Raw genomic sequence first — 72,089 nt, forward strand, 5'->3', positions numbered from 1 at the left:
CAGGTTCTGTCGGGATCTGTAAGGCTCTATCAAGCTTTGTTGATGTCTGTCAGACTCTGTCAGGCTCTGTCATGCCATGGAGGGCTCTCTCAGTTTCTGGTAAGCTTTGTCGAGTTCTGTTGGGCTCTGTCAAGTTTTGTTGGGCTGTATCAGGCTCATGTGGGCTCTGTCAGACCCTGATGGGGTCTTTTGGGTTCTGTCGTGCTTTGTCAGGTCCTCTCAGGCTCTCTCGGGCTTTGTTGGGCCCTGGCATTCTCTGTCAGGTCCTGTAGAGTTCTGTCAGGCGCTGTCAGGCACCGATGGGCTCTATCGGGTGTCGTGGTGGAGACGGATAAACGACATAGACCAAGTTCTTCCAGGATGAAAGTAGTAGCTGCCATTTATTGACACAAGTGCAATTTTATACAGTTTTACCAATTCATGTGTCTCTTCACTATTGGTTACAAGTTACAGCAGTAACATCTCATTGGCTAATTTTGCTATCATCAGTGTTAGTCTTTTACTCGCTTCTCTCTCATGGGTACATCCTTAACATGTCCAGATACTCCTTTACTATTCTGCAGTGTAGCATGTCTTACAGAATCTACATGTAACAAAAGTCCACTTAAAGCCTTAGAAGTTCTGTTAGTTTGTTTAACTAACCAGCATCCTAATTTTTCTCAAGTATTTTAAGCTTTAGTTGTGCCAACACCAGATACAAGAGATCCTAAAACCCTTAACCCTGATCCCCAAAAATCTACATTATCATCACATTTTGACTCATATACATGCAAGAAGTATTTTTCCCGTCTTGCTCTTCTGTGATCTATTATCATAGATACATTGGGCATTAAGAGAGTTAATCGTCCAAAACTACATGGTCCTCCAACAGCATTAGAAGGAATTCCTGGTCAGGCTCTGTCTCCACAGATCAAGAATACACCATACAGGAGGTTTTGGGGTCGCTGTCCCACATTATCAATGACACCCCTTGGATTCTTCTGCGAGGCAATGCACCATCGAGTTTCATTTCTATAGTCACCAAGGGTAGCATCAACATTTTGCAGTCTTATCCATTCATGTTCTTGTATATTGTTCTGACACTTTTCACAAACCAGCTGGATGCAAGAGTCCATGGGCATAGATACCAGCAATTCCAGTTCCTGTGGTTCAATATCTGCTTCCAGGAGGCAATTAATCCAAAGTGCCATGTTGGTATTATTACAGTTCGTTGCAATGCCTCTGCACCAACCGCTATTATGAAACAGTTGTGTGATCCTGCTGTAGTCATTAAGGAGGAGGCCAACCAAGCATGTATGGAACAGGTTTTATGGAGATGCCATAGCTAGGCATATAGAGTCCTGGCCAGTCATGTTGGCTACAGTAATCCACATGTTAGTCTTTGTGCAGGCATCCAAAAGGCAGCAGCTGCAGCAATCATTGTCAGGAAGATAACACAGGTTTCACGTTTCATGCCGGTAACCATTGCGACCCTTGATCTGTAAAGACACAAACATAGCCTCTTCCCCAGGTTATCAATTGATGTGGTCTTTTCCATTGACCATTAACTAGTGATTTGACCATGACTAATATAGGTTCTTTCTGATTTAGCATGTTTTTGGGTCATACCTGCAAAGTGTTTCATCACAGGGCAAATTTGGGCTGCACCACTTAGATATAACTGATTCATCACATACAATGCTTTTGACAATTGGTTTTGTGGTGTTTTCCTACTTCTCTCCCATTTCTGTTTAAAAAAAAAGAAAAAACAAAAACAAAAAACCCAGTTCAGAATCAGATACGTGCGTTGGACATTGACTACATACTCAGAATCACAAGTCAAATTTAGAGGTTCCTCCTTAAAAAGTTCTAAGTAATGTAAAGTTGAGCCAAGTTCTGCTAATTGGGTTGAACCTTCAATAATTTTTACAGAATGATGCCAATTGTTATCTTCATGCCAGACCACTACAGCTTTATGAGACTTCCCAGAACCATCAACAAAAACTGTGCAAGTATGTAGGATCAGATGAAATACAAGCATGGTCTGTGACCTGATGTTAAAGACTTGCAGGTTCTGCAACATTTTACATTTATGCATGCCAAAAGCTGTGCTGTTAAGAAAATCAGCTAGCGCAATTTACAAGGACATAGACTGCAAATAAAAAATCAAAATTTAATTATACAAATGGTACATATATGACAAAAGGATCATGGTCTATTAAGACTTAAATTCATTCCCTGCATTTCTTGATCACAGTAACAATCAGTACATCAGTCTGTCAGCATTTTCATCATACTGTCCGACAATAGCCACAGGTTGTTTCTATATTTTAGCTGTAAATAGACAAATGTGCAAGTCCAATCGAATGCAGTCAGTCTGTAAGGGTGTCATAAATTTATCCCTCAAAGTTTCTAACTCCATTTTGGCTGTCATATTATTGGATATTGTTTTCCCTTACCAGATCAAAGTCCTGTTTCAGTTCTATCAGTGTAGTATTTGCTTTATCGAGACATTGGTTGTTAATACTAGTGGAAATACAGCATTCAAAATTTCCTTGGAGATTTCTCACTTGCAGCAAGCAGATCTGCACCATCCAAACAGCTTCTTGTAGGACATGCAACTAAACAGAATTCTCAGAAAACGTTATTTCAGCTTACAATTTACTTAACAAATCTTGACCCAAGAGAGGTATAGGGCTTTCTGGCAACTACAAGAATTCATGTATTAAAACTTTGTTCCAAATTTGGCATTCCATTGGTCTCAAAAAACGGCCTTTCTTTCATTCTCTCCCGTGACCTCAAAACCTAGCACGGTGAATTTACTAAGTGTCTTACAACCAGTTACCACAGAATAAGTCTATTAAAAAAAGTGGGGTTTTTTGTTTAATTTCCCAGCTTCATTAGAACTATGGATCCACTGGTGATGCCTTTAAATTTCACCCTCAGACTCCTTCATGCAGTATTACAGTTCTCTAGCAGTAACATTGCTTGGGGGAGGGGCACGGGGAGGAATAAAACTTCCCTCTCGCCCCCATCTGAGATGGACGATGTCCAGCCCAGCATGAAAACAAATCAGTTTGAACTCCACATCAAACCAATCTGGCTCCACTCCACACCCAAATTAGTACCAGTCTGACCCAGAGAAGCACTGAGCGCTCTGACCCCCCAAGGCTGACCAGTGTGTAAAGACCGACCTCAGCAAGGAGGTGAAATGATGAGCTCTTTTCCCAGATGTGCCGGAATCTAAGAAACAAGACTGAAGCAAAAAGAAACAGCACCAACAACCCCTGATTCAAAGCCAAGAAGCAACACAGTGCCACAACAAGCATGGATGACAACACTTCAGGAAAAACAAAAGACAGAGAGGGGGGAATAAAGCCCCCCTTTCTCCGCTTAGCAGTGGGCAACCAGGTTTTTTCTTTTTTTTTTTTTCCCTTCTTGTTGAAGTTTACATATAGCCAAAGCCACATAGGTGGCGTAATCGCTGGTACGAAGTAGGAGACTCTTGCAAACTCCTCGTTACAATGAGCTGAGTTTATCTTGCAGCTTGACACAGGCCTGAAATTTATATTCAAACTGTACGACACAGGCCTGGGATATTTTGCTTTTTTGTTTGCCCATTTCATTCCAACCATAATACACTTTATATGCAATTCCAAATAGCTCAGCAATAGTTACATTCCTTAGCTCCATTTACCTTTTGCAATTCACAGATGTCAAAAACCAGCATATTAAACATTAATCCATTATTCCATTTTCCTAGATACAAATCAGTTCATATTCTAGCAACTTTTAAATACAACCTCATACAACACCAAGTTCACATCCATCATAGCATTTAGGGTTTGGTTTGCTTCTGTTTTTGGTTTGTTTGTTTGTTTTTTGGTTTATTTTCTTGTTGGTTTTTTTTTGTTTGGTTTGGGTTTTTTTGTTTTGTTTTTGTTTTTTTCTTTTCAGTGCGAATCAGAATTTAACAATTTAAATTCTTTTCTGGTGTCAAAATTAGGAAATTACCTTACAGTACCATACTTCACCCATTTTTTTCCAAAGTTCTGCAAAACAGCATTAATTGCAATACAGCACTAAAATCCAGAATTCCACATCTAAGCCACATTCGAGTACAGTATCGTTTCAAGTTTTCTTTTTTCAGAATATTTCCCCAAAAGTTACTCTAACGTGTAAGGATGCATCCTAAGGTGGTATTTTAGCAGTGGAACCGGTTCCCATTTTGCAATTATCATCCAAACAAAATTATTTTGGTATCAAATATAAATATGCAAATATACGCAAATTAAAATACTGGGTTCAGATATGAAAACCAAATACGAAGTTCAAATATGCAGATGGATCACAGTTACACTAATTTAAGCCAATCTCTCAGTTTTTACATTGCACCTTTGGTCCGCTTACTGCTCAGCCAGGTGGAGGCACCGCTGGGTCTCCCTGACAAAACACGTCAGTGCGCGCTGGAGCCCAATCAGCAGCCACCCCCCCGTCGCTGCTCCAGCAATCTGGACTGGGCAAGGCTTTTAATAGCGTCTCATCTGGTGTACTACAACTGTTATCCCCAAAACAGGGGATGTGCATACAAAAGAGTCAAATTTAGTACATCGAGATGAGACACAGCCTATCGCAGAGTTGCGTGAGTCTGAATGCCAGAATAAAGCTAGCATGCTAGAAAGAAAAATAATAGCTATTACACAAAAAATTTTACCATCACATTCACACAGTAAAGAACTAAATTACTCATGATCTTCTGTATTATCACAAAATGCACTTTTTGAGTCCGTGGACTCTCATGATTTAACAGTCTGTGAACTCACCGTGCCACACAACAAAGACCTACTAAAACTTCAACGTGCTTAAATGGATACCCACAAAGAAAACAGGTTAATGAGGAAAGCATCTTGCAGACTTCAGCAAGTTTACTGTGACCTGTGTGTTATCAGTTAATTCTCTCTCAGCTTGTTGAAGTTCAAACCGTTCCACCTGTAAAACTCTTTGTAAAGATCTAATGATCTCTTGTAGAGATTTATTTTGTCCTGCTCTTCTCACCTTAAAAACAACATTAATTGCAACAAAGTAATATACTTCAAGGTTCTATCCTCCGGCCACTTTTCCCATTCATCTAACTTACACAGCAGCCACCATTGATCATAATATTTCACAAGATCTTCCTTCCTCATATTTCCAAGTGCTTTCCTATGTTTTAAAACATATCACAATACCAATTTCTTAGGAACAGGACTGAAAAGAGTCGTTTCCGACCCCATCTCGTAAGTAAAAACCATGAGAAGAGGGAGGGAGGGAGGGGGGTAAGCACAGGGCTGCTTGCAGCGTGAGTGGGAAAAGTGGGGAGAAGTTTTTATGACGCACTTATACCGCAAAGAAACAATTCTAACAACAACCTGTAAAAAAATTAACTCACATTCCTGACAAGCTGCTTGATTTTCAGAGGGACAACACACAGAAACGCGTAATATGTACTATAAAACTCGCAGATAACATGTTGATAGCAAACATTAGCATTCTCTACCGCTGATTTCAACACTAGTGTGTCCTTAGCTTCTAAGTTTTCAATCTGCTTATTGATGGTCTCTTGAAGATTGTCAATAAATTGCATGTAATTCTCATTGGGACCCTGATTAATAGTTGTAAATGATTTGGTTGCTTTGTCGGTTCCCATTGCTCTTTTAATCCTCTCAAAGTCTCTAGCAACAAGTGCCATGTTGCGAACAGTTCAGTTGTTTCTTTGGATCTTTCTGTAGTGCTTTGCCCCATAGTAACATAGTCCTTCGTAAAGTCAGTTCCAGAAGGCTTATACCCTACCTCTTCAGAAGCAACTTCCATGTAGATAATATAATACCCTCTTCTTTATATAAGTTCCACCCTCCCCCCCTGTTCTCAGTAGCTCACCAACTCTTAGTGTGGTGTCTCTTCAAGGATCTGGATCTTCGGCAGCTCCCCCCTGCTGCTCTATCAGCTGTATCGGGATCCGTCTCCACAGCTCGTCTTCGGCTGTCACAGCTTCACCGTTGTCTCTTCTTCACGTGAGATCCTCTTCATGCAGAATCACATCGGGGTCACCATATGTCGTGGTTGAGACGGATAAACGACATAGACCAAGTTCTTCCAGGATGAAAGTAGTAGATGCCATTTATTGCCACAAGTGCATTTTTATACAGTTTTACCAATTCATGTGTCTCTTCACTATTGGTTACAAGTTACAGCTGTAATATATCATTGGCTAATTTTGCCATCATCAATGTTACTCTTCTACTGCCTTCTCTCTCATTGTTACATCCTTAACATCTCTGGATACTCCTTTACTCCCATCCTTCTCACGGGTAGGCCTTCATATCTTCAAGGCTAATTTCTGTTCCCATGCTCTCCGTCAGGGAATCCACGGACCCACCATAGTCCCCCACAGTCGGGCTTTGTCAGGCTCTCTGAGACTGTGTCTGGCTCTGTCAGGCTTTCTCGGGTTCTGTCAGGTTCTGTTTGGCTCTCTCAAGCTTTGGCGAAGCCTGTCAAGCTCTGTCATGCCCTGGTGGGCTCTGTCAGTCTTTGTTGAACTCTGTTGGGCTCTCTAGGGTTTTGTCAGAGCACGACAGGGCCAAACAAAGCATGACAGATCCCGACAGAACATGACAGGGCCTGACAAAGCATAACACAGTCTCACAGGCCCCAACAAAGCCCGAGAGACCCCAACAGAGCCTGACAGAGCTCTGCTACAGGGCCTCAAATAGCTCAACAAAACATTACAGAGCACGATAGGGCCTGACAGAACATGACAGGGCGCAACAAAGCCTGACAGAGCCTGACAAGTCCTGACAGAGCCTGACAGAACCTGACAGAGCCCCACAGGGCCCAACAAATCTTGAACAAGCCAAACAGCACCCAGTGGAGCCTGACAGAGCTTGACAATATCCAAGAGAGCCTGGCAAAACATGACAGAGCCCTACAAAACTGGACATGACCTGACAGAGCTTGATAGACCCCCAGAAAACCTAAGAGAGCCTGACAAAGCCTGAATAAGGGCAAGAAAGCCCAACAAAGCCCGACAAAGCCTGATATGGCCTGACAGAGCTCGATAAAGCTTGAGAAAGCCCAACAGATCCTGAGAGATCCTGACAGTACACGACAAGGCCTGACAGAGCACAACAGGGCCCAACAAAGCCCAACAGAGCTTGACAGGGCCTGACAATTCCCGACAGACCCCGCCAGGAACAGAGGGTGCAAGAGTTACACAGAGCCCGACAAAACCCGAGAGAACCCAGAAGAGCTCCACCTTGATTTTGCAACCCGGGTTTGTACTATGCAGGCTCGAAAGATTCATGCTTTGTTTTGCCAACGCTTAAGTGGTCTGCATTCAGGGGTCTTTCTCTGGTCCATTGGGTGACCTCAGGACCCTTGGCGAGCTTCTGGGCATGCTCTTTTCGTTGGCCATTGTTTGGGGGAGCAGGTGGGGGACAGGTGTGACTGAGGCTGCAGATGAGAACACATCTTCTGGACAGCAGCTTTTGTCCCTGGGTCAAAGAGACCCTCGTAACAATAACTTTCAGGAGGCGGGGGCTGGTTTTGCTGAAGCAGCAGGCGAAGTCCATACAGTGGCCATTGTAAGCAGCAGCCCCCCCATATTGGAGAAACCAGTGCAACACGTCGCTTCTCCTCGGACCTCTCTCCAAGTCATTGTCCATGCATTCTTTCTCTCAGGGTTCAGTTCTCTCAGTTCCTGATGCCGATGTTCAGGCAAATACTGCTCCATTTTCAGACCGATTCTCACACCACCCGGTCACTGAACATTGTTATCTGGAGCTCATGGCAGCAACACAATCCTCAAAGGGAGACAGAAAGAAAGGAGGAAGAAAAAGGAAAGGAAAAGAGAAGCGATTTATCATGCGATACGCTTTGTATCAATGAATTTAGGGGTGTCTACATTGGAAGGTACACTAAACAAATTGTGGGCATTAATTACACATGTCAAACACTTTACCATTTTCCAGTTTAAAACATACAATACTGTGGACAGAGCAAAACTAATACAAAGTGAATAACTATGGGGTGACACAACTTCAGGATGCCTGTAGCAGTAGGTGACCACCCGAAAAGCATGTCCCACCACTTATGTTCAGTGTCTTTTTCTATTCTTCTTAACACACAGTGAATCTCTTCAGCATTGTGGTGAACAATTATCAAGGTGTTCTGTCCGTTTACTCGAACTTCTTCCAAGATCTCGATCAGGTCTTGGTGTTGCAACAATTGCTTTAGTAATTTAAGATTCATCCCGATAGGTGTACACAGTATTTCTTGAATCGGTGTGTAATTAGGTTGTATAAGTTGATGAGATATAACTGGTGCAACATAAGAAAAATCACATCCATTAATTTTAACAAAATTACAAGCACAAAAATTTGAATGATTTCTAATATTTACCATCACTGTATATACTAATATAGAGTTGCAAGCAGTCCTCGAACACACACAACCTTTGCCAATGTACACTAATACCATTTCTCAATTGTCAGGATGAACCTCAAAATGGGAAACATTCTGCTCAGTGTCCAGACAAATGTCTTGAGCACTGATGGTATTACTTTCACAGATGAATCCTTGCTGTTCTCGCACAATGCAAGATTCTAAATTCAGAGTTTGCCATTTTTCATCTATTTTTCGGGCCCATACTCTATGCTCAAAAGGATAGAGTATAGTTCCGTTGTGGTTCAACCCTAATGCAATGATTGGGTAAATTATGTATGTTGTAGCATTATGTACGGTTACCGCAAAGGTCGTGGCTGTGTTCGTGATGGGGTTATAGGTAAAGTTTACCAAAGTCCACCAGGATTGGAGTTCTCTCTCAAATTCAGTGGCGCTGTCCCTAACAATTTTCCGAATTTTGGTAGGGAAAGTGCCTTCTTCACCTTCTCTTATGATCGAGGTGGCCACTGATTGCATCCACAGTTGTGCCCGAATACAACTGAGAGCCAAAGAGAGGTTATTTTGGACTACACCAAGTGCATCAATTATCAATTCATGATCTTTTACATTTACCTTTTCTCATTTTGGTAATACTTTGGATAACAGCCACTGGTTAGTTCCCAAAGCAATAGGGAAGACCTCAAGGGCATTTGCAATTTTGCTAAATTACTAGTTGTAGCAGCCAATTTATTCATTAATATCTCTGAATCAATACCATTTAGAACTCCCAGTCCTGTCCTCAACACACCAGTTAGGTCTCTCGGTGTTCTATTAGAAATTTGTTTCCTGAGCCAGGTCATCCACCCTTCGAAGGAGGTCCTTAAGAAAGGAGAGCAGGCTGGCTGAATCTCAGAAATGTTATTTTGCATTAACAACTCAACACACTTGAGAGACCATTCTGGATTGAACAACATTTGTTGTTGACCTATATTTTTGATCACATATGGTCCAATTTCAAAAATTTCTGGACTAGGTACCGCTATTGGTTGGGTGGTAGGCGTCACGACCTCTATCCTGAGTTCCCCCCAATGTTTGGTATTATTTTTACCACACATTACTTTATGAGTATATTGTATTGCGGTCAAATTTAGCCAACAATTTTGGCTTTGTCTTTTGCATGATATAGTAGAGCCATGTAGTCCAATTCCATAGCTGTTTACTGGTTCAGTGAGGGACTCAGTAATCAGTCTGCATTGCACAGAGAGGTCGTCACCCTGGACCGCCATAAAAGAAGGTGAAGTTTTATTTTTGTCACTTAGTGTGAAAATGCTGTCTTTGTTGTGATAGGTTACTATTGCTATGAGTGTTACTAGGGGTTCAGAGACAGCATTTATTTTAAATTTGTAGTTCAGGTCTAGTAGTTATGACTGGTTAGCATGATTGTTTCGCCAATTACACACCACCTGGATGGTCCTTGTTAAAGTGAAGTTGTGCCAACAATCAGTTTCTTTATCCTTGCAGGATTTAGTAATCTCCACGTTGTAGGTACTAGGGTCCAAGCTGGTATTGTTGTAATCACCGAGATTCTTTTGGCAACAACACAAAATGAGAGAATTTTGTTTATCACATTTCCACTCTGCAGTAGGACAGAGTTTCGCTGAGATGTTAGGGTGAATTTGGGTTGTCTAATTTAGATCTAAAAGGTTTCCAGTAACTGTAATTGAAGAGACTTTCTCATGGTTAGATTCTTCTACCTTTAGATTATTTAGGGAGGCGACCGTACTCTTTTTTAAGTTGGGCCAGCTCCGTGGCAGTGTAAGGTGTTTGCTTAGTTGTAATGTGAGGGTCAGTATCCTCCTCATTTGCATAAAAGTGTTCTGTTTTAACTAAGGGTCTCACATGTGGGAATTTGTCATAACATTTTCCCGTGTCCTCCAATTCTTTCCGAGGGTAGATTTGATTTATGTGTCGGATATTTTTCTCCTCTAACTCCCACTCCCTCAGCACCCCCGTGTTCTCCTTCAGAGTAGCTTTCAATGAGTGGTTTTCTTCCCTCTCCTTTTCTAATTGTTGAAAACAGTTTTCTAATTGTTGTTCTAAATTGGAGGTTGTTTTTTGCAGGACCTGCACCAGATTTTCAAGGGATTCTATTATTTTACTTTCATTACTGCGCTGCATGAAGTGATCTTCTATTGCCGCTACTAGGCTGGCTCCTAGAACAGCGCAGACTACAGTCTTATGTCTATTTGATCCAAACTTAGACTTAGTCTGCAAAGAAATCACTTGGTCCACTACACTCTGTAAATTAGCCCAATTATCACGAGCTCCGTCTTCTCCGGGTACGGAGGGTCAGGCTCCATACTTTGCTAAAAGCGTGTAGAACGAGTCCCGATCTTTCACTAACCAAAACTCCTGATTGTCAACTTTTCCGGTCATTCTTACTACGAAGGGGCGGTACACACTCTAGGAAGGCACAACTTAGTTACGAAAACCACAGCAACAACTGCGTCACCCTTCTCTTTCCTGAGTGGTTGAAGAGGCCTAGAAATCTTGTATGGGAGGACCAAACTTAGCTACACAAACACACAAGATTGCCCCTTCACTCTCCCTAGCAGACAATTCTCATCATCAACACCCATTTTGCACCTTGAGATCTTTTGTGTTAGATTCCAGGAAACATAACCCAACATAACAAACCAGTGCAACACAGTGCTTCTCCTCGGGCCTCTCTCCAAGTCATTGTCCATGCGTTCTTTCTGTCAGGGCCTCAGTTCTCTTAGTTCCTGATGGCGATGTTCAGGCAAATACTGTTCCATCTTCAGACCGATTCTCACAGTAGAGCACTGTCAATCTGTGTCATGCCCTGTCAGGCTCTGCCAGACCTTTCCAAGCTCTGTTTGAGTCTTTTAGGCTGTGATGGGCTCTGTCTATCTATGACGGGCTCTCTAGGGCATTTTCGGGCTGTGATGGAATCTATCAGGCTTTGTTTGATTCTATCTGAGTCTGTGGGTCCTGTTCAGGCTCTGTCGCGTTTTGTTGGGCTCTGTCAGGCCCTGTCAAGCTCTGTTGGGCTTTCTCTGAATATACTGGGCTCTGTCAGGCCATATCAGGATTTGTAGGACTCTTTTGGTTTTTGTTAGGCTCTGTTGGGTATTGTCAAGGTTTTTCAGGCTCCATTGGGCGCTATTGGGCTCTTTCAAGCTTTGTTGGGCTCTGTTGGGCTATGTAAGTTTCTGTTGAGATCTGTAAGGCTCTGTCAAGCTGTGTCAGGCCCTGTCAGGCTCTGTAATGCTTTGTTGATCTCTTTCAGGCTCTCTCGCACTTTGTCAGCCTCTGTCAGTTCCTGCCGGGCTCTATCTATTGCTATCAGCCGCTGTCAAGATTTGTCAAACCCTGTTGAGCTGTGTTAGGCTCTCGCAGGCCCTGTCGTGCTCTGTCAGGCCCTGGTGGGCTTGCTCAAGCTTTGTCAAGCTCTGTTGGGCTCTCTCAGGTTTTGTTGGGCTGTGTGTGGCTCTTGCACACTCTTTCACTTTCTGGCGGGCTCTGTCGGGTTCTGTCAGAGTCTGTCACACCCTGTCAAGTTCTGTTGGGCTTTTTTGGGCCCTGTCATGGTCTGACAGGGTTTGTCGGGTTCTGTCAGAATCTGTTGGGATCTGTTGGGAATTCTCAGGCTTTGTTGGGCTCTGTCGTGATCTGTCAGGCCATATTAGGTATTGTTGGGTTTTTTTGGGGCATGTAGGGCACTTTCAATCTGTGCCATGCCCTATCAGGCTCTGCCAGGCCTTTCCAAGCTCTGTTCACGTCTTCTAGGCCGTGATGGGTTCTGTCTATCTATGTCGGGCTCTCTATGGCATTTTCGGGCTGTGATGGGCTTTATCGGGCTTTGACGCCTTCTGTCTGACTCTGTGGAGCCTCATCGGGCTCTGTCGGCTTTTGCTGGGGTCTGTCAGGCCCTGTCAAGCATTGTTGGGCAGTGTTGGGTTTTGTTGGTCTTTTTTGATCCCTGTCGTGCTTTGTCGGTTTTTGTAAAGCTTTGACGGCTCCTGTCAGGACCTGTGGGACTCTGTTAAGCCCTTTTCAGGCTCTGTTTGGGGCTTTTCATGATCTGTCAGACTCTGTCTGGATCTGTAGGGCTCTGTCAATCCCTGTCAGGTTTTGTCAGGCTCTTTCAGACCCTGTCGGTCTCTGTGTGGCTTTCTCAAGATCTGTCGGTCTCTCTCAGCTCTTTCTGCCCTATCAGGCTTTTTCAGGCTCTGTAAAGCCCTGTCATGCTCTCTCAGACCTTGTCCGGCTCTGTCATGTGCTGTCGGTGTGTACACATACACAGGCATGTCGCAAGAAGAGCCAGAGGCCACGAATGCATTGCAAAGAGCAAGTTTTATTTTAGTTACCTCTCTACTGCGGGATCTTTGAAGCCACACCTAAGCTCCCAGGCAGAGGTGACACCAGCAGAGACGCAGGCGCTGGTAAGTTTAACCCTGCTGGAAGATCACTGGGCCTGCTGAGCTCGCCTGTATTTCAAGGCTTCAGGCAGGTGCAGCCTCCTGCTCTTTCTCACAACAAAGCAGGAATCTCAGACATAGTGATAAGGTGCCTAGAGTTTCTCACAGGTCTATGTTACCTAACACAGAGGTTCTACTCATCAAGCACACAAGGTCAGTAAAACAATTAGTGTGATGTATGTGCTTTTTTAAAAAACAGACAGGTGAAAGTCACTTGAGCGTATTTATATTTAACTAATCTCCTCACCAAATCTTCCGCTATATCCACGTACATGTGCTCTGTCAGACCTTGTTGGGTTCTGTCAGGATCTATCGGGCTTTGTTTGGTTTTCTCAGGCTTTGTTGGGCTCTGTCATGATCTGTCGGGCCATATTAGGCTTTGTCAGGCTTTTTGGGGGGTATATAGGGCACCGTCAATCTCTGTCATGCTTTGTCAGGCTCTGTCAAGCTCCTTTGGGCTCTTTCTGCCCTACCAGGATTTTTCAGGTGCTGTAAAGCCCTGTCATGCTCTGTCAGGCCTTGTCTGGCACCTGACACTTTTTCAGCCTCTGCCAGGTCCTGCCAAACTCAAGTTCTCTATCAGGTGCTATCAGGATTTGTCGAACTCTGTTGAGCTGTATTGGGCTTTGGCATGGCCTGTCGTGCTCTGTCAAGGCCTGGTGGGCTCTGTCAAGCTTTGTTGAGATCTGTTGGGCTCTGGCAGGCTCTGCTGGGCTTTCTCAGGTTCAATCAGGCTCTGTCAGGTCATGTCAGGATTTGTAGGGTTCTGTCAATCCCTGTGAGATTTTGTCAGTGTCTTTCAGGCTCTGTCAGTCTCTGTGTGGCTTTCTTGAGATCTGTTGGTCTGTCTCAGTCTCTGTCAGGCGCTGTCAGTCTCTGTCAAGCTCCTTTGAGCTTTTTCTGCCCTACCAGGCTTTTTCAGGCTCTATAAAGCCTTGTTATGCTCTGTCAGGCCCTGTCAGGCTCTGTCATGTTCTGTCAGGTTCTGTCAGACTTTCTTGCCATTATTCAGGATTTGTCAAGCTCTGTCAGGTTTTGTCAGGCTCTGCTGGGTATTGTCAAGGTCTTTCAGGCTCCATTGGGCGCTGTTGGGCTCTTTCAAGCTATTTTGGGCCCCGTTGGGCTCTGTCAGGTTCTGTCATGATCTGTAAGGCTCTCTCAAGCTGTGTCAAGCCCTGTCATGCTCTGTCAAGATTTGTTCAGCTCTTTCAGGCTCTGTTGCACATTGTCCGCCTTTGTCAAGCCCTGCTAGATTCTATAGTTCATTGTCAGATGCTATGGGGATTTGTCAGGCTCTGTAATGCTTTGTTGAGCTCTTTCAGGCTCTATCACACCTTGTCAGCCTCTCTCAGTTCCTGCCGGGCTCTATCATTCGCTATCAGGTGCTGTCAGAATTTGTTGAACCCTGTTCAGCTGTGTTGGGATCTGGCAGGCCCGTTCATGCTCTGTCAGGCACTGGTGGGCTCTGTCAAGCTTTGTTGAGCTCTGTTATGCTTTGTCAGGCTCTGTCGAGTTTTGTCGGGCTCTATTGGGTTTTCTCAGACTCTCAAGCTCTTGTGGGCTCTGTCAGTCCCTGGCGGGCTCTGTCGAGTTCTGTCAGGATCTGTCAGGCTCTGTCAGGTTCTGTCAGGATCTGTAAGGCTCTGTCAAGCTGTGTCAGGGCCTGTTGTTCTCCGTAATGCTTTTTTGAGCTCTTTCAGGCTCTGTTGCACTTTGTCGGCCTCTGTCAGGTCATACTGGACTCCATAGTGTACTGTAAGGAGTTGTGGGGATTTGTCAAACCCTTTTGAATTCTGTTGGGCTCTGTCAAGCCCTTTTGGTCTCTGTTGGGCTTTGTAGCACCCTTTTGAGACTGTGTCAGGCTCTATCATGCTTTCTCAGATTTTGTCAGGTTCTGTTGGGCTCTATCAAGATTTGACGATGTCTGTCAGGTTCTGTCGGGCTCTGTCATGCCCTGGCAGGCTCTCTCAGTTTCTGGTAGGCTCTTTCAGGCCCTGTCGTGCTCTGTCATGCCCTGGTGGGCTCTGTCTAGCTTTGTCAAGTTCTGTTGGGCTCTGTCGGGTTTAGTCGAGCTGTATCAGGCTCTTGAAGGCTCTGTCAGTCTCTGGCAAACTCTCTCGGGTTCTGTCCAGATCTGTCAGTCCCTGTTGGTCTCTGTCAGGTTTCTTTGGGCTCTATCAGGCTCTTGCAGGCTCTGTTAGGTACTGTCAGAATCTGTCAGGCTCTGTCAGACTCTGTCAGGACCTGTCAGGATCTGCTGTGCTTTCTCAAGCTTTGTCGGGCTCGGTCGTGATCTCTCGGGCCATATCAGATTATGTCGGACTTTTGAGGGGCATGTAATACACTGTCAATTTGTATAATGCCCTGTTGCACGCTGTCAGGCCTTGTCAAGCTCTGTCCACATCTTTTAGGTCATTACAGGCTCTACCTATCTATGTCGGGTTTTCTAGGGTATTTTCAGGCTGTGATCAGCTCTACTGAGCTTAGTTGGCTTCTGTCTGACTCTGTGGGGCCTACTCACGCTCTTTCAGGTTTTGTTGTACTCTGTCAGGCCCTGTCAAGTGTTGTTGGGCAGTGTTTGGCTTTCTTGGGCTTTTTTGATCCCTGTTGGGCTTTGTTGGTCTCCGTCGGGCTTTGACGGCTTCTGTCAGGATCTGTGGGGCTCTGTAAGCCCCTTTCGGGCTCTGTCTGTCTCTGTTGTGATCTGTCAGGCTCTGTTGGGCTTTGTCAGGCTCTGTCTGGCTCTGTAGGTCTCTGTCAATCCCTGTCAGGTTTTGTCAGGCTCTTTCAGGCCCTGTCGGTCTCTGTGTGTCTTTGTCGAGATCTGTCAGTCTCTCTCGGGCTCTCTCAGGCTCTGTCGGGTTCTGTCAAGCTTTTTTGGGCTCTTTCTGACTTTTTCAGGCTCTATAAATCCCTGTCAAGCTGTGTCAGGCCCTGTCGTGCTCTGTAAGACCCTGTCAGATTCTGTCATGCTCTATCAGGCCCTATCATCCACTTTCAGTTCCTGGCGGGCTCTGTCAGGTTCTGTCAGGATCTGTCGGGATCTGTTGGGCTTTCTCAGGCTTTGTTGGGCTCTGCTGTTATCTGTTGGGCAATATAAGGTTTTCTCGGGTTTTTTGGGGCATGTAGGGCACTGTCAATCTGTGTCATGCCCTGTCAGGCTCTGTCAGACCTTGCCAAGCTCTCTACAGGTCTTTTAGGTCATGATGGGCTCTGTCTAACTATGTTTGGCTCTCTAGGACCTTTTTGGACTGTGATGGTCTATATCAGGATTTGTCAGCTTCTGTATGACTCTGTGGGGCCTGCTCAGTCTCTGTCACTATCTGTCAGGCTCTGTTGGGCTTTGTCAGGCTCTGTCAGGCTCTGCAGAGCTTTGTCAATCCCTATCAGGTTTTGTCAGGAACTTTCATGCCCTGTCAGTCTCCGTGTGGCTTTGTCGAGCTCTGTTGGCCTCTCTCAAGCTCTGTCAGGCTCTGTCAGGCTCTGTTAATCTCCTTTGGGCTCTTTCTGACCTACTAGGCTTTTTCAGGCTCTGTAAAGCCCTGTCATGCTCTATCAGGCCTTGTCAGGCTCTGTTGGGTTCTGTCAAGCTTTGTCACACTCTTTTGATTCCTGTAAGTCTCTGTCAGGCTTTGTAAGGTTTTGTCAGGCTTTCTTGCCTCAGCAGGGTTCCAGAGAGGCTGACAAAGCAGCACAGAGACTAAAAGAGCTCAACAAAGCATTACAGAGCCTGACAGGGCCTGACACAGCTTGACAGAGACTTACAGATCTTGACAGAGCATGACAGGGCTAAACAGAGATTGAAAGAACCTGACAGGGCCTAACACGTCTTGATAGAGTGTTACAGATGGTGACAGAACCAGACAGAACCCGACAGGGCCCAACAAAGCTTGAAAGAAGCCATAAGCGCCCAATGAAGCCTGACAGAGCTTGGCAACAGCAAACAGAGCCCGACAAAACCCAACAGAGCCCTACAAATCCTGACATGGCCTGACAGAGCCCGATAGACCTTGAGAAAGACGAACTGAGCCTGACAAAGCCTGAATACGGGCAAGAAAGCCTGACAGAACCTGACAAAGCCTGACAGAGCGTGTCAGGGATCTGAAGTGCCTGAGAATGCCCGACAGACCTCGACAGAGCCTGACAAGGACTGACAGAGCATGACAGGGCTTTACAGAGCCTGAAAAAGCCTGGTAGGGCAGAAAGACCCCAAAAAAGCATGACAGAGCTGAACAGAGCCTGACAGAGCCCAAGACAGACTGACAGATCTCGACAAAGTCACACAGAGACGGACAAGGCCTGAAAGAGACTGACAAAGCCCTACAGAGCTTGACAGATCGCGACAGCGACGGACAGAGCTTGAAATTGGCTTACAGAGCCCCACAGGTGCTGACAGAAGCCGTCAAAGCCTGACAGGGATCAAAAAATCTGAAAAAGCTCAACACTGCCCAACAACGCTTGGCAGGGCTTGACAGAGCCCAAGAAAACCCAACAGAGCCCGAGCAGGCCCCACAGAGTCAGACAGAAGTCAACAAAGCCAGATAGAGAGCATCACAGCCCAAAAATGCCTTAGAGAGCCTGAGATAGATAGACAGAGCCCGTCATGTCCTAAAAGACCTGGACAGAGTTTGACAATGCCTGACAGTGCCCGACAGGGCATTATACAAATTGACGGTTCATTACATGCCACTCAAAAGCCCAAAAAAGCCTGATATAGCTCGATAGATCATGACAGAGCCTGACAAAGCCTGAGAAAGCCCAACAGAGATATGTTTATTTACACGACGCCGGAAAAACGGGGAATCATTTCACCTAATACATGTGTAAATTTACAGTAGCTGTGAGCTTAGTTATATGGAGTAAAGTGTTACATATTCATGAAAGTTTTAGGAACACCTATACATATTCACAACCTGTCCCCGAGAAGGTGTATATAGTTGCCAGTCTATTCCCAAGTGCTGACTGATTTACTGTACAACTTTTGAAATAAAATGTGGCCCTTTATCAGAGGATATAACAGCTGGAACTCCAAACACTGGTATTATTTCTTGTACTTGTTTTAGTTACCTCCCGAGCTTTTCCTCTTCTGGTAGGGAATGCTTCTGGCCAACCTGAAAAGTTATCAGTTAATACCATCAAATATTGGCACCCCCCTTTTCTTGGGAGTTCCGAAAAATCAATTTGCCATTGTTGCCCAGGTCCATTTCCTTTCCCAATTTGACCCATTTCTGGCTTGGGTATATTCTTAGGATTAGCCTGGAGGCTAAGATCGCATTCCTGTGCTTCTGCTCCCCAATGTCTCTTTCTGTGCTCTTCACTTAATAAAGGCCAAACTAAATAGCAGGTAACAAGAGGTTTTCCCTGTGGGGTGTGATCCCACCCTTCCTAATTTTATGATCTCTCTAGATCTACAATAAGTGTCCGGTCTTCCTTAGAATATTCCGGCTCACCTTTTAAAGTAACCTGCCTGTCGGGGACTAGGGCACTTTCTACTTTTACATTTTGCTTAGACACCAGTTTCGCCTTTCTGTCCACCAGCTCATTTCCTTTTTCCCATTCCAAGCTCACTTTCTGGTGTGCCTTGATATGCATGATTGCCACCTTCTTAGGAAGTTGACCTGTCAATATTTCTTCTGCATGTTTGATCTGCTTGCCTGGAGAGTTCAAAAGTCTTTTTTCTTTCCAAATTGCTCTGCGCGCATGCATTAACCTGAAAGCATACTTAGAGTCTGTATTAAAGTTCACAGTTTTACCCTGAGCTAGTTCCAGAGCATGAAAAAGGCCAATTATTTATGCCTTTTGTGCGGAAATACTTCTAGGCGGATGTCTAGGTTTAAGGTAAGGTAGCAATAAACTGTGGCAGACACTCTCCGTTACCCCCTTTACCTCCCGCCACCCCTTTCCTTTAGATCTGAAAGGCGATAGGAAAGATAAGGAGAAAGGAAGAGAGACTTAGGCTTCAACTTGGAAGGTTCTAAAGGCTTTTACTAATGCTACTAATAAATAGAGAATATATATACATAATATACAAAACCAATCTCGAATGCTCGATGTGGAGTTGGCGTCACTCCAGCAGTGGCGGAGCTGGGTGTGTAGAGCTGGCGTGGCTCCAACAGGTGCAGCTCAGGGCCCCGGAAGTCATGGGCGGGATGTCACAGCAAACCAGAAACTGGTTGCAGGGATGCAGGGCCTGAGGCCTATAGATCACAGGCAGACAGACAGGGTCCTCTCTAGATGCCAGCCATGATCGAAGAGAGAGACCCTCGTGACCACCTTCTTATATAGGGGGTATGATGATTATGGGATGGAATACTTCACTTGATCAGTTCTAGTCACCTGTTCCATCCACCCCTCCTCAAACACGCCCCTCTCACGACGGAATGTGGGAAAACTTATCAGTGTTTCTTTGCTACCATGGTAATAAATCTAAACATGAGCTGCTTCAGCATTCCGTCGGTCTTCTTATCAGCACCGAGTACAGCATCCTAGGAAACAATATACAGGCTAAAACTCAGAAAAGCACAGCTACCTAGAACTTAACTGAAAGAAAAATCACTAAACGAGAACTGGTCTTGTTTTTTAAAAAAAACAGGACAGCGGAGGTCCAGATTCCATCACTTCATGGCTATAGCATAAGCAGCATGCCTTTTGCTGTTCAGGATATTGCTGCTTTCGTCCATAAAGCAGTTCTCAGTGTATTCCATAGGACTGACCTTTAGATCTGATTGGCTGGAGTATGTTGCTTTGATGATGAACTGATTCTCAAACGTTACCACTGAGGAAAGAAGCTGGATTGACAATGTTAGTGATGATGATGTAGCCTGATATTTGAGAAATCTTTGTGGGGAACCCAGTGTCCCCCTTTTGCTTCTAGAACTGTAGATACCATGTGGGATACTAGCACAGTCATTTTCTGACCCATGGTAAATTTCCGGGCCTCCTGTATGTTCAGTACCACTGCTGTAACTGCCTGTAGGCATCCAGGCCACTCCTTCGCAGTTGTGTCTAATTGTTTGGAGAAATAGGCTGCTGCTCGTCGGTATGGTCCTAGATCCTGTGCCAGTATACCCAAGGCTATTCCCTGCTTCTCGAGAGAGAATAGAAAAAATGGTTTACTCACATCTGGGAGTCCTAAAGCAGGCGCTGTCATCAAAGCCTTACCAAGTTCTTCAAAGGCTTGTGTAGCTCCTTTATTCCATTGCAGGTGTTTCTGATCTGTGACCATTAGTGCATACAATGACTTGACAAGCAATCCGTAATCATAAATCCACAACTGGCACCATGCTGTCCTGCCCAAAAAGGTCTGTAATTCTTTTATAGTTTGAGGCTTTGGAGCTTGGCATATAGCTTCCTTTTGAGCCTGTCCCAGCATCCTCTGTTCTGCACTAATTTCGTAGCCCAAAGAAGTTACTTGTTGCTGTATCATCTGGGCTTTTTTCTTGATACCCAGTGTCCATGGAGCCCCAAAAAAGTTCAATAAATTTATAGTTCAGGTTATGCATGTCTCCTTTGTTCTGGTATTGGTCAAAATGTCATCCTCATATTGTAGCATCTGTCCTTCATCATATGGGGCTTCTCAAGATTCAATCCTTGTGGCAACACCATCCATGTGAGTTGGGGTTTATGTAAATATTGTCTGGCTGAATTCACTAAGGGGGGTGCAAAAAGGCATCTTTTACATCTAAATCAGTAAACCAAATCAGAGTTAATACAGTCAGAAAGGCGTATGGGTTTGCTGCCACTGGGTAAAGGTCCTCTGTTATTCTGTTTATAACCCAATTTGTATGAATTTCTCTGTTACTGGCTGAATTCCTTCCCTGTCCTCCCTTTTCTAAGGGTATTGTTTTATCCTTACCGGCTTTTCTCCTTCTTTGATTTTTACCTCGACGGGTTGTTGAGGTTTTTGACTGCAGGGTGACAACAAAAACGTGACAGATGTATTGTTAACCCCCTCTTCCCCCTCTTCCTCCTTCAGCCGCTCCCTCTCCCCCCTTCCCACTCAGGACAGGCAATCGGGAGGGAAAGAAGGGCAGGGAGAAGAGAGATGGAAAAAATAAAATTGTTTCACTAATGCTACTAATAACAATATAGAAAATAGCACAAAAAATAGAAAACCAATCTTGAAAGTCCCAGCAACTGTAGAGCCGACACCCGAAGTCCTGGATTGGACTCTGCTGCCAACCAGAGCTGGATTCAGTCTCTCACTAGGCCTCAGTTTGCAGGGACGACTAGTAAGGTCCTCTCCTAATGTCATACATAAGGACAAGGGACGAGATACTTGTGATCTCCCACTTTTATATGAAGTATTCATGGGAATGGGATGTTATACTCACTTGGTCAGTTTCTTGGTCATCTCTTTCTCGTTGCCCCTCTCAAGAGATCACAGTATCACAGTATCACAGTATGTTTGGGATTGGAAGGGACCTCAAAACATCATCTAGTCCAATCCCCCTGCTGGAGCAGGAACGCCTAGGTGAGGTCGCACAGGAATGTGTCCAGGCGGGCTTTGAATGTCTCCAGGGAAGGAGACTCCACAACCTCCCTGGGTAGCTTGTTCCAGTGTTCTGTTACCCTCACTGAGAAGAAGTTCTTTCTCAAATTTAAGTGGAACCTCTTGTGTTCCAGCTTGATCCCATTGCCCCTTGTCCTATCATTGTTTGCCACTGAGAAGAGCCTGACTCCATCCTCGTGGCACTCACCCTTTATATATTTATAAACATTAATAAGGTCACCCCTCAGTCTCCTCTTCTCCAAACTAAAGAGCCCCAGCTCCCTCAGCCTTTCTTCATAAGGGAGATGCTCCACTCCCTTAATCATCTTTGTTGCCCTACGCTGGACCCTCTCCAGCAATTCCCTGTCCTTGAACTGAGGGGCCCAGAACTGGACACAATATTCCAGATGGGGTCTCACCAGGGCGGAGTAGAGGGGAAGGAGGACCTCTCTCGATCTACTGACCACCCCCCTTGTAATACACCCAAGGATGCCATTAGCCTTCCTGGCCACAAGGGCACAGTGCTGGCTCATGGTCATCCTGTTGTCCACCAGGACCCCCAGGTCCCTTTCCCCTACACTGCTCTCTAATAGGTCATTCCCCAACCTATACTGGAACCTGGGGTTGTTCCTGCCCAGATGCAGGACTCTACACTTTCCCTTGTTAAATTCCATCAGGTTATCCCCCGCCCAACTCTCCAGCCTGTCCAGGTCCCGCTGGATGGCAGTACAGCCTTCTGGCATGTCAGCCACTCCTCCCAGCTTAGTGTCATCAGCAAACTTGTTGATAGTACACTCAATTCCCTCATCTAAATCGTTAATGAATATATCGAATAATATTGGCCCCAGTACTGACCCCTGAGGCACTCCACTAGATACTGGCCTCCAACTGGACTCCGCACCATCGACCACCACTCTCTGGCTTCTCTCTTTAAGCCAGTTTGCAACCCACCTCACTACTCTATTGTCTAGACCACACCTCCTCAACCTTGCTGTGAGGATACTGTGAGGGACTGTGTCAAAGGCTTTACTGAAGTCAAGGTAGACCACATCCACCGCTCTGCCATCATCCATCCACCTTGTTACATTCTCATAAAAGGCTATGAGGTTGGTCAAGCATGACTTACCCTTGGTAAAGTCATGCTGACTGCCCCTAATGACCCTCTTATCCCTGATATGCCTTGAGATGACACCAAGGATAAGCTGTTCCATTACTTTCCCAGGGACAGAGGTGAGGCTGACTGGTCTATAATTACCCGGGTCCTCCTTCTTGCCCTTTTTAAAGACTGGAGTGACATTTGCTTTCCTCCAATCCTCGGGCACCTCTCCCGTTTCCCAAGACTTGGCAAAAATGATGGAGAGCGGTCTAGCAATGACTTCAGCCAGCTCCCTCAGCACCCGCGGATGCATCCCATCTGGACCTATGGATTTATGGATGTGCATCAATTTGATGTCAATAACCTTGCATTCCATTGCTATGTTTACCAAAACATGTATCTGGTTTTCCGGGACAATGCAGCTAATATAAAAGATTTAGCTGACAGGAAAATTCACTAACTTGTTTTTAATCATACCAGGACATTCCATCCCTTATAATATGCCATTCATGGTATGGTTCAAGTTTATCAATACAATCTATCAATACAATCTAACGAAACACTACTACTATATAAGTACCTATGTACATATATACACAGGAGCAATTCATCATTCTCTTAATCAGTGGACCATCCTTTGAAAAACTTAATTAAGTTCATTTGTCACAACAGTCTCCCAGGGCAGGAAAAATGGTACAAGTGCATCTCATGACCACTCTTTGTGGGTTAAAGACATTAACTTCGAAGAAGTTGTCAGGCACCACTCAAAGAAGCTAGCTCTCGTTTTTCATCACTGTCTTGATCTGAAAGACACTTATTAAACACTGTTAGTATGGCAACTCACATCATACAGTTCAGTATTGAATATTTTCACCTAAAATCAGATCCCCTTGAGGTACACACCGAACTTTTCCATCCTTAAGCATCACCCGCCAGGTGCTGCCAGGTCCTTGGACAAAAACTATCCCACGAATGGGCTTGCCTTTGCCTGAGGCAGGAGTAACCCAGACTGCCTTTCCTAACATATTTTTCATGTGTGCTACAGAGACTTGATCTCCTTAAGATGATTAAGGGAGTGGAGCACCTCCCTTATGAAGAAAGGTTGAAGGAGCTGAGTCTCTTTAGTTTAGAGAAGAGGAGACTGAGGGGTGACCTTATTAATGTTTATAAATATATAAAGGGTGAGTGCCATGAGAATGAAGCCAGGCTCTTCTCAGTGGCAAACAATGATAGGACAAGGAGTAATGGGATCAAGCTGAAACACAAGAGGTTCCACTTAAATTTGAGAAAAAACTTCTTCTCAGTGAGGGTGACAGAGCACTGGAACAGGCTGCCCAGGGAGGTTGTGGAGTCTCCTTCCCTGGAGACATTCAAAGCCCGCCTGGACACATTCCTGTGTGACCTCACCTAGGCGTTCCTGCTCCAGCAGGGGGATTGGACTAGATGATCTTTTGAGGTCCCTTCCAATCCCAAACATACTGTGATACTGTTATATTGTGATACAGTACGTAGAATTTCTGATCGGGCAGGTCCAGCCCGATTAGTTGATCCCCTAGTGTTATCAACCAAGTAGCTTTTGCTAAATGTGAATCCCAGTTTTTAAAGGTTCCACCACCAAGTGCCTTTAGTGTAGTTTTTAACAAAACATTTTACCTTTCAATTTTCCCAGAGGCTGGTGCATGATGTGGAATATGATACACCCACTCAATACCATGTTCTTTGGCCCAGTTGTCTATAATACTGTTTTTGAGATGAGTCCCATTGTCTGATTCAACTCTTTCTCGCGTACCGTGTCGCCAAAGGACTTGCTTTTCAAGGCCCAAGATAGTATTTCGGGCTGTAGCATGAGGTACTGCATATGTTTCCAACCATCCGGTGGTTGCTTCCACCATTGTAAGTACATAACGCTTACCTTGACGTGTTTGTGGAAGTATAATATAAGCAATCTGCCGAGCCTCTCCATGCTTATACTTCAACCATCACCCCCCATACCATACAGGCTTTAACTGTTTAGCTTCTTTGATTTCGGCGCAAGTTTCACATTCATGAATAACCTGCGAAATAGTGTCCATAGTTAAATCCACCCCTCGATTGCAAGCCCATTTATATGTTGCATCTCTACCTTGATGCCCTAAAGCATCATGGGCCCACCGAGCTAGGAAAAGTTCACCTTTATGTTGCCAGTCCAAGTCCACCTCAGCTACCTGAATCTTAGCAGCTTGATCCGCTTGTTGATTGTTTAGATGTTCCTCGGTATCTCGACTTTTAGGCACATGAGCATCTACATGACGATCTTTTACAGACAGGCTCTCTAGCCGAGCAGCAATGTCTTGCCACAGTGTGGCAGCCCAAATGGGTTTACCTCTGCTCTGCCAGTTGCTTTTCTTCCATTGCTGTAGTCACCCCCACAAGGCACTTGCTACCATCCATGAGTCAGTATAGAGATAAAGTACTGGCCACTTTTCTCGTTCAGCAATTTCCAAAGCCAGCTGGATGGTTTTCACTTCTGCAAATTGACTGGATTCACCTTGTCCTTCAGTGGCTTCTGTACCTTGTCGTGTGTGTCCTGTCCCAACAGATAGGATGAGGAATGAGTTAGCTCTAGACGCGACAGACGCCCTGACTCAACAGATGAGACGAGATGTGAGTTAACTCTGGGTGCATTCTGCGTGGTTATGTGAAGTGAATGACAGACAATCACCTCCGGGGTCCAATTCAGTTGTGAGTTTTACTAAAATTACTTTTTGGAATATTGGTTACAGCGAATGGTGACTTGGCAAAAGTATAACAGAACTTATCAACATAGTAACAGCGGAAGTCCTACTGTGAGCGATATATTGGCAACCATCAGTGACTATAATATGAAATTTTACCAGAATCCAACAGCAGAGCTTAAAGATGGTGTTATCCTTATATGCTCAAAAGGGAAAGAGAGTGGTAGAGAGGGAAGGAAAACTAAGGTATAAGGGAGAGAGAAAGAGAGTAATATATATATGGAAGGAGAGACAAAATAAATGGGGGTATAGAAAAAAGGAGAGAATGAAAGAGCAGAGAGAAAGGAAGAAAAGAGTGAGGGATCCAGTCTTTTACGGCCCCACAGTGTGGATGACAGGACTTGTACGATGATGTGTGGCCTCGGTGTTCCATAGCGAGGGTGCTGGGGTCAGGAGTGCAGCGTCCTCCGTTGTCTGGTTCAGAGTGAGGGTCCTCAGAATGCTGGTATTCTCTTGGTGAGGCCAAGCTGATATTCCCTACCTCTGCTGTTTTAGGTGAACTTTTTATAGCTCCCAGAGTAGAGGAAATCTGGGGGATGAAAGTGGTGATTACAAAAGAGGGACAATTCTGGACAAGTCCTGGGCCACGCGGAGGGGTCTCCGCTTTGCCCCTTTGTGTCATGCAGAAATCCAGGGAGAAGTAGTGACTGCAAAAGTCCCGGGCCATGTTAAAGGCTCTCAAATTTTCCCCTTTGTTTGCCGAACTGAGCATATCAGGAGATGGGGCTATGTGCCCTCCAGCACATCCTCCATCTCTGGTCCTTCAGCTGGCCTGATCTGTGGCTCGTTAGCTCGTCGTTGATATGTAGATTGCAGTTCCCCCTAGTTTCACCACAATGTTTTCAGCCATGATCCTTATCAATACGCAACAGTGTGGAACTCCACACAGCAGCTTTCCACCTTCAATGTTTACCTACAAGATGGCAGGATCCATCTGTGAACAGTGCATACTGCTTTTCAGTCTCTGAAAGTATATTATAAGGTGGTGCTTCTTCAGCACGTGTTACTTCCTCCTCATCTGGACACATCCCAAATTCTTTACTTTCTGGCCAGTCTGTAATCACTTTTAAGATCTCTGGGTGACTGGGACTTCCTATTTGAGCTTGTTATGTGATCAATGCAATCCATTTACTCCACATAACATTGGTTGCATGATGTGTAGAGGGAACCGTCCCTTTGAACATCCAGCTCAGCACCGGCAGTCGAGGTGCTAGGAGGAGTTGTGCTTCAGTACCAATCACTTCTGAAGCGGCTCGGACTCCTTCATATGCTGCTAGTATCTCTTTTTCAGTTGGAGTATAGTTGGCCTCAGATCCTTTGTATCCTTGACTCCAAAAACCTAAGGGTCGACCTCGGGTTTCTCCTGCTGCTTTCTGCCAGAGGCTCCAGGTAAGTCCATTATCTCCGGCTGTGGTGTACAGCACATTTTTAACGTCTTGTCCAGTCTGAACTGGTCCAAGGGCCACTGCATGAGTTATCTCACGCTTAATTTTTTCAAAGGCTTGTTGTTCTTCAGGGCCCCACTCAAATAGGTTCTTTTTACGGGTCACTTGATAGAGAGGGCTCGCAATCTGGTTGTAGTCAGGAATATGCATTCTCCCAAAACCTACAATGCCCAAGAAAGTCTGTGTCTCCTTTTTATTAGTAGGTAGAGACATAGCTGCCATTTTGCTGATCACATCCATGGGGATCTGATGACGCCCATCTTGCCATTTTATTCCTAAAAACTGGATCTCTTGTGCAGGTGAGGCGCGGAAGTGACCTTACAAGCCTTGAGGTTATAAGGAAGGTGTGTATTTATTTACGATGCCGGACACACGAGGAATCATTTCACCTAACACGTGTGTAAAATTACAGTATCTGTGAGTTTGGTTAAATGCAGTAAAGTGTTACATATTCATGAAAGTTTTAGGAACGCCTATACATATTCATAACCTGTCCCTGAGAAGGTGGTTCTTATTACAATGAGTTCCGGGAGATCATTTCCATAGTCTCCACCTCTGGCTCCTCCTGGTTGCAGCTGCACAGTGATCGTGAACCTGGGTCCTCTTTCTCTGTACACGGTCACCTTTGGTCCAGTATGATGAGTTGGTTAGGACTCAGACTGCTGAGTTGGTTAAAACTGTCGTATCTCCTGTCCTGTACCCAAGTTTCTGTTATCTAGTTCACTCAAGGATGCACCAAGGATTATTAACTTTTCAAGGCATCAGTGAAGTCCTGTTTCTCGTACAGTAAGTTACACAGAGTTAAGCAAGGCTAGGTAATATTGATGTGGGCTGAAGGGTTAGCTTTAGTGAAGTGGGGTAGGGTTAGTTCTTTAAGTGTAAGAGTTAACTGTTCTTTAAGTGTTAATTAGTTAATAGTCAAAACTGGATCTCTCGTGCAGGTCCCTTGACCTTGCTTCATTTTATGGAAAAACTAGCATCCAAAAGAATCTGAATTATTCTCTCACCTTTCTCGAAGACTTCTTTCTCTGTGTTGCCCCATACGATGATGACATCAATATATTGCAAGTGTTCTGGTACTTTAATCTTGCTCTGTCTTGGTCTGGATCAGTCCATGGCAGATGGTAGGACTGTGTTTCCACGCCTGGGGCAAGCGATTCCACGTGTACTGAATAGCCCTCCAGGTGAAAGCAAACTGCGGCCTGCATTCCGCTGCTAAAGGAATAGAGAAAAATGCATTAGCAATGTCAATTGTAGCATACCACTTAGCTGCTTTTGACTCCAGTTCAAATTGCAGTTCTAGCATGTCAGGCACAGCAGCACTCAATGGTGGTGTAACTTCATTCAGGCCACGATATACTACAGCTAGTCTCCACTCATCACTAGACTTGCGCACTGGCCAAATTGGGCTGTTAAAAGGTGAGTGAGTCTTACTGATCACACCCTGGCTTACCAATTGATGGACCAACTTCTGGATAGGAAGAGTCTCGATTGGTGCGATCTTGTCGGTGATGCACTGTCGTATTAGCAATTGGTACCTGCTGACAGACAACCATCAGCAGTCCTACAACAGAAGGGTCATCTGAAAGACCAGGCAAATCAGACAGCTGTTCAATTTTCTCAGTGTCCACAGCTGCTATACCAAATGCCCACCTATACCCTTTTGGGTCCTAAAAATACCCTCTCCAGAGGTAGTCTATGTCAAGGATGCTGCACGGAGCATCTGGGCCCATCACAATGGGATGCTTTTGCCAGTTTTTTCCAGTTAGGCTCATTTTAACCTCTACAACAGTCAGTTCCTGGGATCCCCCAGTCACTCCAAAAATATTGATGGATTGCGTTCCTTTATAGTTAGAAGGAATTATCGTGCACTGTGCACCAGTGTCCACTAAAACTTTGTACTCCTGGGGGTGTGTTGTACCAGGCCATCATATTTGTACAGTCCAATAAATTCTGTTATCCCTTTCCTCCACCTGGTTGGAGGCAGGGCACCTCTAATTTCTGTTTTGCACAGTCTCTGGGTGTCAATTAGAGGTTCCCTCAAGAGCATCAGAATCTCTGCTGTTCCTTATGTAAACTGGAGCAGCCATTTTCCTAGGAGTTTTTCCTTTTATCTCACGTACTCGTTCTTGAAGTTCTGAGGTAGGTCTTCCATGCCACCTCTTCATGTTTTCTCCCTGCTCACGTAGGAAGAACCACAGTGAACCTCTTTTTGTGGACTGCCTCTGTCCTCTCTCTCAAGATTGGAAACGCCTTCTCCTAATAGCTGAAACATGGGTTCGTACAGGTTGTGAATGGTACGTGTCTTCTCTGAGTTCTTCAATTTCTTGCAACAGCTTTTCACACCGGTCATCAGATTTTTCACACAGTTTCTCCACAGCAGAGACACAAGCCTGTAGAGAAACATCAAGGCTGTCCTCAAATTCCCGAAGCTGTTCAATTGTGATAGAAATGGTTTGTACCCCTGGTGTCCAGATCATTGATGCCAATGACTTAGCATATGCAGGTGGTGCACTTTGTACAAATCTGCACCACATAGATTTTGTACAATTGTTTCTATCTGGGTCTGTCCCCTGTGGGTTGTTTGGTCCAAAATAGATGACCTCTCGCACAGCTAATTCTCAGAGGAACTGGATACCTCTCTCCATAGTATTCCATTTCACTAACATACATACACAGTCTTCCTTGTAGGGAAATCTTAGTCTCATAGCTGTCAGGAGTCGGATCCAGAGGGTAGTGGTGTTAGGGTCTCTTGAAATTGCTCTGTCAATGGTGGAATCTTTTGACAGATATCCCAGCTGCCTGGCTTTGGCACCTTCCAATTCAATTGTTTCTTCCCCATTATCTTCCCCATTGGAGCAGCCAGCTTACAAGATTCTTGCCTTCACAACGACTGAAGTCTTTTTGCACATCTCTCAGTTCACTTGGAGAAAAGGACCGAGTGGTGGTCACTTCATCTCCTCCCTGCGCTGGTGATGCCCCTTGGTTGATGTTGGCCCTGTGGCCCCTGTGTTATCACCTGCTGCACGAGTAGTCTTTCTAGTGACTTTCTTACACCCGGCAACTGATGCTGATATGGGCTCACCATTATTTGATTCATTTCCAGAGTCTGAATGACTATCACTGGCATTGGCATAGTCACAGTGATTGTTATGGTAACAGCAGCAACAGTGCTCAGTGTGTGAGGAAGGAGGGGCTGCCTTCTTAGCCTTTGAGACTGGAGAAGTAACACTATCTACTGCAACCTTGGCAGTCGAGTCTTGTGGGGGAGTTGTAGCTTGGGCCTGCGAAGCAGCGGTGTCTGTGATGGGGGGGGGCAGTGGCTGCAGCAGCAGATCTCGCTGTTTTGCTTTTTCTCGGGCGGCTAGGAGTGCGTTTTGCTAAAGCTTCCGAAGACCCACTGCAAATCTCAGGACTAAAAAGAGACGCAAGCCTCCTATTGAACCTCATTTCTCTTGACAGTAACACAAACTGACACACATTCAGCAAACCAGATAACACCATCACAGTTCTATCAAAGCTCCAAGGATATTCAAAGTTCTCTAAAACATTTGCAAACTGTCCTAGCGAAAACACAAAAGTATTGTTAGTCAACCTTTCTAAAGATTCGCTTGACCAATTAGCAAATATAGAGCCATTCTGCTCTTTAATCTCTCCTGGAGGTTTTTCAAGGTAAAGTAGAAGCGAGTAGAAATTCATTAGCGGCTGCAGTATAATGAAATAAACCAGTGCCATACCACACAGAATCATCATGACCGCTGTCCAGTTTCTTGTTGTTATATAATGAATACTTCGATTCAGAAAGAAACACCAACACAGATATGGGATCAGCGAGCACAAGGTAGAAAATAACTGATACAACTTTTGCCATAACATCTTTAAATTAATGTAATTCACTTTGCCTTAATACCACTAAAAAATATTCGAAGCAAACAGACGCGCGAGTATCACAACTCTATGAGTTGGCACCGTGCCAAGAAAATTGAAAGGTACGTCATAGCAGTAGAAAAGCCAAAAATCTCCAAATTTACCCCGTTCTCTTTGCCCCACGTTGGGCGCCAATTATCTGTCGAGGGTTAAGATTGCGGGGTGACAATCAAACCCTGGCAGATGTATTGTTAACCTCCTCTCCCCCCCACTTCCCCCTTTTGCCCCTCCCTCTCCCCCCTTCCCACTCAGGACAGGCGATTGGGAGGGAAAGAAGGACAGAGAGAAGAGAGTTGGAAAAGTTAAAGATGTTTTACTAATGCTACTAATAAGAATAGAGAAAATAATACAAAATATAGAAAACCAATCTTGAAAGTCTCAGCAACTGCAGAGCCAGCACCCAAAGTCCTGGATTAGACTCTGTAGCCAACCGGAGCTGGATTCAGTCTGTCACCAGGCCTCAGTTCACAGGGACGACCAGCAAGGTCCTCTCCTAATGTCAGCCATGAGGAAAAAAGGAAAAAAGGCAAAGGGACGAGATCCTCGTGATCTCCCACTTTTATATGAAGTATTCACGTGAATGGAATGTTATACACCGTTGGTCAGTCTCTCGGACATCAGTTTCTCGTTGCCCCTCTCGCGAGATGTCCATCCGTGCTTATCAATAAGTTTGCATTCCATTGCTAGGTTTAACCAAAACATGTGTTGAGTTCTCCAGGAAAATGCAGCTAACATGAAGGCTTTAGCTGACAGGCAAATTCACTAAAAGAGAAACTTGTTTTTTAACAAAATCAGGACAACCTACCATACATGTAAACAGTAATTTCTGTAACTAGCGCACACTCACACAGCTCACACAGACACGGTTGGTTGGTTTTACGACTTACGATTTACTTTATGATTTAGAATAGAACACATGGAATGCCCAGGCACTTACAAAAGATAACACACAGTTACAGATCAACTATTACTCTTTTTTCACTGACTATTACCTTTTCCAGCAGCTGCAAAAAGAGACATCTCTGCATTACCTTTCACCCCGCTATAATCATTAGCAAAGGTCCATCCTGGCTCCCAAAACTGAGATGCAGAAACCTCGGGGTTGCTTGATCTACTCCCAAGATCATTAGCGGCTGACTATCAGACAGCAGCCTCCACTTCCCAGGTACCTTTACCACTGTGGACACACTGGCCATGCGTGAGGTGTCCCATCACGTCTTCCTGGCTCCCCGTCAAATGCAATTAAACGCATTTTTATTACAACATACCTTAACCGCTGTTTTTGCCAGAAGTCTTTTGTCTGCTCCTGCAAATGAACAACTGGGAGGGGAGTTTTTCCAAAAAAACTTCAGGGCGCACCAAATCTGGCCATTCTTACCTGTTCATGCAGCCAAGCAGAACGCCCTCCTGGCTACCATGCCAAAATGAGGAGTTGAAAATGGCCTTACAACCCTTAAGATTGTAAAGAAAGGATGTATTTACAGCACTGGACACACAGGGATTAACTTCATGTGTGTAAATTTTCATTAGCCGTGAGCTTGGTTAAATGCAGTAAAGTGTTACATAGTCATGAACGTTTTAGGAACACTTATGTATTTTCATAATCTGTTCCCAAGAAGGCAGTTCTTTTTACAATGAGTTTCGGGAGACCATTTCTATAGTCTCCACCGACGGCTCCTCCTGGTTGCAGCTCTGCAGTAATCGTGAACCTGGGTCCTCTTCTCTGTACACAGTCACCTTTGGTCCAGTGTGATGCATTGGTTAAGACTTAGACTGCTGAGTTGGTTAAAACTGGTGTATTTCCTGTCCTGTGCCCAAGTTTCTGTTAACTAGTTCACCCAAGGATGCACACAAGGATTATCAAGGCATCAGCGAACTCCTGTTTCTCGTACAATAAATTACACTAAGCTTAGCAAGGATAGGCAATAGTGATGTGGGTTAAAGGGTTAGCTCTCTGTTAGCTCTTGAAGTCTTTAAGTGTTAGTTCTTTAAGTTTTAATTAGTTAATTGTTAATTCCCTGTAACTCTGCTGGACTCTGTAGTTCACTGCCATGTGTGGTGTCAGGATTTCTCGGTCCCTGTCGAGTTCTGTGGCTTAGTTAGGCCCTCTGAGACTCTGTCGGGCTTTTTCAGGAATTCTCAGGTTCTGTTGGGCTTTATCAAGCTTTGTCAAAGTCTGTGAAGCTCTGTCATGCCTTGGCAGGCTCTCTCAGTTTCTTGTAGGCTCTGTTAGGCCATGTCGTCCTCTATCAGGCCCTATTAGAATCCTTAAGGCCCTGTCACACTCTTTTGGGCTCTGTCATGCTTTATCTGGCTCTGCTGGGCCTTGTCGAGTTTTGTCGGGCACTGTCAGGCTTAGTTGGCCTCTGTCAATTCCTGTCAAGCTCTGTTGGGCACTTTCAATCTCTGTCAGGCCCTGTCAGGCTCTGTAATGTTTTGTTGAGCTCTTTTAGTCTCTGTGGCATTTTGTAAGCCTCTGTCAGGTCCTGCCGGACTCTATCATTCGCTCTCAGGCTCTGTCAGGATTTGTCGAACCCTACTGAGCTGTGTTGGGCTCTGACAGGCCCTGTCGTGTTCTGCAGGCCCTGGTAGGCTCTGTCAAGATTTGTCAAGCTCTTTTGGGCTCTCTCAGGATTTGTTGGGCTGTGTGTGACTCTTGTGTGTTCTGTGAGTTCCTAGCGGGCTCTGTTGGGGTCTTTCAGGATTTGTCAGGTCTTTTCAAGGTCTCTTGGGTTTTGTTTGACCCTGTCATGTGCTGTCAGCATTTTCCAGGCCTTTTGGGCATTGTTGGGCTCTCTCGTGCTCTGTCAGGCACTGTCAGGATCTGTCGGTTTCTGTCAGGCTTTATCAGGCTTTTTCAATCCCTGTTGGGCTCTGTCAGTCTTTGTCAGGCGATTTTGCCCTTATTCAGGCTTTTTTATGGCTCTGTCAGGCTTTCTCGGGGTCTATCATGCTCTATCAGGACGTCAGGGTTGGTAGGGCTCTGTTCGGTTTTGGTGGGCTCTCTTGGGTATTGTAAAGGTCTTTCAGACTCCATTGAGCACTCTTGAGCTCTTTCTAGCTTTGTTAGACCCTGTCAGGCTCTGTCAGGATCTGTCAAGATTTGTAAGGCTCTCTCAAGCTGTGTCAGGCCCTACTGGGCTCTGTAAAGCCCTAGCGTGCTCTTTCAGGTCCTGTCATGCTCTTTCAAGCTCTGTCATGCTTTATCTGGCTCTGTTGGGCCTTGTCAAGCTTTGTCAGGCACTGTCAGGTTTAGTTGGTCTCTGTCAATTCCTGTCAAGTTCTGTTGAGCTCCTTCAAGCATTGTCAGGCTCTATCAACATCTGTAAGGCTCTGTCAAGCTGTGTCAGTCCCTGTCAGGCTCTGTAATGCTTTTTTGAGCTCTTTCAGTCTCTGTCGCACTTTATCAGCCTCTGTCAGGTCCTGCGGAGCTCTTTCGTTCCCTATCAGGCGCTTTCAGGATTTGTCGAACCCTGTTGAGCTGTGTTGGGCTCTGGCAGGCCCTGATGGGCTCTGTCTATCTATGTCAGGCTCTCTAGGCTATTTTTGAGCTCTGATGGGCTCTATCGGGCTTTGTCAGCTTCTGTCTGACCCTCTGGGGCCTGATCAGGCTCTGTTGGGTTTTGTTGGGCTCTGTCAGGCCTTCTCAAGCATTTGTGGGCAGTGTTGGGCTTCGTTGGGCTTTTTTGATCCCTCTTGGGCTTTGTCCACCTCCGTCCGCCTTTGACGGCTTCTGTCAGGACCTGTGGGGCTCTGTAAGCCTCTTTTGGGCTCTGTCGGTGTCTGTTGCTATCTGTCAGGATCTTTTGGGCTTTGTCATGCTCTGTCAAGCTCTGTCGAGTTCTGTCGGGCTTTGTCAGGCTTTTTCGATTTCTGTGGAGCTCTGTCAGGTTTTGTCAGGCTTTCTCAAATTTTCGTGCCCTTATTCAGGCTTTTTTGAGCTCTTTTAGGCTTTCTAAAGGTCTATCATGCTCTGTCAGGCCTTTTCAGGATTTGTAGGGCTCTGTCTGGTTTTGTCGGGCTCTGTTGAGTATTGTAGAGCTCTGTCAGGCTCCATTGGGTGCTGTTGAGCTCTTTCAATCTTTGTTGGACCTTGTCGTGTTCTGTTAGGTTCTGTCAGGATTTGTAAGGCTCTGTCAAGCTGTGTTAGGCCCTGTTGTGCTCTGTCATGCTTTGTTGAGCTCTTTCAGGTTCTGACGCCCTTTTTCGGCCTCTGTCAGGCCCTGCTGGACTCCCTAGTTCACTGTAAGGTGCTGTGGGGAGTTGTCCAGTCCTGTCAAGTTCTGTTGGGCTCTGTCAGGCCCTGTTCAGCTCTGTCGGTCTTTGTCGAACCAGGTGAGACTGTCTCGGGCTCTGTCAGGCTTTCTCAACTTCCGTCAGGTTCTGTTGGGCTCTGTCTAGCTTTGTCGAAGTCTGTTGTGCTCTGTCGGGTTCTGTCAGGATCTGTCAGGCCCTGTCAGTCTCTGTGTGGCTTTGTCAAGATCTGATGGTCTCTCTCGGGCTCTGTCAAGCTCTGTCGGGCTCTTTCAAGCTCCTTTGAGCTCTTTATGCCCTAACCAGGATTTGTCGGGCTTTGTCGCATATTGTCGGGCTTTGTCGGGCTTTGTCAGGCTTTGTCAGGCTTTTTCAGGTATTCTTGCCCTTATTCAGACTTTGTTGGGCACTGTCGGGCTCTGTCAGGTTCTGTCGGGAACTGTAAGCCTCTCTCAAGCTCTGTCAGGCCCTGTCGTGCTCTGTCAAGCTTTGTTGAGCTCTTTCAGGTTCTGTTGCGCGTTGTCTGCCAGGGCATGACAGTGCATTGCAGAGCCTGAAACACTTCAACAAAGCTTGACAGAACCAAACAGAAACTGAGAAAGCCTGACAGAGCCCATCATAGTGTTACAGGGCCCAACAAAGCCTGACAGAACGCCACAAAGCCTGAATAAGGGCAAGAAAGCCTGACAAAGCCTGACAGAGCCCAAAAGGGATTGAAAGAGCCTGACAATGCCTGACAGAGCCTGACAATACCAGACAGAGCATGATAAGGATTCACAGAGCCTGAGAAAGCCTGGTAGGGCAGAAAGAGCCCAGAGGAGCTTGACAGAGCCCAACAGAGCCTGACAGTGCTTGAGAGAGACAGACGTTTCTCAACAAAGGCACACAGAGAACGACAGGGCTTGAAAGAGCCTGACAAAACCTGACAGGGATTGACAGAACCTGACAAAGCCCAACAGAACCTGACAGATTGTGACAGAGTCAGACAGATCCCGAAAGCAGATTACATGCCCCACACGTCCTGACAGAAGCCACCAAAGCCCGACAGAAACCGACAAAGCCCGACAGGTATCCAAAAAGCCCAGCAAAGCCTAACACTGCCCAACAACACTTGACAGGGCCTCACAGAGCCCAGGAAAACTTGACAGAGCCTGAGTAGGCCCCACAGAGTCAGACAGAAGCCAACTAAGCCCGGTAGAGCCGATCACAGCCTGAAAATGCACTAGAAAACCCAACATAGACAGACAGAGCCTGAATGGTCTAAAAGACCTGGACAGTGCTTGACAAGGCCCAACAGAGCCTGGCAGGGCATGACACAGATTAACAGTGCCTTACATGCCCCACAAAAACTCGACATAGCCTGATATGGCCAGAGAGATCACGACAGAGTCTGAGAAAGCCAGAGAAAACCCAACAGATCCTGACAGGTCCTGAAAGAACCCAACAGAGCCCAACAGAGCCCAACAGGACCTGACAGATTCTGACAGAACCTAACAGATCCCGACAGGGACTGACCAAGTCCGCAAGAGCCTGATAGAGCCCGACAAAACACGAAAAAGCCCGACAGGGCCTGACAGACCCTGGAAGAACCCGACAGAGTGTACCAGGGACTGACATAGCCTGCAAGAGCATCATAGAGCTCAACATAACCTGACAGAGCCCAACAGAGCTCGACAAAGCTAGACAGAGCCCACCAGGGCGTGACAGAGCCCAACACAGCTCAACAGGGTTTGACAAATCCTGACAACGCCTGATAGTAAACAATAGAGCCCGGCAGGAACTGACAAAGGCTGACAAAATGCGACAGAGAATAAAAGGGCTCACCAAAGCATTACAGAACTTGACAAGGGCTGACACAGTTTGGCAGAGCCTTACTGATATTGAAAGAGCCTGACAGGGCCAGACAGAGCTTGAAAGATCCAAACAGAGCCTGACAGGAATTGACAGAGCCCAACTAAACCCAACAGTGCCTGACAAAGCTCGAAAGACCCAACAGAGGCAGATAAAGAATGACAGAGCCCGAAAGAGAATGACAGGGCCTGAAATAGCCAGATAGAGACTGACAGAGCACGAGAGGGCCTAACAGAGCCTACCAGAAACTGAGAGAACCCTCCAGAGCATGAGAGATTCTGACTGAGCCCAAGACGGCCTGACAGGTCCTGACAGAAACGGAGAGAACCCAACAGAGTTCGACAAAGCTTCACAGAGCCCTCCAAGACCTGACAGAACATGATAGGTCCTGCCAGAGCCCAACACAGCTCAACAGGTTTTGACAAATCCTGACAGCGCCTGATAGTGAACGATAGAGCCTGGCAGGACGTGAGAAAGACTGAAAAGTGCGACAGAGACTAAAAGTGCTCAACAAAGTCTTACAGACCTTGACAGAGCCTTATAGATTTTGACAGAGCCCGACAGGTCTAAACAGAGCTTGAAAGAGCCTGGCAGAACCTAACACATTTTGACAGACACTTACAGATCCCGACAGAACCTGTCAGAGTCTGACAGGGCCCAACAAAGCTTGTAACAGCCCAAAAGCACCCAATAAAGTTTGACAGAGATCGAGAATACCCAACAGAGCCTGACAAAAACCGAAAGAGCCCTAGAAACCCTGACATGGCCTGACAGAGCTTGATAGAGCCCGAGAAATCCTGAAAGAGCACCACAAAGCCTGAATAAGAGAAAGAAAGCCTGACAAAGACTAGCAAAGCCTAACAGACCCCAACAAGGATTGAAAGAGCCTGACAGAGACTGACAGAGCCCTACAGAGCCTGAACAAGCCTGACAAAGCCCAACAGACCCTGACAGATCGTGACAGAGCCCTACAAATCCTGACATCGCCTGACAGAGAAGAGGACCCGTGTTCACGATCACTGCGCAGCTGCAAACAGGAGGAGCCGGAGGTGGAGACTGTAGAAATGGTCTCCCGGAACTCATTGTAGTAAGAACCGCCTTCTCAGAGACAGGTTATGAATATGTATAGGTGTTCCTAAAACTTTCATGAATATGTAATACTTTACTGCATTTAACCGAGCTCACAGCTAATGAAAATTAACACACATATTAGGTGAAGTTATTCCCTGTGTGTCCATCTCTGTAAATACACATTTTCTTGACAATCTTATGGGTTTTAAGGTCATTTTCGACTCCTCATTTTGGTGATCCAACCAGGAGGGCGTTCTGCTTGGCTGCATGAACAGGTGAGAACGGACAGCTTAGGCACGCCCCGAAGTTTCTTTAAAAGAATTTTGCTCCCAGCTGTTCATTTGCGATGCAGACAAAAGACCTCCAGCAAAAACAGCAGATAAGGTACATTGTAATAAAGTTGCATTTAATTGCATTTGGTGAGGAGCCACTAAGACGTGATGGGACGCCTCACGCATGGCCAGTGTGTCCGCGGTGGTAAAGGTACCTGGGAAGCGGGGGCTGCTGTCTGAGAGTCGGCCGCTAGTGATCTTGGGAGTAGATCAAGCAACCCCGAGATTTCTGTGTCTCTGTTTCAGGAACCCAGATGGACCTTTGCTAATGATTATAGCGGGGTGAAAGGTAATGCAGAGATGTCTCTTCTTGCAGCTACTGGAAAAGGTAATAGTCAGTGAACTGAGTGTAACTGAGTGTTTTCTTTTGTAAGTGCCCGGGCATTCCATGCATTCTGTTACAAATCATAAACTAAATAGTAAGTCGTAAAATCAACCAGCTGTGTCTGTGTGAGCTGTGTGAGTGTGTGCTACTTACAGTAATTACTGTTTAAATGTATGGTGGTACGCTTTAGCCTGTGATCTGTATAAAGTAGAAGATGAGCTTAAAACACCTTGATTTAAGTCATATGGCATGAGTTAAATTACAGTGCGCGCTGTGTAAGAAAGTATATGCAGATTTTTTTTTCACCTTCTGAAACCAGGGACATAATAACAAAATGGAACGGGTTCAGTTAAAATACTAAAATACCATACATTACATTGCCCACTTCTGAAAAACGGAGTTTTAATTTTGTAGTAATTAACCAAAACCTTTCTGAAATTCTATCAAAGAAATTAGGTTCTGTCCACCTTGACACGTTTTGGTCCTTCTGGACCTTCTGGCTGACCTCTTGGACCCTTTGGTCCTTTTGGTCCTTCTGGGTGACCAGACCGGGTGACACTTAATGATACAGGGAATTGAAAATTAACTAATTAAGACTTAAAGAACTAACACTTGACTCTTAAAGAACCAACCCTACCCCGCATCACTAAAGCCACTTAGAGAGCTAACCCTTTAACCCACATCACTATATTGCCTAGCCTTGCTTAGTTCTGTGTAACTTATTGTAGGAGAAACAGGACTTCGCTGATGCCTTGCAAAGATAATAATCCTTGGGTGCATCCTTGGGTGAACTAGATCACAGAAACTTGGGCACAGGACAGGAGATACGCCAGTTTTAACCAACTCAGCAGTCTGAGACCTAACCAACTCATCACACTGGACCAAAGGCGACCATGTACAGAGAAAGAAGACCCGGTGTTGCTTTTTCCATGCGAGCCACGGAACCTGACACACCAATATGATGTTCACAGAGTTCGCTTTATTGTCGGACCGGGCTAGCTTTATAGCAAAGCTGCCCTGTCCACGCGCCTTACAACAATGTGATTGGTTGTAACTCGTGTTATACAATAACATGATAGGCTGCATGTACTGTCCACGCGCTCTGCACGCATGTGTCCGGCGATTGCTCACTCATTATTACCTTCTAATGGTGCTCCTTTAGTCTCTTTTGTCTCTGGCTTCACCTCTCAGCCAGGCTGGCGACAACCCCATCCCCCTGGGGCGGGGGGGGGCTCTGCCACTACATCTCCCCCTCTTTTATTTAATATTAACAATACGCCATATCATGCTTTAAATACAGTGTGAAATACAGGGTAAGAACATTAAGGCTAATACAATTACAATTAACAAGAACAAACCTGTTTTCAATATTCCTTTTAACCAAACAAGGCATTCACCCCAAAAAACCCAGTATCTTCTGTTATTTTCTTGTTCTGCAAATCTTCTATCTTTTTATCTTTTAAGTTCAAACAACACATACAATCAAACTCTTCATAACTGTGAACATGTCCAATAACAAAAAATTAATTGCTGCTCTGTTTTACAAAGTGGTATTCTCAACATTGGCTACATTCGTTGCTTAAAGCGATAACATGTCTGAGGTTAAGGGTTGTCATCACTGCAATAGATTTCTTCTCTGTTAGCTAGCCAAGGTCTCACCCACTTTGCTGGGATCCATGAATTTTTGTGGTTACCTGTAGAAACACAAGCATATCCCCTTCCCCAGGTTATTAGTGACATAGGACCTTCCCATTGTTGTGTTGTCGGATTAAACACACTAACCTTAGGCACATTTTCGGAAAAATCTTTGACATTTTTGATATGGTGCATAACAACCGGTTCCATTTCAGTTTCACTTTTAGGATTAAGCCAGTTCAGCACATACAATGCCTTCATCAATACCTCTTCTGGGCTCACACCAATTCCCCCTTGTTTTTTCAAAACAGACAAAAGATTTTTTAATGTACGGTGTGCACGCTCAATAATTGCTTGGCCAGTAGAATTATAAGGGATTCCAAACAGGTGCTGTACCTTCCACTGGGTGAGGAAGGCTGCAAGTCTGTCAGAGTGGTATGCAGGACCATTATCTGTTTTGATTTGTGTAGGGACACCCATGACAGCAAAAGCTTGTAGTAAATGACGTTTTACTGCCTTTGCATTTGCTGAGGTCAAGGCTGTAGCCCACAGCAGTCCTGAACAGGTATCTATGGAGACATGAATGTACTTTTGTCTGCCAAATGGTGCAAATTCAGTAATATCAGTTTGCCATAACTGACCTGGCTGCAAGCCCCGAGGATTTACTCCCTTTTGTTGGAGAGGGACTATGCGGGCACAATCAGGACAAGCTGCAATAATGGCTCGAGCTTGTTCCTTTGTAATTGTAAACTGCTTTCGGAGTGCTGCTGAGGATTGATGAAAGAATTCGTGAGCTTGTCTGGCTTGTTCAAAAGGGGATATATCTGCTACTGCCACAAGTTTGTCTATGATGCTGTTTCCCTCTACTAGACCACCTGGTATGTTAGTATGGCTTTTTATATGCATGATAAATACTGGTGCTGTCCTATAATCTAATACGTTCCACAAATCTAACAATGCTTCAAACAATAAGGAATTGGAAACTCGCTGCAAAAGTGCTCTATGTATTCTTTGTACAATTCCCACAACATAAAGAGAATCTGTTACCAGATTAACTGGAGAGTTATGCCATTTTTGCAATGCTGCTAAGCATATTGAGGGCAGTTTCTTTTAATATGTCCTGTGTGTTTGCAAGTAAAACATGCTAGGCCACAAGAAGAAGGGCTTCCACCTTTCATTGCAGGCTTACGTGCTGCAGCCAAGGCCGCAGCGTGGGCTTGAGCATGTATTTTTGCTTTTTCTACCTCCTGTTGCATAATTGGTACCTGTGTGCAAGCTTCCACCATCTCTGCTAAAGAAGCAGTTTTTCCCAAACCGGCTAATATCTGTTGGCATTGGGTGTTTGCATTCATCATAGCCAAATCTTTCCCCACAGCAGCTTTTGCCTCTGGAGTCAAGTTAGGAGAGGCATCTATCACTTCTTTTAAACTATCCACAAATGTCATATATGATTCCCCAGGATCCCACTCTATTGTAGAATAGGGTGGCACAGGGTTACCTATATTTGGCAATTCTTTCACTGCCGCCAAGGCAAGCCCTTGCGTTTGCTGCAAAATCCTTGGATGAAGTGCTGCCTGAGTAGCACCATCCGCATATTGCCCACGACCCAGTAACTGGTCCATGCTAGCTAACCGCAACGGATCATCAGCTGGTAAACGAACATTTTCTAATACTGCCAATTCCACTTTCCCCTGCCACTTGTCCAAGAACAGCAAATACCCCGTTGGAGGAAGCAATAACTCCATCAATGCCCTAATATCTGTTTGAGTTAGTACTTGCTCCTTGAAAAATGAATTGATTAGCTGCATCACATGCTTATTATCCATACCATATTGCATAACTGCACTTTGCAACTGCTTAACCGTTTTCCAATCAAAAGGCGACCACTGCCTTTGTCCTCTATTATCTATGTGCACTGGCATTGCTGTAATACTACCAGGTAACATGATCCCTTCAATAGTTGCATCTCTGATTACCCCTTGCCAATGTTGCCCTGCATTATAAGAATGATCTCGAGGAATATCTCTACCCTGATGCACAGGGGCAGCACCCAAATTATCATTATTATCACTGCTATACAATTCCCTTGTGTTTCCCTGTGGATCAGTAAGTCGACGCATATTTGCAAACCGATCTGCTAACCCAGTCTCCAGGCCTTTTCCATATCGCGCTCTCAAATATTCATCTGCTTCTCTTACAGACCACATCCCATCTTCAACACATTGTCTAGCCCATTTTTGTATTCGCTCCCTTTTAATACGGAGCTCCTCAGGAGTGAGGTCTAATTCCGCCCCCTCCCTTTCCTGTTTTCCCCGTTTTTCACATTCCCTGCCAATTGCCTCCAGCCCGTCCTTAATTGCATCTGACGCCTTTTTATATGCTATTAACCGCGAAGTTTTACTGTTACCGCCATCTAGTCGTTTCATAGCTTCTAGAACTTCTTGCATCTGGCTCTCCTGCCGTCTCAGTAAGTCCTTCAGGCTCTGCACGTGGCTCTCCTCCTGGAACTCAGGGCGATTCTGCGGTGCTCCGTCCTGGTGTTCCATCGGGTCCTCAGGCAAAGGCACGTCGGCTGGATTAACTTGTCCTGGCTTGTTGAAACTTGCCGGTTGCTGCCATTCGTTGTCGGAGCCAGGCAATGGCTCAACGGGCGCAGAGGGTATAATTTGCTCTCCGCCCCAGAACTCCAGATCTGATACGGGACATACCAGCGGTGTTGATTCTTCGGAGTTCTCGGAGGGTGGGCAGCTCGCGGCGGGCGGCTCCGAGGGGACCGGCACACAGCTCCGGCTCCTCTGAGACTTCCTGCATTAGCTGCCTGACTTCCCGCCAGGGTCCGGCGAGATCGCAAGCCTCGCAGCTCCCCCTTGTAACCGCTTCCCATAGTTCGGTCCCTATGTCCTCCCATGTACCGGGAGAAAAAAATTCGTCCGTCGAACGAACACAGCCCTTACGCTGGGCGAATAGTAAAAGGCGCTCCACCGCGTCTTTTTCCAAAATTCTTCCTGTTCTTGCAGCCAGCTGCAGAATACTTCTCACTATTATTTTTTCTTCCACGGATGCCGTGTTTCCCATGCCACCTGCTTCTTCGTAGGCCTACTTTCCGCTATGATTGAGCGCTGGGCTGGTGTCGCCCCCAGGTGGCGTCCTCGCGTCTTCACTTCCGGCGATCTTGCTTCGATACGAAGTATCACGTCGGGGTCACCAAAGTGTTGCTTTATCCATGCGAGCCACGGAACCTGACACACCAATATGATGTTCACAGAGTTCGCTTTATTGTCGGACCGGGCTAGCTTTATAGCAAAGCTGCCCTGTCCATGCGCCTTACAACAATGTGATTGGTTGTAACTCGTGTTATACAATAACATGATAGGCTGCATGTACTGTCCACGCGCTCTGCACGCATGTGTCCGGCGATTGCTCACTCATTATTACCTTCTAATGGTGCTCCTTTAGTCTCTTTTGTCTCTGGCTTCACCTCTCAGCCAGGCTGGCGACAACCCCATCCCCCTGGGGCGGGGGGGGGCTCTGCCACTACAACCCGGGTTCACGATCACTGCGCAGCTGCAACCAGGAGCCAGAGGTGGAGACTATGGAAATGGTCTTCCGGAACTCATTGTAATAAGAACCACCTTCTCGGGGACAGGTTATGAATATGTATAGGCGTTCCTAAAACTTTCATGAATATGTAACACTTTACTGCATTTAACCAAGCTCACAGTTACTGTAATTTTACACACGTATTAGGTGAAATGATTCCTCGTGTGTTCAGCGTCGGAAATAAATACATACGTTCTTTATAACCTCAAGGGTTGGAAGGTCATTCTGCGCCTCAAGTCCTAACCAACTCATCACAATGGACTAAAGACAACCATGTACAGAGAAGAGAATCCTGGCTCACAGTCACTGAGTAGCTGCAACCAGGAGGAGCCGGAGGTGGAGACTATAGAAATGGTCTCCCAAAACTCATTGTAATAAGAACCACCTTCTCGGGGATAGGTTATGAATATGTATAGGCATTTCTAAAACTTTCATGAATATGTAACACTTTACTGCATTTAACCGAGCTCACAGCCACTGGAAATTTACACACGCATTAGGTGAAATCATTCCCCGTGTGTCTGGCGCCATGTAAATAAACATAACTCTTTACAATCTTACTGGTTGTAAAGTAGATTCCACGCCTCATCTGGCTCTGTCAAGCTGTGTCAGACCCTTTCATGCTCTGTAATGCTTTGTTGATCTCTTTCAGGCTCTGTCGCGCTTTGTCGGCCTCTGTCAAATTGTGCTGGACTCTATCATTCGCTGTCAGGTGTTCTCTGGATTTGTCAGGCCTTGTCGAGTTCTCTTGGTCTCTGTCAGGCCCTGTTGGGGTCTCTCAGGCTTTGTCAAGCCCTGCAAGGCTGTTTTGGGCTCTGTCAGGCGTTCTCAGGTTCTGCTGGGCTTTGTCAAGCTTTGTCGAATTTTGTCGGACCTTGTCATGCCCTGGTGTGCTCTCTCAGTTCCAGGTAGGCCCAAAAGGTCCCTAAGGATTCTGACAGGGCCTGACTGAGCATGATAGGGCCCAACAAAGCCCGACAGAACCAGACACGGTCTGACAGAGTCCAACAGAGCTTGACAAAAATCAACAGAGCTCACCAGGGCCTGACAGAGCCGAACAAAGCTCAACAGGGTTCGATAAATCCTGATAGCAAACAATAGAGACCAGTAGGACCTGACAGAGCATGACAGGGCCGAAGACAACCTGAGAGAGCTTGTCAAGGCTTGACAGATGCTGACAGAACCTGACAGAGCCCACCAGGGACTAAAAGAGCGTTCAAGACCCACACAGAACTTGATAAAACCCAACAGAGCCCAACAGAGCTTGAAAAAGCTTGACAGAGCCCACCAGGGCCTGACAGAGTATGACAGGGCCTGCCAGATCCCAACACAGCTGAACAGGGCTTGACAAATTCTGACAGTGCCTCATAGTGAGCGATAGAGCCCCACAGGACCTGACAGAGGTTGACAAAGTGTGACAGAGACTAAAGGAGGTCAGCAAAGCTTGACAAAGCCTGACAGGGCCAAAAAGAGCTTGAAAGAGCCCAACAGAACCTGACAGGAATTGACAGCAACCAACTATGCCCGACAGTGCCTGACAAAGCTCGACAAGGCCCAACAGAGCCAGATAAAGCATGACAAAGCCCGAAAGATCATGATAGGGCCTGAAGGAGCCTACCAGAAAATGAGAGAGCCGACCAGGGCATGAGAGAGCCTTACAAAGCCCTACCAACTTTGACAAAGCTTAACAGATTTCAACAGAAACTGAGAAAGCCTGACAGAGCCCGAAAAAGTCTTACAGAGCCTGACAGAGCCCAGCAGGGCCTGAAAGAGCCCAACAGAACTCGACAGGGCCCTACAAATTCCCACAGCACCTGACAGTGAACTCTAGAGTGTAGCAGGGCTTGACAAAGGCGGACAATGCACGACAGAGCCTGAAAGAGCTGAACAAATCTTGACACAGCATGACAGGGCTTGACACAGCTTGAGAGAGCCTTACAGATCATGACAGAACCTGACAGAGCCCAACAGGGTCCAAAATAGCTCGAAGGAGCCCAACAGCGCCCAGTGGAGCCTGAAAGACCTTGAGAACACCCAAGAGAGCCTGACAGAGCCCGAAAAAGCCTGAATAATGGAAAGAAAGTCTGAAAAAGCCTGAGAAAACCTGATGGAGCATGACAGAGCCTGACAAAGCCTGGCAGAGCCTGACAAGTCCTGACAGAGCATGACAGGGCTTTACAGAGCCTGAAAAACCTGGTACGGCAGAAAGAGATAAAAGGAGCTTGACAGAGACTGACAGGGCCTGAAAGAGCCTGAAAAAACATCACATCAATTGACAGAGCCCTGCAAATCCTGACATGGCCTGACAGAGCCTGACAAAACCTGTCAGAGCCCAACAGAGCTCAAAAAAGCTTGATGAAGCCCACCAGGCCTTGACAGAGCATGACAGGGCATGCCAGAGCCCAATATAGCTCAACAGGGTCTGACAAATCCTGACAGAGCCCTAGAAATCCTGACATAGCCTGACAGAGCCTGACAAAGCCTAACAGACCCCGGCAGGGATTGAAAGAGCCTGACAAAATTTAAAAGAACCCCACAGAGCCTGACAAGGCCTGACAGATTGTGACAGACACAGGACAGAGCCCCACGGACCCTGACAGGAGCCATCAAAGCTTGACAAAGACCGACAAAGCCTGACAGGGATCAAAAAAGCCCAACAAAGCCCAGCACTGCTCAACAACACTTGGGAGAGTCTGATAGAGCCCAACAAAACTCTACAGAGCCCGAGTAGGCCCCACAGAGTCAGACAGAAGTCGACAAAGCCCAATATTGCCCATCACAGCCCGAAAATGCCCTAGAGAGCCTGTCATAGATAGACAGAGCCCATCATGACCTAAAAAACCTGGACAGAGCCTGACAAGGCCCAACAAGGCCTGACGGTGCATGACAAAGATTAACAGTGTCCTACATGCCCGTGACAGAGGCTAAAAGAGCTCAACAAAACATTACAGAGAACGACAGGGCCTGACACAGCTTGACAGAGCCTGACAGATCCCGACAGAACCTGACAGAGCTTGACTGCGCTCAACAAATCTTGAAAGAGCCAAGCGGCTCCCAAAGAAGCCTGACAGAGCTTGAAAAAACCCAACAGAGCCCTACAAATCCTGACATGGCCTGACAGAGACCGATGGATTTTGAGAAAGACTAACACAGCTCGAGAAAGTCTGAATAATGGCAAGAAAGTCTGACAATGTGTGACAAAGCCTGACAGAGCCTGGCAGGGAACAAAAAAGCCTGACAATAACCGACAGATCCTGACAGAACCTGACAGATCCTCACAGAGTACAACAGAGCCCAACAGAGCTCAGCAAATCTTGACAGAGCCCACAAGTGCCTGACTGAGCACGACAGGGTCTGCCAGAGCCCAACACAGCTCAACAGGGTTCGACAAACCCTGACAGAGCCTGATAGTGAATGATAGAGCCCGGCATGACCTGACAGAGCCTGATAAAATGCGACAGAGACTAAAAGAGCTCAACAAAGCATTGCAGAGCCTGACAGGGTCTGACACATCTTGACAGAGCCTTACAGATCTTGATAGAGCCCAACAGGGCTAGAGAGAGCTTGAAAGAGCCTGACAGAACCTGACAGGAATTGACAGAGCCCGAAAGAGCATGACAGGGCCTGAAAGAGCCTGATAGGACCTGACAGAACCTAGCATAAAGTGAGAGAGCCTACCAGGGCATGACAGAGCCTGACAGAGCCCAACAAACTTCAACAAAGCTTGACAGAGCGCAACAGAACCTGAGAAAGCCTGAGTGAGCTCAACAAAGTCTGTCAGGGTCCAAAAAAGCCCAACAGAGCCTAACAGGGCCTGACAGAGCCCAACAGAACTCAACAGGGCCTGACAAATCCCCACAGCACTTGACAGCGAATTATAGAGCCCAGCAGGGCCTGATAAGGCTGACAAAGCATGACAGAGCCTGAAAGAGCTCAACAAAAAATTACAGAGCCTGACAGAGCCTGACATGGCCTGACATGGCCTGACAGAGCATGACAGGGTTTTACAGAGCCTGAAAAAGCCTGGTAGGGCATAAAGAGCCCAACAAAGCTTGCCAGAGACCGACAGCATCTGACAGAGCTTGCGACAGACCGACAGATCTAAACAAAGCTACACAGAGACCGACAGGGCCTAAAAAAGCCTGGAAAAACCTGACAGGGATTGAGAGAGCTCTACAGAGTCTGACAGAGCCTGACAGGTCTTTACAGAGCCTGAAAAAGCCTGGTCGGGCAGAAAGAGGCCAAAAAAGCTTGACAGAGCCCGACAGAGATTGACAGAGCCCAAGAGAGACTGACAGATCTCTCTACACAGCCACACAGATACTGACAGGACCTGAAAGAGCCTGACAAAAACTTACAGGGATTGACAGAGCCCTACAGAGCCTGAAAGATCATGACAGAGCCCTACAAATCCTGACTACGCCTGACAGAAACTGAAAAAAAACCAAACAAGCCCAATGGATCCTGACAGAACCTGACAGACCCTGACAGAGCATGCCAGGGCCCAACAAAACCTGAGAGAGCCTGAAAGGACCTGACAGAGCATGACGGGGCACAACAAAGTCTGACTCTGTGGGGCCTGCTAGGGCTCTGTCAGGTTCTGTCAAGATCTGTCAAGCTGTGTCAAGTCCTGTCATGCTCTGCAATGCTTTGTTGAGCTCCTTGAGGCTCTGTCACATTTTGTCCACATCTGTCAGGTCCTACTGAGGTGCGGATATGACCTTACAACCCTTGAGATTGTAAAGAAGGTATAATTACTTATGTATTTACAGCGCCGGACACATGGGCAATCATTTCATTTCACCTAATACGTATGTAAATTTCCAGCAGCTGTGTGTCAAGGGTTAAGATTATGGGGTGACAATAAAACCCTGGCAGATGTATTGTTAAACTCCTCTCCCGCCAATTCCCCCTTTGCCCTTCCCTCTCCCCGCTTCCCTCTAAGGACAGGCGATTGGGAGGGAAAGAAGGACAGAGAGAAGAGAGTTGGAAAAATTAAACGTTTTACTAATGCTACTAATAAGAATAGAGAAAATAATAAAAAATATACAAAACCAATCTTGAAAGTCTCAGCAACTGCAGAGCCAGCACCCAAAGTCCTGGATTAGACTCTGCAGCCAACCGGAGTGGGATTCAGTCTCTCACTAGGCCTCAGTTGACTAGATTCACCTTGTCCTTCAGTGGCTTCTGTAACTTGTCATGTGGGACTCCACAAAGCAGCTTTCCACCTTCGATGTTTACCTACAAGACAGCAGGATCCATCTGTAAACAGTGCATACTGCTTATCAGTATCTGAAAGAGTATTATACGGTGGTGCTTCTTCAGCACGTTTTACTTCCTCCTCATCTGGAGACATCCCAAAGTCTTTGCTTTCTGGCCAGTCTGTAATCACTTCTAAGATCCCTGGGCGATTGGGATTTCCAATTCGAGCTTCTTGCGTGATCAATGCAATCCATTTACTCCATGTAACTTTGGTTGCATGATGTGGAGAGGGAACCGTCCCTTTGAACACCCAGCTCAGCACTGGCAGTCGAGGTGCTAGGAGGAGTTGTGCTTCAGTACCGATCACTTCTGAAGCAGCTCAGACTCCTTCATATGCTGCTAGTATCTCTTTTTCAGTTGGAGTATAGTAGGCCTCAGATCCTTTGTATCCTCGATTCCAAAAACCTAAGGGTCGACCTCGGGTTTCTCCTGGTGTTTTCTGCCAGAGGCTCCAGGTAAGTCCATTACCTCTGGCTGCGGTGTAGAGCACGTTTTTAACATCTAGTCCAGTCCGAACTGGTCCGAGAGTCACCGCATGAGTTATCTCACACCTAATTTGTACAAAAGGTTGTCGTTGTTCCGGGCCCCACTCAAATAGGTTTTTTTTACGAGTCACTCGACAGAGAGAGCTCACAATCTGACTGTAGTCAGGAATATGCATTCTCCAAAAACCTACAACGCCAAAGTAAGTCTGTGTCTCCTTTTTATTAGTAGGTGGAGACATTGCTGCAATTTTGTTGATCACATCCATGGGGATCTGATGACGGCCATCTTGCCATTTTATTCCTAAAAACTGGATCTCTCATGCAGGTCCCTTGACCTTGCTTCATTTTATGGCAAAACCAGCATCCAAAAGAATCTGAATTATTCTCTCACCTTTCCTGAAGACTTCTTTCGCTGTGTCGCCCCATACGATGATGACATCAATATATTGCAAGTGTTCTGGAGCTTTACCTTGCTCCAGCGTGATCTGGATCAGTCCATGGCAGATGGTAGGACTGTGTTTCCACGCCTGGGGCAAGCGATTCCACGTGTACTGAATAGCCCTCCAGGTGAAAGCAAACTGCGGCCTGCATTCCGCTGCTAAAGGAATAGAGAAAAATGGATTAGCAATGTCAATTGTAGCATACCACTTAGCTGCCTTTGACTCCAGTTCAAACTGCAGTTCTAGCATGTCAGGCACAGCAGCACTCCATGGTGGCGTAACTTTATTCAGGCCACGATAGTCTACAGTTAGTCTCCACTCATTACTAGACTTGCACACTGACCAGATTGGGCTGTTAAAAGGTGAGCGAGTCTTACTGATCATACCCTGGCTTTCCAATTGACGGATCAACTTCTGGATAGGAATCAAAGAGTCTCGATTGGTGCGATCTTGTCAGCGATGCACCGTTGTGGTAGCAATTGGCACCTGCTGATTGTCAACCATCAGCAGTCCTACAACAGAAGGGTCATCTGAAAAACCAGGCAAATCAGACAGCTGTTCAATTTTCTCAGTGTCCACAGCTGCTATACCAAATGCCCACCTATACCCTTTTGGGTCCTTAAAATACCCTCTCCTGAGGTAGTCTATGTCAAGGATGCTGCACGGAGCATCTGGACCATTCACAATGGGATACTTTTGCCAATTTTTTCCAGTTAGGCTCATTTTAACCTCTACAACAGTCAGTTCCTGGGATTTCCCAGTCACTCCAACAATATTGATGGATTGTGTTCCTTTATAGTTAGAAGGAATTATCGTGCACTGTGCACCAGTGTCCACTAAAGCTTTGTACTCCTGGGGTGTGTTGTACCAGGCCATCGTATTTGTACAGTCCAATAAACTCTGTTATCCCTTTCCTCCACCTGGTTGGAGGAAGGGCACCTCTAATTTCTGTTTTGCACAGTCTGGGTGTGAATTAGAGGTTCCTTCAAGAGCATCAGAATCTCTTCTGCTCCTTTTGTTAACTGGAGCAACCACCTTCCTAGGAGTTTTTCCTTTTATCTCACGTACTCGTTCCTGAAGTTCTGAGGTAGGCCTTCCATGCCACTTATTCATGTTTTCTCCCTGCTCATGTACGAAGAACCACAGTGAACCTCTTTTTGTGGGTTGCCTGTGCCCTCTCTCTTGAGATTGGAAACGCCTTCTCCTAACAGCTGAAACATAGGTTTGTGCAGGTCGTGAATGGTATGTGTCTTCTCTGAGTTCTTTGATTTCTTGCAACAGCTTTTCAAACCGGTCATCAGATTTTTCACACAGTTTCTCCACAGCGGAGACACAAGCCCGTAGAGAACCAGCAAGGCTGTCCTCAAAGTTCTGGAGCTGCTCAATTACTTCATTAATTTCTTGTACACCTCTAGCTGACCAGACCATTCCTGCCAATGACTTAGCATATGTAGGTGGTGCACTTTGTACAAATCTGCGCCACATAGATTTTGTACAATTGATTCTATCTGGGTCTGTCCCCTCTTGGCTGTTTGGTCCTGGATAGATGATCTCTCGCACAGCTAATTCTCTCAGGAACTGGATACCTCTCTCCATAGTATTCCATTTCCCTAACGTGGATATACAATCTTCCTTGTAGGGAAATCTGACTTTCATAGCTGCCAGGAGTCGGGTCCAGAGAGTAGCGGCATTAGACTCTCTTGAAATTGCCCAATCAATGGTGGAATCTTTTGACAGAGATTCCAGCTGACTGGCTTCACCACCTTCCAATTCAATTGTTTCTGTCCCATTGTCCCAGCATCGCAGCAGCCAGGTTGAAATGTTCTCGCCTTCACGACGACTAAAGTCTTTTCGCAGATCTCTCAGCTCACCTGGAGAAAAGGACCGAGTGGTGGTCACTTCATCTCCTCCCTGTCCTGATGATGGCCCTTGGGTTGATTTTGGCCCTGTGCCATCACCTGCTGCACGGGTAGTCTTTCTAGTGACTTTCTTACAACCAGCAACTGATGCTGATATGGGTTCACCATCATTGGATTCATTTCCAGAGTCTGAATGACTGTCACAGTGATTGCTATGGTTACAGCAGCAACAGTGACCAGTGTGTGAAGAAGTGGGGGCTGCCTTGTTAGCCTTTGAGGCTGGAGAGGTAATGTTATCTGCAGCAACCCTGGCAGAGGAGTTCTGTGTAGGAGCTGTAGCTTCAGCCTGTGAAGTTGCGGTTGGGGTGGCAGTGGTTGCAGCGGCAGGTTTCACTGTTTTGCTTTTTCTCGGGTGGCTAGGAGTGCTTTTTGCTAAAGCTTTCGAAGACGCACCATGAATCTCAGGACTAAAAAGAGATGCAAACCTCCTATTGAACCTCATTTCTCTTAACAGTAGCACAAACTGACACACATTCAGCAAACCAGATAACACCATCACAGTTCTATCAAAGCTCCAAGGATATTCAAAGGTCTCTAAAACATTTGGAAACTGTCCTAATGAAAACACAAAAGTATTGTTAGTCAGCCTTTCTAAAGATTCGCTTGATAAATTAGCAAACACAGAGCCATACTGCTCTTTAATCTCTCCCGGAGGCGTTTCAACGTAAGGCAAAATCGAGTAGAAATTCATTAATGGATGCACTGTAATGAAATAAACCAGTGCCAAACCACACAGTATCATCATGACCGCTGTCCATTTTCTTGTTGTTATATAATGAATACTTCGATTCAGAAAGAAACACCAACACAAATATGGAATCAGTGAGCACAATGTAGAAAATAACTGATACAACTTATGCCATAACATCTTTAAATCAATATAATTCACTTTGCCTTAATACCACTAAATAATATCCGAAGCAAACAGACGCGCGAGTATCACAACTCTATGAGTTGGCACCGTGTCAAGAAAATTGAAAGGTACGTCATAGCAGTAGAAAAGCCAAAAATCTCCAAATTTACCCCTTTCTCTCACCCCATATTGGGCGCCAATTATCTGTCGAGGGTTAAGATTGCGGGGTGACAATAAAACCCTGGCAGATGTATTGTTAACCTCCTTCCCCCCCACTTCCTCCTTTTGCCCTTCCCTCTCCCCGCTTCCCACTCAGGACAGGTTTTCAGGAGGGAAAGAAGGACAGAGAGAAGAGAGTTGGAAAAATTAAACATGTTTTACTAATGCTACTAATAAGAATAGAGAAAATAATACAAAATATACAAAACCAATCTTGTAAGTCTCAGCAACTGCAGAGCCAGCACCCAAAGACCTGGATTAGACTCTGCAGCCAACCGGAGCTGGATTCAGTCTCTCACTAGACCTCAGTTCACAGGGACAACTAGCAAGGTCCTCTCCTAATGTCGGTCATAAGCAGAAGGGAAAAGGAAAAAGGGACGAGATCTTCGTGATCTCCCACTTTTATATGAAGTATTCATGTGAATGGAATGTTATACACAGTTGGTCAGTCTCTCGATCACCAGTTTCTTGTTGCCCCTCTCGCTAGATGTCCATCCGTGCTTCTCAATAAGTTTGCATTCCATTGCTAGGTTTACCAAAAACATGTGTCTGGTTCTCCAGGAAAATGCAGCTAATATGAAGGCTTTAGCTGGCAGGCAAAATTCACTAAAAGAGAAACTTGTTTTTTAACAAAACCAGGACAACATATTACGTGCTTCTGTGTATTGCCTCTCTGAAAATCAAGGAGCTTGTCAGGAATGTGAGTTAATTGTTTTGTTGGTTGTTGTTTGCAGTTCTTTCTCAATTTGCATATATCTATATTTGGTACCAAAAGAATTTTGTTTGGGGAGATAATTACAAAATGGGAACCTGTTCCACTACTAAAATACCACTTTGCTCCCCCTTAGGATGCATCCTTATGCATTAGAGTAATTGCTTATATTGTTATCTAGTAATTTTGAGACCAGAAAAGAATTTAAATTGTGAAACACTTATTCGCATTGGAAAAAACCAAAACAAAACCAAAAAAAACTAAAACAAAACCAAAAACAACAAACCAACAACAACAACAAAACAAAACAAACCACCTAAATGCTGTGATGGATGTGAACTTGGTATTGTATGAAGTTGTATTCAAAGTTGCTAGAATATGAACTGATTTGGATCTAGGAAAATGGAATAATGGACTGATCTTTAATATGCTGGTTTTTGAGAACTGTAAATTGTAAAAGGTAAATGGGGCTGAGGAATGTAACGACTGTTGAGCTAATTGGAATTGCGTATAAAGTGTATTATGTTTGGAATGAAATGGGAAAACAAAAAAGCAAAATATCCCAGGCCCATGATTGAACATAAATTTCAGACCTGTGTCAAGCTGCAAGATAAACTCAGCTCATTGTAACTGAGGAGTTTGCCAGAGCCTCCTACTTCAGACCAGCGATTACGCCACCTGCATGGCCTTGGCTATATCTAAACTGTAGCAAGAAAAAAATAAAAATAAAAGAGGAAAAACCTGGCTGTCCACTTTTAAAGTGTTGAAAGAGGGAGTTTCTCTCCCCCAACTGCAGCGATGTAATACTGAATGGAGCAGTCTGAGGGTGAAGTTTAAAGGCATCCCTGGTAAATCTGTAGTTCTAATGAAAATGGGAAATTAAACCAAAAGTTTGTTAATAGGCTTATTCTGTGGTAACTAGTTGCAAAAGACTTCTTAGTAAGTTCACCGTGATAGTTTTTGAGATCGGGGGAAAGAAAGAAAGACCATTTTTTGAGACCAATGGAATGCCAAATTTTGAACAAATTTTTACCATACGAATTATTGTATTTGTCAGAAAGCCCTATACCTCTCTTGGGTCAAGATTTGTTAAGTAAATTGTAAGCTCAAATAACATTTTCTGAGAATTCTGTTTAGTTGCATGTCCCACAAGAAGCTGCTTGGTTGGAGCAGATCTGCTTACTTCAAGTGAGAAATCTCCAAGGAAATTTCGAATGCTGTATTTCCACTAATATTAACAGCCAATGTTTTGATAAAGCAAACACTACACTGATAGATCTGAAACAGGACTTCGATCCAGTAAGGGAAAACAATATCCAATAAATATGACAGCCAAAATGGAGTTAGAAACTTTGAGGAATAAATTTATGACAACCTTACATGCTGATTGCATTTGATTGGACTTGAAGATTTGTCTATGTATAGTTACAACATAGAAACAACCTATGGCTATTGTGGGACAGTATAATGAGATTGCTAACAGAATGATATACCGACTGTTACTCTGATCAAGAAATGCAGGGAATGAATTTAAGTCTTAATAGGCCATGATCCTTTTGTCATATATGTACCATTTGTGAAATTTAATTTTGATTTTTTCATTTGTAATCTATGTCCTTGTAAATTGCACTAGCTGGTTTTCTTAACAGCACAGCTTTTGGCATGCCTAAATGTACATTGATGCAGAACCTGCAAGTCTTTAACATCAGGTCACAGACCATCCTTGTATTTGATCTGATACATACTTACACAGTTTTTGTTGATGGTTCTGGGAAGTCTCATAAAGTTGTAGTGGTCTGGCATGAAGATAACAATTGGCATCATTCTGTAAAAAATATTGAAGATTCAACCCAATTAGTAGAACTTGGCGAAGCTTTACATTACTTAGAGCTTTTTGAGGAGGAACCTCTAAATTTGGTTTGTGATTCTGAGTACGTAGTCAAGGTCCAACACACGTATCTGATTCTGAATTGTTTTTTGGGTTTGTTAGGTTTTTTTTTGGTTGGTTGGTTGGTTGTTTTTTTTTGTTTGTGTGGGTTGTTTTGTTTGTTTTGGTTTTTTTAAACAAAAAGGGGGAAGTGACTGTACTACTCCATATGACAGACTGAGCAAAACATTGTATGTTTTGAACTTTTTACGCCTCCCCCAAGGGTTCGATATTACACCTATGATTCCACCTATGATTCACCCGGAACAAGTTTAAAAGGTCATCTAACAGACCTTAAGAAAATCAGATCAAAGTGCTCAATGGTGTTACAGGTAGATGGAAAGGTCCTTTCCAATTAATAGCTTGGGGAAAAGGTTATGCTTGTGTCATTACAGGCCAAGGATCAAAGTGGATTCCCACGAAATGGGTCAAGCCATGGCGGAATAAAGACAACAAAGATTCAAGGGACGCAGACGGACAGGAGGGAAATAAGTTGTGAGGACTCTTTAAGATGTAAACCATAAATCCTAACTCAGTGTTATAGATGCTCACAGACCTGGTAGTCAGACGCCTATTAGCAAGCAGGTGGAGTACCTTCTGTAGAGAATGGTAATTTGAACAAACAGCAGGAGAGCCAAAAGGGCGATATTACACTTAGGTAATCAGTGCAAAAATGAGATAGAATTATGGGACATTCCTGCCATAGTATCTACTGCACTCTTTCTGTAACTGCATGTTATCTTTTTTAAGTGCCCGGGCATTCCATGCATTCCATTCTAAATCATAAAGTAAATCGTAAGTCATAAAACCAACCAACCGTGTCTGTGTGAGCTGTGTGAGTGTGTGCTAGTCACAGAAATTCTGTTTAAATGTATGGTAGGTACGCTTTAGCCTGTGATCTGTATAAAACAGAAGATGAGCTTAAAACACTTTGATTTAAGTCACGTGGCATGAGTTAAATTACAGTGTGCGTGGTGTAAGAAAGTATATGCAGATATGTTTTTCACCTTCTGAAACCAGGGACATAATAACAAAATGGAACCGGTTTCGTTAAAATACTAAAATGCCATCTTGCTCTCCTTGGGACGCATCCTTACACATTTGAGTAACTTAGTGAGGAATCCTATAAAAGAATGTTTGAAACAATATTGTATTCACTTGTGGTTTGAATGTGGGGTTATAGCATATAGTGGCAATTAATGTTGTTCTGCAGAACTCAGGAAAAATAGGATGAAGTACAGTACTGTAAGTTAATTTGCTCTTATTGTTATCTAGTAAATTGGAGACCAGGAAAGGATTTAAGTTGTTAAACTCTGATTTGTATTGAATTGATATGCTAATTGGAGGCATTGAAAAAGAACAAACTAAATGATATTATGGATGTGAGCTTGGGAGAGATTGTATTTAAAAGTGGTTTAAAACTGGCTATAATATAATCTGAATTGGATTTAGGAAATTAATGGAAATAATGAACTTATATTTAATATGCTTTTTTTCTGACATCTGTGAAAGTTAAATGGGACTGAGGAATGTAACTATTGCTTAGCTAATCGGAATTCCATATAAAGTGTATTATGACTAGTATTAAATGAAAAAACAAAAAAAAGCAAAATATCCCAGGCCTGTGTTGTAACATAAATTTCAGGTCTTTTCCAAGCTGCAAGATAAACTCAACCTCCCTGGAAATCCTCAACAGGAAAACCACTGCTTGAAGCGGCGCAAGTGGGGGGGCAAGCCGTATGCCTCTCAGGGTTGCATCTAGCACCCAAAATGGTGCAAGCTCCCCTAGAGAAATTATGGAAACTGAGATCAACAGAAAGTAGAAATTTAAAAATGTTGTAAGATGAAACTTGGAGAGTATTCAGTAACAGGGAAGAGGAAGATTGTCAAAAGGATGAGAAAGTAGGCAACTAAAGAGGCTGGAAGGCTTTGAAAGCTTTTAGAGAGAGATCAATGTCTATTGGAAAATGAATGTCAGGGAAGGTACAGAGGAAGTAGGCAGAGAGAGAAATGGACAGTAACAAGTTTTGAAAAAGACTGATGGGAACCTGGAATGAACAGAAACAAGAGGAATTTTTGGTGGATTGACAATAAGTAACAATTACATAGTAAGTAAAGGGAGACACTGGCCAAAGTGAAAGGGTGTATTTTTGTGAACCTCTGAAACACAAGTTGGGTAAACAAGTAGGCATTTATAAATTTTTATGTATGCCAAATTCCTCGAAACCTCTTTTGGGGAGAAATCTGTTGGCACAAATGGATGCAGTAATCAGATTTGAAAAAGGAGAAATTACTCTGGAGGTAAATGATCAGCAATATATGAAAATAATGGGCTTGCTTTTAACAACTGTTCCCAGAGAAGGCAAGACTAATGAAGAAACCGTGAACCTAGTGCTCCACCCATGTCCTGGTTTTGTTAAAAACAAGTTTCTCTTTTAGTGAATTTACCTGTCAGCTAAAGCTTTTATATTAGCTGCATTGTCCTGGAAAACCAGACACATGTTTTGGTAAACATAGCAATGGAATGTGAGGTTATTGACAGAGGGGCAATGAGAAACAGATGACCAAGAAACTGATCAAATGAGTATAACATCCCATTCCCATGAATACTTCATATAAAAGTCAGAGATCACGAGGATTTCATCCCTTTTCCTTATGGTCGACATTAGGAGAGGACCTTGCTAGTCATCCCTGCAAACTGAGGCATAATGACAGACTGAATCCAGCTCCGGTTGGCTACAGAGTCCAATCCAGGACGTCGGGTGCTGTCTCTGCAGTTGCCGGGACTTTCAAGATTGGTTTTGTATATTTTGTGTTATTTTCTCCATTCTTTTCAGTAGCATTAATAAAACACGTTTAATTTTTCCAACTCTCTTCTCTCTGTCTTTCTTTTCCTCCCGATTGCCTGTCCTGAGTGGGAAGGGGGTGAGAGGGAGGGGTTGAAGGGGGAAGAGGGGGGAGCGGGGGTTAACAATGCATCTGCTATGGTTTTATTGTCAGCCTGCAATCAAAAACCTCGACAAACTGTCGAGGTAAAAATCAAAGAAGGAGAAAAGCCGGTAAGGATAAAAAAATGGCCTTAGAAAAGAGAGGACAGGGAAGGAATTCAGCCGGTTATAGAGAAATTAATACAAATTGGGTTATAAACATAATAACAGAGGACCTCTACCCAGTGGCAGAAAACCCATACACCTTTCTGACTTTATTAACTCTAATTTGGTTTGGTTTACTGTTTTAGATGTAAAAGATGCCTTTTTGCCTCCCTCTCCATGAAGCCAGCCACACAAGTTGGGATCTGTTGGGCTTTCTCAGGCTTTGTCAGGCTCTGTCGTGGTCTCTTGGGCCATATCAGGCTTTTTCAGGCTTTTTTGGGGGCCTGTAGGGCACTGTCAATCTGTGTCATGCCCTGTTGCGTGCTGTCGGGCCTTGTTAAGGTCTGTCCAGGAGGTCGTTTAGGCCGTGACGGACCCTGTCTATCAATGTTGGGCTCTCTAGGGTATATTTGGACTGTCATGTGCTCTATCAGGTTTAGTCGTCTTCTGTATTACTTTGTGGGGCCTCCTCATGCTCTGTCTGGTTTTCTTGGGCTCTGTCAGGCCCTGTCAAGCATTGTTGGGCAGGGTTGTCATTTCTCATGCTTTGTTGATCCCTGTCGGTCTTTGTCAGTCTCCGTCAGTCTTTGACGGCTTCTCTCAGGACCTGTGGGGTTCTGTAAGCCCCTTTAGGGCTCTGTCGGTGTCTGTTGCGATCTGTCAGGCTCTGTTGGGCTTTGATAGGCTCTGTCAGGTTCTGTAGGGCTCTGTCAATCCCTGTCAGGTTTTGTCAGGCTCTTTCAGGCCCCGTCGGTCTCTGTGTGGCTTTGACGAGATCTGTTGGTCTCTCTCGGGCTCTGTCAGGCCCTGTCAGGCTCTGTAAAGCTCATTTAGTCTCTTTTCAGGATTTTTCAGGCTCTGTAAAGCCCTGTCATGCTCTTTCAGGCCTTGTCGGTCTCTGTCGGGTTCTGTCAGGCTTTGCCACACTCTTTATATCCCTATCGGGCTCTGTCAGGCTTTGTCAGGCTTTGTCGGGCTTTCTTGCCCTCAGTCAGGCTTTGTGGGGCTCTGTCGGGATGTATTGGGGTCTATCAGGCTCTGTCAGGTCATGTCAAGATTTGTAGGGCTTTGTCGGACTCTGTTGGGTATTTTTGAGCTCTGTCAGTCTTCATTGGGTGCTTTTGGGCTCTTTTAAGCTTTGCTGGTCCCTGTCGGGCACTGTCAGGTTCTGTAATGCTTTGTTGAGCTCTTTTATTCTCTGTCGCACTTTGTCAGACTTTGTCAGGTTCTGCCGAGCTCTATCAAGCTCTGTCAACCTCTGCTGGGCATTCTCAGGCTCTGTCAGGTCATGTCACTATTTGTAGGGCTCTGTCAGGTTTTGTCATGCTGTGTTGGGATTTGTCAGGCTCTATCAAGCTCTGTAGGGCTCTGGCAATCCCTGTCAGGTTTTGTCAAGTTCTTTCAGGCCTTGTTGGTGTCTGTGTGGCTTTTTTGAGATCTGTCAGTCTTTTTCGGTCTATGTCAGGTGCTGTCAGGCTCTGTAAAGCTCCTTTGGGCTCTTTCTGCCCTACCAGGCTTTTTCAGGCTCTTTAAAGCCCTGTCATGTTATGTCAGGCCTTGTCAGGCTCTGTCAGGCTTTTTCAGGCTTTCCTGCCCTTATTCAGGCTTTGTCAGGGTCTGTCAGGTGTTGTCAGACTCTGTTGAGTATTGTCGATGTCTTTCAGGCTCTATTGGGCGCTGTTGGGCTCTTTCAAGATTTTTTGGGTCCTGTCAGGCTCTGTCAGGTTTTTCTGGGATCTGTAAGGCTCTCTCAAGCTGTTTCAGGCCCTGTTGTGGTCTGTAATTTTTTGTTGAGCTCTTTCAGGCTCTGTCATGCTTTGTTAGCCTTGTCAAGCCCTGCTGGACTCTATAGTTCGCTGACAGGTGCTGTGGGGCAAAAAAGTTTGAAAAAGACTGACAGAGCCTGATAAGACCTGAGAGTGTCTGACAGAGCCTAAAAAAGTCTGGAAGGGCAGAAAGAGCGCAAAAAAGCTCGACAGAGAACGACAGTGCCTGACAGCTTGAGACAGACCGATAGACTTCAACAAAGCCACACAGAGACTGACAGGGCCTGAAAGAGCCTGACAAAATCTGACAGGGATCGACAGATCCCTACAGAACCCGACAAAACCTGACATGTTGGAACGATAAAGGACTCAGCACTCCGATTCAATGTGAATCACGCAAAAGCCATTTATTACAGAAACATGTCTCCTTATATACGCAACTATTCTCTAGTCACGAATCCACGCTCCAAACATGGATTCGCTAAATGAGTATCATGGGCAGTCCACACGCTGGAGCCCCACCGATGATAGGTCCGACGACTCACGCCATGCTGAGGCCCTGTTAGTGAAGAAACGCCCCTCTTTCTCACAGCAGATTCTGTTCTCAGCTTCTCAAAGTGGCCTTGAGATTCCTTTGGGCCTGACTAATTCAACAACATATCTCCTTCTAACGAAACCCCTTCACAATTCCCCCTTTTTGTTCTTGAACTAGTCAGGCCCCTTAAACAGCATGCTGAATCGTCTTTGAAATACACTGCAACATAGGACACGTGATTAACAACATAATTACAATTACATATAATGTAGCTAAACCTTACTTAATAAGATTAAACAACTATCTGCTTATACTCAAACCTTCATATCATATATAAAACCTTAATTCTACTTATGACAACCTTACCAACGCACTATTTTAGAATAGTCAGACAACTTAATACAATATATTCTCTTAAATTCTTAAAAGATCTATAACTGCGCAGTTTATAGAGTAACGTACTTAATACCATCAGCATATGCTAATTATTGACTTAATATCTTAAAACTTATATTAACCTATTCATATGCTAATTATTGAATTAATATCTTAAAACTTATATTAACCTATTTAAAAGATCTATAGCTTAATCTTAATATCTCTTTTAAAACCTTACCAGTTGCTAAATTAGGTTACCATGGTAGAAATATCTTATACTTTTACCTTATCTATGCATAGATTATCTAGTTGTAATATCACCCTTTTGGAACTCTTACTATCTGTTCAAATTAGCATTCTCTATGGAAGGTACCTTATCTGTTTACTAATAAGCTTTTAGACCACTGGGTCTAAGAGCATCTATAACACTGAATAAGAATTCATGGTTTACATTTGAGACAATTCTCACAACTTATCTCCCTCCTGTCCTTCTGCATCTGTCGAATCTTTGTTGTCTTTATTCAGCCATGGCTTGATCCATTTCGCAGGAATCCATTTTGATCCTTGGTCTGTAATGACACAAGCATAACCCTTTCCCCAAGTTATTAATTGGAAAGGACCCTCCCATTCACCAGTAACTCCATTGCGTATTTTGACCTGACATTGATTTTCTCTAAGGTCTGTCAAGTGTCCTTTTAAGCTTGTTCCATGACGAATCATAGGTGGAATGTCGAACCCTTGCGGAAGGCGTAAAAAGTTCAAGACATATAATGCTTTGCTTAGTCTGTCATGTGGAGTAGTACAGTCAGTTCCCCCTTTTTGTTTGTCAAGCTGATGCTTGAGAGTTCGATTCATCCTTTCTACCAAGGCCTGACCAGTAGGAGAATTTGGTATCCCTGTAATGTGCTTAACACCCCACAACTGAAAAAAGGTGGCAGTAGCTTTGGCGATATAACCAGGTGCGTTGTCTGTCTTGACCTGTGCAGGAACTCCCAAAGCTGCAAAAGCAGAACGTAAATGTCGTTGCACGTGTGAACTAGTTTCACCAGTCTGAGCAGTGGCCCATATGGCAAAAGAATATGTATCAATAGACATATGCACATACTTCAGCCTACCAAATTCAGGGACATGTGTGACGTCCATTTGCCACAATTCCAAGGCTCCTAATCCTCTTGGATTGACTCCTGCACCCAGCCCTACTGAGATGCGCTGACAATCTGCACAACTTTTAACAATACCTCGGGCTTCACTTTCGGACAATGAAAATTGCCGCTGTAAGACCTGAGCAGACTGATGGAGGAAACTATGAGAGCGTACTGCTTGCCCAAACCTATCTACTGGAGGTGGAACCCAGGCAGGAGATACAAGAAAATCAGCTCGGCGGTTTCCTTCAGCTAAATCGCCTTGAATTGTCAGATGACTACGGATATGTGTTATGAAGTATCGGTGTTGTCTCTCTTCGACCAACAACCATAGTTGCTTGAACAAAGACATCAGTTGTGCATCCTGAACCTCTTTGAGCAATGATCTTTCAATGCGAGCTACCACACCTACCACATACAAAGAATCGCAAACAATATTCACTGGGCTATGAGCAAATCTGATAAACACTTCTATTACAGCCCTGAGTTCCAAATGCTGAGTTGATCCTTTCAGGTCAGTTAGTATCACATCGTGCCATTTTCCATCTGTTTTCCATGTAATTGCTGCTTTCTGCATTTTACCCCCTGCGTCAGTGAACACTGTGGGTCCTTTAACAGGAAATTCTGAGAGAAGAGGGGGACCCTCCTCCATTGATCCCATATTCAAAACTGACATTAACTTGTGTGGAGGGGAAAATGTCTTAATTAAAGCTTGAGAATCTAATAACGCAATCTGAAAAGGTAAGGAGTTCTGCAAAGCCCACTGTAAATATTCTGAAACGAGGGGAACAATGATATATGCAGGCTCAGCCCCTGAAATTTCGACTATTCTCTGCCTACCTTTCATTATAAGCTGAGCAAAGACCTCAACCCTGGTTGTAATGGTTCGTTTGAGTCGAAAATGCAAAAACACCCACTCTAAGATCTTTAACGGCTCCTTACCAGTTGTCCATTGCATTATGAGAGCAAAAGGATAGTTAGTATTGTTTACAATTAGTAGTCCGATTACATAATCTGGGTTCCACCTATGGCTGAAAGCTTTTACAAGTTTGGACATAATCTTTTTCAGAGCAGCTTCCGCCTCAGCAGTAAGCGTTCTAGGAGAGCTAATGTCACTATCCCCTTTTAGCAGTTTTACAATTGGAGCTAAATCCTCATTAGTGATCCCACAAATGCTCCGGACCCAATTCAGATCACCCACTAGTTTCTGCACATCATTTAAGGATTGAATGACAGGCCGACATACTATTTTCTGAGGTTTCACTGTGGACTGAGAAATTTCCCAACCAAGATATTTCCATGCTGGTTGAATTTGTACCTTTTCTGGAGCAATTTGCAATCCTCTATGCTGCAACGTATCAGATACTTCATTTATCAACAAATCAGTCGAAAAGGTTTCCCCAGCTATTAATATGTCATCCATGTAGTGGTAAATCACTAACTCAGGATGAGATTTTCTGATTGATTGCAAGGCCCAAGCTACATAAATTTGACACATAGTTGGGGAATTTTTCATTCCCTGTGGCAAAACTACCCATTGATACCTTTTCGCAGGTTCAGCCTTATTTACAGAATTTATGGAAAATGCAAAACGTTTACAGTCATCAGGATGCAAAGCAATGGTGAAAAAACAATCTTTCAAGTCAATTATTAAGATCTGCCAATTTTCTGGAATCATGACAGGGGATGGTAATCCCGGCTGTAATGCTCCCATGTCTTCCATGGTATCATTAATTTTTCGAAGATCCTGTAACAACCTCCATTTCTTTGATTTTTTCTGAATAGTAAACACAGGAGTATTCCAGGGACTTGTAGACGGCTCTAAATGCCCTTTTTCAAGCTGTTCCTGTACTAGCTCTTTGACATGGGCGAGCTTTTCTTCACTGAGCGGCCATTGATTTACCCATACTGGATCATCATTTTTCCACTGTAATTTCAGTACTGGTCGCCCATCATCAATGGCCGCTTCTAGAAATGCTGTTGTTTTGTCACCAGAGTTGCTCCTAGTTGTCCTAACACATCCCGTCCTAATAGAGAAACAGGTATAGACATCACATAAGGTCGTACAGAGCATAGTGAGTCATCAGATAACTTCATTTGTAAATGATATTTGCTCACCTGAGTATTCTGCATACCCCCAACACCCATGACTGGTATTTGCGGAGACTCGAGAGGCCACCAAGGTGGCCAATTTGTTTTGCTGATAATAGTCACATCTGCACCTGTGTCTACCAGAATTTCAAAAGTCCGTGAACGACCAGTTTTATCTAAAAGAGTCACCTTTTCCATTGGCTTTGCCTTAGTAATGTCTAGAGCTAAATACAACTCTGCATTGTCTGTGGAAGCAAAGCTTCCTTCTGCACATTCTTTGATTGAAACTTTTGGAACGTGTGCTTTAAATGGAACCAATTGACCTATCTTTGAGCCTTTGGGAATATGGACTGGTGGACTAAGAGTCCATACCATGATAGTAACGATACCGGCAAAATCTGCACCAATTATATCTGGAAGTATAAAAATGCCATTTCTAGTAACAGATGATTTCCCTAGAATCAAAGCACTTAAACCATGCCCTAACGGTCCAGTCATGTTTGTTGGTATGCTTTGTACCTGTGAGTCAATTAATATTACATCTTTCGCCGTTTCTACATCCACTCCGGCACGCCCTGAAGTGGCAGTGGTGACTGTGTCCAAGCAGCCTGAGACCTCACTTGTGTCGTTGCGCCAGGCCTCGGTGCGCTCGTTTCCCCGTTTCCCGGTAACTGCCCAATTTTACGAAGACTAGATTTACAATCCTTAGCTTTGTGCCCAAATTTTCCACAGTGGTGACATACATTATTGTCTATTGGGCCTGGAACTCTCTTATTTGATCTGCGGTAAATCTGATTGACACGACATTGGAACTTGTAATGCCCTGTTTTTCCACATTTGAAACAAATTGGGCCTGATTTATTTGGATTGTTAGCTAACAGGGGTTTAATAGCAGCCGCGAATGCAGAAGCCATAAGACCAAATTTTTCTTCGTCTGAGCCCACCCTGGCACACGCATCCATCATTTCAGCTATTGAGCTACGTTTTGGTAAAGCAAGCAAAATTTTCTTACAGATTGGGTTAGCATTTTCAACTGCGAGTGTCATAAACAAAGATTCTTTTGCATTGTTATCAATCGGTGCCCTATCCAAGGCTTCCCTTAAGCGATCAAGAAAATCCATATACGATTCATTGTCCTTTTGCTTTACCTGAGTGTACGGAGGGACTGCTTTACCTTCTTCCGGCAGAGTTCGAAAAATATCTTTTGCGAGAGAGGAGCTCTGCCGCAAGATGGCAGTATGTAGCAGTGCTTGCTCTTGAGGGTCAGCAAATTGTCCTGTCCCCAACAGCTTATCTCTCGAGGCAAGTCGCAACGGGTCTCCCTCCTCACGGTCTAAATTAAGAATAGATGCTTCCTCACAAGCATCAATCCATCTACTTCTCCAGAGAACTTCTTGCATTGGTGTTAGTAGCAACGTAGCTAGCTGACGACAATCATAAGGAGTTAATATCTGCCCATCAAAAAGAGTATTAATAAAGCCTTGTGTATATTTTCCATGTAAGCCATACTGCTGCACTGCTTTTCTAGCCTCTTTAATCTCCTCCCAACGCAACCCAGCCCACCCAGCATTCTGATTACCCTGTGCGTCTCGCTGGTAAATGACTGGGTATGCACTTGTTATTTCACCTTCTATCATTGCATTTCTGATAATTCCTCGCCAATGTCTTCTAATGTCATTATTATTTGTAGAACCCGAGCCCCCCGACGCACCCCCCGACGCACCCCCCTTCTCATCACCATCAAAACAATCGCCTTCCTGAGTGCTGGATTCTTTCAACAATAACCGATCTATTTTTTCACACAGTTCCTTTTCCCAGTTTTTTTCTAGCGATTTCTTTTGTCCTGTTGTAATAGTTGGAGGGGTGGGAGGCGGTGAAGGCGGACCCGAGTCAGTAAAAGAATTGATATTACACTTATTTACGACTTTAGCATTCTCAACTTTCACCAGTCCTTTTGACAAATTATCTGACTCCAGCTCTTTGGACTTCTTGGTCTCTCCAGGGTCGTGTGATGGTACAGGAGGCCATCCACTCGGTAATTTTCCTCCCTCTGCCCCAGACTGTTGTATCATCGGGGGTGCCGAAGGCACAACAGGGCATGGAGCAGGAAGGGTATCGAAAACACGAACTGGATAAGCTTCACAGTTATTTTTAGAGTTCTTATCAGGCTGTAACGCTGCAAAAATTCCAGTAACCGCAGCCCGCTCAGCCTTAAATTCTTTTAAGGTGGAAATTATAAGCTTCCATGTAGTCGCTAATGATTTAGCTTCTTTATCTCCGTCGCTAACCTTATCCCACAATTTCTGCCCTATATCGTCCCAAAGTTCAATTTTAAAAGCTTTCTCAGCTTCTGTCGGGTAGCCGTTAGTTCTACACCAAACCAACAGTCTACGTATATTACTTTCTTCATATTTAAGTCCTCTCATAGAGAGAATATGCAGGAGGATCTTAACTATAGCTTCTTCCTCAGAGGATATATTCTGCCCCATAACTTCACTCTTCCCTCCTCCTGCTCCCAGCCGCTCACCTTTCCCGGGGCCTTCTTCAACAAAATTTATCCGCGGAACGTCCGTACGTCTCCGCCCGGCTCTCAGTCCAGCTGAGCCGCCTCCGGCTGGGCCGCTCCAGGCTTTTCCCCGACCTTAGTGAGACGCTGTTCGGAGTATCACGTCGGGGTCACCATTTGTTGGAACGATAAAGGACTCAGCACTCCGATTCAATGTGAATCACGCAAAAGCCATTTATTACAGAAACATGTCTCCTTATATACGCAACTATTCTCTAGTCACGAATCCACGCTCCAAACATGGATTCGCTAAATGAGTATCATGGGCAGTCCACACGCTGGAGCCCCACCGATGATAGGTCCGACGACTCACGCCATGCTGAGGCCCTGTTAGTGAAGAAATGCCCCTCTTTCTCACAGCAGATTCTGTTCTCAGCTTCTCAAAGTGGCCTTGAGATTCCTTTGGGCCTGACTAATTCAACAACATATCTCCTTCTAACGAAACCCCTTCACACTGACAGAGCCCTACAAATCCTGACATGGCCTGACAGAACCTGATCAAACCCCAGAAAGCCCACTAGAGCCTGATCAAGCCTGATGGAGCCCAACAATATCTGACAGAGCCCTAAAGAGGTCGATACACACAACAGGGCATGACAAAGCTTGACAGCACCTTACAGATCCCGACAGAACCTGACAAAGCCCAAATGAGCCAAACAAATCTTGAAAGAGCCCAATAGTGCCCAATGGAGCCTGACAGAGGTCAACAAAACCCAACATAGCATGAAAAATCCCAACAGAGCCCTACAAATCCTGACAGACCCTGACAGGGATCGAAAAATCCTGACAAAACCAGACAGAACTCGACAGAGCCTGACACAGCCTGACAGAGCATGACAAAGCTTTACAGAACTGGAAAAAGCCTGGTAGGACAGAAAGAGCCCAAAGAAGCTTGACAGAGGCTGACAGAGCCCAAGAGAGACTGATGAATCTCGACAAAGCCACAAAGAAACCGACAGGGCCTGAAAGAGCCTGACAAAACCTGACATGGATTGACAGAGCCCAACAGAGCCTGACAGATTGCGACAGACACCGACAGAGCCCTAAAGGGGTTTACAGAGCCCCACATGTCCTGACAGAAGCCGACAAAGCCCGATGGAGACCGACAAAGCCTGACAGAGATCAAAAAAGCACAACAAAGCCTAAAACTGCCTAACAGCGCTTGACAGGGTCTGACAGAGCCCAACAAAACTTGACAGAACCTGAGCAGGCCTCACAGAATTAGACAGAAGCTGTCAAAGCCTGATAAAGACCATCACAGTCCAAAAATGCCGTAGAGAGCCCAACATAGATAGACAAAGCCTGTCCCATCATAAAAGACTTGGACAGAGCTTGACAAGGCCTGATAGAGCCTGGCAGGGCATGACACAGATTGACAGTTTCCTACATGCTCAAAAAAATCCTGACAAAACTGATGTGGCCTGACAGACTATGACAGAGCCCGACAAAGCCTGAGAAAGCCCAACTGATCCCAGCAGATCCTGACATAACCCGACAGGGCCTGATAGAGCACGACAGTGCCCAACAAAGACCAACAGAGCTTGACAAAGCCTGACAGATCCTGACAGAACCTGACAGAGCCCGCCAGGAACTGAAAGAGACTGATAGGGCCTGACAGAGCATGACAGGGTCTAACAGAGCCTACCAGAAACTGAGAGAGCCCACAAGGGCATGACAGAACCTGACAGACTTCGACAAAGCTTGACAGAGCCCAACAGAACCTGAGAAAGCCTGACAAAGCCTGACACACTCTCACAGGACCGGACAAAATTCGATAGAATCCAACAGGGCCTGACAGAGCCCAACAGAACTCAACAGGGCATGACAAATCCCGACAGCACCTTACAGCTAACTATAGAGACCAGTAGGACCTGACAGAGGCTGACAAAATGCAACGGAGCCTGAATGAGCTCAACAAAGCATTACAGAGCATGACGGGGTCTGACATAGCTTGCCAGAGCCTTACAGATACCAACAAAACCTGACAGAGCCCTAGCAGGCCCCACAGATTTGGACTTTGTTTTGCCCCTGCATGCTCTCTAAGTCCCTGGCTAGGTCTGTTGGGTTCTGTCATGCTCTGTCAGGCCTTGTCGGGTTCCTTCAGGATCTATCAGGCTCTGTTGAGTTTTCTCAAACTTTGTCAGGCTCTGTCATGATCTGTCAAGCCATATCAGGCTTTGTCAGGATTTTTGGGGCATATACGGCACTGTCAATCTGTACCATGCTTTGTCAGCCTCTGTCAAACTCCTTTGGGCTCTTTCTGCCCTACCAGGCTTTGTCAGGCCCTGTAAAGCTCTGTCAGGCTCTCTCAGGCTCTGTCAGGCTTTGTCAGGCTTTGTTGCCATTATTCAGGCTCCGTTGGTCTCTGTCGGGTTTTGTCAGGCTCTGTCATGATCTGTCAAGCCATATCAGGCTTTGTCAGGATTTTTGGGGCATATACGGCACTGTCAATCTGTACCATGCTTTGTCAGCCTCTGTCAAACTCCTTTGGGCTCTTTCTGCCCTACCAGGCTTTGTCAGGCCCTGTAAAGCTCTGTCAGGCTCTCTCAGGCTCTGTCAGGCTTTGTCAGGCTTTGTTGCCATTATTCAGGCTCCGTTGGTCTCTGTCGGGTTTTTTCAGTCTCTGTTGGGTATTGTCGAGGTCTTTCAGACTCCATTGGGCGCCATTGGGGTCTTTCCAAATTTTTTGGACCCTGTCGGGCTCTGTAATGTTTCTCTGAGCTCATTCAGGCTCTGTAGCACTTTGTCATTCTTTGTCAGGCCCTGCTGGCCTCTATAGTTATCTGTCAGGTGCTGTGGGGATTTGTCAGGCCCTGTCGAGTTCTGTTGGGCTCTGTCAGGCCCTGTTCAGCTCTTTTGAGTTTTGTCGGGACCTGTGAGACTCTGTCAGGCTCTGTCAGGTTCTGTTCGGCTCTGTCAAGCTTTGTCAAAGTCTGTCAAGCTCTGTCATGGCCTGGTGGGCTCTCTCACTTTCTGGTAGGCTCTGTTAGGCCCTGTTGTGCTCTCTCAGGCCTTATCGGTCTCTTTCAGGCCTTGTCATGTTCTTTCGGGCTCTGTCATGCTACATCTTGCTCTGTTGGGCCTTGTTGAGCTTTGTTGGGTACTGTTGGGCTTAGTTAGACTATGTCAATTGCTGTCAGGTTCTGTTGGGCTCTTTCAAGCTCTGTCTAGACCTGTCAGGCTCTGTTAGCTCTGTAAGGCTCTGTCAGCTCTGTAAGGCTCTGTCAAGTTGTGTCAGGCCCTGTCAGGATCTGTAATGCTTTGTTGAGCTCTTTTAGTCTCTGTCGCGCTTTGTCAATATCTGTCAGGTCCTGCCGGTCTCTATTTTTCACTATCAGGCACTGTCAGGATATGGCGAACCCTGTTGAGCTGTGTTGCTCTCTGGCAGGCCCATTCGTGCTCTGTCTGTTCCTGGTGGGCTCTGTTGAGTTCTGTCAGGATCTGTCAGGCCCTGTCAGGCTCTATCAAGATCTGTAGGGCTTTGTTGGGCCCTGTCGTGCTCTGTCAGGACCTGTCGGGTTCTGTCAGAATTTTTTGGGATCTGTTGGGATTCCTTAGGCTTTGTCGAATTCTGTCGTGACCTCTCAGGCCATATCAGGCTTTGTCAAGCTTTTTTGAGGCATGTAGGGCACTGTCAATCTGTGTCATGCCCTGTTGGGCTCTGTCAGGCCTTGTCAAGCTCTGTTGGGCTTTGTTGGGCTTTTTTCATCCCTGTTGGGATTTGTTGGCCTCCGACAAGCTTTGACACCTTCTCTCTGGATCTCTCTCTGGAAGCCCCTTTCAAGCTCTGTTGGTTTCTGTTGCTATCTGTCAGGCTCTGTTGGACTTTTTCAGTCTCTGTCAGGCTTTGTAGGGCTCTGTCAATCCCTGTCAGGTTTTGTCAGACTCTTTCATGCCCTGTCGGTCTCTGTGTGGCTTTGCTGAGATCTGTCAGTCTCTCTTGGGCTCTGTCAGGCTCTGTCGGGCTCTGTCGAGATCTGTAAAGCTCTGTCAAGCTGTGTGAGGCTCTGTCAGGCTGTGTAATGCTTTTTTGAGCTTTTTTAGTCTCTGTTGCAATATGTCACCCTCTGTCAGTTCCTGCCAGGCTTGACAGAGCCTGACAGACAAATCCTGACATGGCCTGACAGAGCCCGATAGACCTTGAGAAAACCCAGCAGAGCCCCACAAAACCTGAATAAGAATTAAAAAGCCCAACAAAGCCTGACAAAGCCTAACAGACATCGACGGGGATCAAAAGAGCCTGACAAAGCCCAACAGAACCCGACAGAGCCTGACAAGGCCTGACAGAGCATGACAGGGCCTAACAGAGCCTACCAGAAACTTAGAGAGCCTGCCAGATCATGACAGATACTGACTGAGCCCAACAGGGCCTGACAGATCCTGACAGAAACCGACAGAGACCAACAGAGCTTGACAGAGCCCTCCAGGACCTGACAGAGCACGACAGAGCTTGCCAGAGCTCAAAACAGCTCAACAGGATTCAACAAATCCTGACAGTGCCTGATAGCAAATGAAAGAGCCCGGCAGGACCTGACAGAAGCTGATCAAGTGCCACAGAGATTGAAAGAACTCAACAAAGCATTACAGAGCCCGTCAGGGCCTAACACATTTTGACAGAGCTTTACAGATCCCAACAGAACCTGACAGAGCCGGACAGGGTCCAAAAAAGCTTTAAAGAACCCAATAGCACTCAATGGAGCCTGAATCAACTCGACAATACCCAAAAGAGCCTGAAAAAAACCAACAGAGCCCTTCAAACCCTGACATGGCCTGACAGACCTTGATAGACCTTGAGAAAGACGAACAGAGCACGACAAAGCCCGAATAAGGGCAAGAAAGCCCGACAGAGCCTGACAAAGCTTGACAGAGCTTGACAGAATCACAGAATGTTAGGGATTGGAACCTGACAGAATCTGACAAGGCCTGACAGAGCATGACAGGGTTTTACAGAGACTGAAAAAACCTGGTAGGGCAGAAAGAGCCCAAAAAAGCTTGACAGAGC

The sequence above is a fragment of the Patagioenas fasciata genome, chromosome W, assembly GCF_037038585.1.
Source record: "Patagioenas fasciata isolate bPatFas1 chromosome W, bPatFas1.hap1, whole genome shotgun sequence".
NCBI classification, from domain to species: domain Eukaryota; kingdom Metazoa; phylum Chordata; class Aves; order Columbiformes; family Columbidae; genus Patagioenas; species Patagioenas fasciata.